At 40.2% G+C, this 72,089-nt stretch overlaps 1 protein-coding gene across 1 annotated transcript; it reads right to left on the minus strand.

Moving 5' to 3' along the window:
• Positions 1-232: 232 nt before the first annotated feature.
• Positions 233-40,454, minus strand: CCDC83 (coiled-coil domain containing 83; the record flags this gene model as incomplete). The annotated part of the gene is given in 12 exon segments (XM_079709230.1): positions 233-394; positions 4,729-4,928; positions 5,597-5,672; position 5,676; positions 9,191-9,312; positions 14,713-14,781; positions 17,520-17,611; positions 25,687-25,854; positions 29,059-29,076; positions 29,079-29,220; positions 35,403-35,487; positions 40,360-40,454. Coding segments are annotated over 12 exon segments (1,230 nt in total).
• Positions 40,455-72,089: the final 31,635 nt, after the last annotated feature.

Consider the following 72,089-nt stretch of genomic DNA (forward strand, 5'->3'; position numbering starts at 1 on the left):
CCTGTATACTTGAATATGGAAATATAAAGTGTACTTTCATTTTTGTCACTCAGGCCACGCAAGTAAATGAATAGCTGAATACTCAGATCTTTGATTTTAAATATAATTATGACCTTTAGAGATAACAACTGCTTTAAAAATGGACCAAAGAGTAAATAAAATGGGCAACTGATATACCTCAGTTCCCAAAGGAAATGTATAAGAAGTTGTTTTTACTTTGCAGATTTCAGTCTTAGAGAAAAGACTTCATCATTTTATATGTGATGTGGCTTTCCGGGCTCCTGACATCGTCATAGAATTTGACTGGAGTCTCCTTCTCTTGGAAATGGATGGGCATTTTCTTGCTCTCCACAGTCATGAGCTTCACTTCCAGGGGGCGCAAGTTTACATAATCCTGCGGTGAACAGACACAGAGGAGAATAGGAGAGGTTATTCAGCAAGTTACCAGCCTTCATAGATCAGGTTTTATTTACTATAGTTGGCCTCTATATGACAGATTTCATTGCCCTCCTAATTGTCTGAATGCTGTATAACATGTGAAATATGAGAGCTACTGTAAATAAAAACCACTCAGTAAAGTTATATACCCAGTGGGGGCATGGTAGGCAAATCTCCCAAAGAGCAGGCAGCAAAGCTTGCAGGCTTGTCTTTTGGGGGCTTGAGCCAGGGCGGGAACATCAACTACAATGGGGAGATATATTCTCTGCAAGCTCTTTAATCGGTAAAGGGAAGTAGGAAGTATTGGCTGCATTTATATAGCCCTCTGCTGGCCAGGATATAACCACAGCAGAGTTTTCTATATTATTCAAGAACAAAATGAATGATCTGCAAACATCTTTGACGATTAATATCTTTTTTTAAAAAATAAATTTATTTATTTATTTATCTATTTATATTTTTGGCTGTGTTGGGTCTTCGTTTCTGTGCAAGGGCTTTCTGTAGTTGCGGCGAGCCGGGGCCACTCTTCATCGCGGTGCGCGGGCCTCTCACTATCGCGACCTCTCTTGTTGCAGAGCACAGGCTCCAGACGCGCAGGCTCAGTAGTTGTGGCTCACGGGCCCAGTTGCTCCGCGGCATGTGGGATCTTCCCAGACCAGGGCTCGAACCCGTGTCCCCTGCATTGGCAGGCAGATTCTCAATCACTGTGCCACCAGGTAAGCCCGACGATAAATATCTTAATATTGAGCAAATCTACATGGGTTTTGCACATTTCACAGGATCTACTGTAGATATAAAACTTACCACATTCTGTCAAACTGAATATAGTTTCAGATATCAACAAACAGAATTAGAAGTCTAATTTATATGAAATCCCACAGGTAACCCCAAACTGACTTGAAACAGCTCCAGCCCTACCCAATGGGCCTTCCTCTTGGAAGCCTCTCCAAGCTGTAACTCCTTCTTTTTTATTCCTTCAACACTTCAGCAAACCTTTCCTGAGTGCCCACTATGTGCCAGGCTGTGTACCAAGTGCTGGGGCAAAAGACTGGTCAGGGAGACAGATACAGGTAGTACATTCCTCCTGTACAGTAATCAATGATTTTCTTATCAGTTTTCTCCTAGCATGTACACTATTTAGGGTAGGGTCTGCCACATAGGCATCTTTGAGACTTCATTTCTTCCTGTTCTCCTCCTTAACTTCTCAAGCATCTAACAAGTACCTGGCATGTTGTGAGGGTCTCAATAAACATTTATTAGAATTTAGGAGAATCAAAGAATGAAAAAGGAAGGCCATGTTTTATTAATATTTCTCAAAAATTCATATAACTGTATGTAGCTTTTAAAATACATAATTACAGAGCTACAATAAATGCGAGATAGGAGAAAAGTAAATTGATGGAAGTCTACCATATATTTCAGAACCATCTGGAGCAGGAGTCTGAAGTAATAGACTCTCTTAGTCTGCTTGAACTGCCATAGCAAATACCACAGGCTGAGTGGCTGAAACAACAGAACTTTATTTCTCACAGTTCTGGAGGCTGGGAAGTCCAACATTAGGATGCCAGCATGGTTGGGTTCTGGTGAGAGCCTCTTCCTGGCTGGCAGATGGCTGCCTTCTCACAGCATTCTCACAAAGCAAAGCCTCTTCTTATAAGGTCACAGTCCTATCAGATGAGGGCCCATCTTCATGACCTCATATAATCTTAATTAACTCCTAAAGCCTGTATCTCCAGATACAGTCATATTGTGTGTTAGGGCTTCAACATGTGAATTTGGGGGAGGGGCAGGGACAAAATTCAGCACATACAATACCATTTCCACCACATCAAAAACTTCCGTGGAAAGTAAGGTCTTAGAAGAGAATGTAGGCAAAACATTCTCTGACATAAATCATACCAGTGTTTCCTTAGGTCAGTCTCCTACGGCAATAGAAATCAAAGTGAAAATAAACAAATGGGACTTAAACTTACAAGCTTCTGCACAGCAAAGGAAACCATAAACAAAAGGAAAAGACGAGCTACAGAATAGGAGAAAATATTTGCAAATGACACAACCAACAAGGGCTTAATTTCCAAAATGTACAAACAGCTCCTACAACTCGACAACAAAAAACAAACAACCCAATCAAAAAATGGGCCAAAAGAGACATTTCTTCAAAGAAGAAATACAGATGGCCAATAGACACATGAAAAGATGCTCAACATCGCTAATTATTAGAGAAATGCAAATCAAAACTATAATGGGTTACCACCTCATGCTGGTCAGAATGACTATCATTAAAATGTCTACAAATAACAAATGCTGGGGAGGGTATGGAGAAAAGGGAACCCTCCTGCATGGTTGGTGGGAATGTAAGTTGGTGCAGCCACTATGGAAAACAGTATGGAGGTTCCTCAGAAAACTAAAAATAGAATTACCATATGATCCAGCAATCCCACTCCTGGGCATATATCCAGACGAAACTATAATTCAAAATGATACATGCATCCCTATGTTCATAGCAGCACTATTCACAATAGCCAAGACATAGAAAAAGCCTAAATGTCCATCAACAGATGAATGGTTAAACAAGATGTGGTACATATATACAATGGAATACTACTCAGCCATAAAAAAGAATGAAATAATGCCATTTGCAGCAACATAGATGCAACTACAGATTATCATACTAAGTAAAGTAAGTCAGACAGAGAAAGACAAATACCATATGATATCACGTGTGGAATCTAAAATATGACACAAACGAACCTATCTATGAAACAGAAAATCAGGGACAGAGAATAGACTGGTGGTTTGCCAAGGGGGAGAGGGGGTGGGAGAAGGGAGGAGTGGGTGTTTGGGGTTAGCAGATGCAGACTAGTATACATAGAATGGATAAACAACAGGGTCCTACTGTATAGCACAGGGAACTATATTCAATATCCTGGGATAAACCATAATGGAAAAGAATATGAAGAAGAATGTATATATACATATACATGTATAACTGAGTCACTTTGCTGTACAGCAGTAATTAACACAACATTGTAAGTCAACTTAAATAAAAAATTTAAATAAATAAATTCAACATAAAAGCATATAAAAATATGCTCAAAAAAAGCAAAAAAATAAAAAGTAAGAAGGTTTTTCATTTATCCAAATGGTATGCAAATTTGGAATTTTATGGACAGTTGTCCACTAGCGTGAGGTTATTGTAACATACAAGGCATCATGATTCCAAGATACTCATGGGGGTGTTTGAGTGTTATAGAGACTAGAGCTTTAGTCTTTAAATTATCACTTGATGGTAGCAGGACTGAGTTGTACTTAGTTAAAATGTTTTTTGTTGATTTATTCAGTTTCTTTTGCTTTCTTAATCACTCTTTCTCCTACCAGACTTTAAGTTCTAGGAGAACTTTCAAGGTTATTGGTAGTATCGAGAGGGAAAACAGCAAGGGGTGGATGTGAAAGTGACTGGAATGTACCAAAAGGTTTTAAAATTAAAAGGCTTGATAGTCTAGGTTTCACCTAATGGTATATGTGACTATTTGTACTTTCCAAAGACGGTCATGCTAATATACATCCTATCCCACATGCTTTTCTTACAATATGATGCTGACCTTCCTCTTTCAAGATGCAGGAGCTGCATTGTTTCTCTTTGGGTGGAATTTTGTAGCTACATCAACAAATAGAATATGATGGAAGTGTTGGTGTAAGATTTCCAAGGCTAAGTCATATGAAACGTTTGGTCTCTAGGACTGATTGCTTTGGAAGAAGCCAGATACTGTAACAAAGGGACAATAAAGGTGCCCTGTAAGGAGGCCCATGTGAAGAAGAACTGAGGCCCCCAGCTTAGCCAGCATCAACTTGCCAGCCATGTGAGTGAGCCACCTTGGAAGTGGATCTTCCTGCCCAAATCAAGGCTTCAGCCAAATATAACTGCACCTTCTAGAGAACCCAAGTGAGGACTGTCCACTGGAGACCTTCCCAAATTTCTAACCAACAGAAGCCCTGAAAGAGAATAAATGATTATTGTTATAAGCCACTAATTCTTGAGGCAATTTGTTACGTAGCACTAGATAACTTACATGGTATACTAGTAATGGATGTCTATAAATGAATATATGTAGTAAGCTGGGCAAGGGTAGGAGTGAAAATAGTATCTAGTGACAGACATGAATGGTTGGCAAATTTCACTAATAATTGCAAATAGAAATTTTCAGCATCCATACTTCAGGTTAATTTTCTCCACTAACTAATAAAGCAACATTTTCTCTAGTAGTCAAGATGTTTTCTCATGAATCTTACCTTGAAATCCTGCTCATCCTGATACAGTAAGTATTTCCTATCAGAGGCTCCAAACTCTATACTTGAACTCTCTTCATCTATCTTCAGATGCTGGCCGTATCTGCTGCTATCTTCATGACTAAGATGTAAAGCACTGCTCCCAAGTGACAAGCTCAACAAGTCTCTACTTTTTACTTCTGCAGGTTGTAATTGTAACTTTTCTGGGATGAGTGCAAAGAAATTAATTATGTACAATTTTTGAACAGATTAAAAATACAATACATACTTTGCCACATTTTATTTTTTTTTCAGTTTTAGTGTTTTTTGAATTGAAATATGGTTGCTTTACAATGTTGTGTTAGTTTCTGGTGTACAGCAAAGTGATTCAGATATATATATATACACTCCTTTGTCACATTTTAAATTTGAAAGACCTTTGAGAATCTCCTGGAGGAGAAGAATTTGAGAATTAGAAATGTAGAATCTAGGTATTAAAGTGAGAATGAGTCCTATTATTAGAAACCACATCTAGGTTGTATTTCCTTCTGTTAGCTAATAAGTTATAATAATCACATGGGGACCTGTGAGTGTGTTGGTATTTTGGTTGGTTGGCTAAATTGGAGCACAAACCATGCCAGTGTAGACATCATTCCATCCCTCTCTACCAGTGTCTATTTAATTCACTGTGACACATGGTGACTTTGATTTGAAAATAAGACTAGAGAAAGGAGATGGGTTACATAAGCTCTTCAAGAACAGAGAAATATGGGGGAGCTGGCAGGCATCTATTCCCTGAATAGCTCTCTGATATAAGGTTCCTGTCCATAATAAGAAGCGCAATTAAGTGTTTGTCAACTTTTAAAAAATCACCATTACAATAAAATAATACCTATATATGTTTCTGGCAACTCCAAAGGCATTTCTTCATGTGGCACTTCCTGTCCAACAGCTTGAGCAAGATATAGTCACCTAAAAACAAATAAGAAAAGTAGTCTGTCAGCAAATATTGTACCACCTGCTCAGTAGTGTCTTACCTCTCTGCTGGGTGCTGGAGACACAGATGAAAAAGGGGCATCAGGCCCGGTGGGGGTGCAGACAGGCTTACAGTGTTTTATGGTGATGGTTTGTACCATGATGGGTAATTATGTGAGGAGCATAGTGTCAGGAGTGCCACGGGGCAAAGAGAAGCAGCACCGGATTTAGCCTTAGGATGTAAGGAAAGGTTTCCAGGAGGAGATGAAACCTGAGTTGAGTCTTGAAACACCAGGGGCTGTTTGCCAGGGAAGAGCTTGGGGTGCGGGGAGGGCATCCCATGATTAGGAAATAACAGGCTTAAAGTCCCAGAAATGAGAGTGATCATGACACCAGTTATGTTACTGTTGCAGGGAATCCAGATGAGGAATGGGATGGGATTTGAGATAAAGAGAAAAAGAGAAAGAGAGTGAGCATTTGGAATCCAAGATGACACCTAGGTTCTGGCTCTTGCTGAGTGGCATGTTCCAGCTACAAGCCTGGTGAGTTTGCGTCTGCTGTTGCAACTCTCTGCACTGCAGAGGCCAGTGGAATTTTCAGTCAGAAGACATGATACCTTGAAAGCTCCGTACAGCATTGCCATGAAGTTTGCCTGAAGCTAGCATGAAGCAAGTGCCCCTTGCAGATGCGCCAGCCACACTTCATGCTTAGCAACTCAGCAACCAGAGTGAATCCCCTAGATTACAGGCTGTCAATTACTTAAAGACCACGAAGGAAGTGTTATCTGAGATGCTTAAAGCTCCAGCAAATAATGTAACTACATACAATATTTATATCTTAAAACCTTCTTAAGAGTTAACTTAGTGAAGCTCTGGTCTGCAGGTGGACAAGTCTGAGGCCACAGAGTTCTCTTCTTTCCTGGTTTTACTCTTTTGAATAACTAAGATCTTACTAAACGCCGTAGCCTTCTGAAGTCTGGCTTCTCTCTTAATCATTAGTTTATTGTCACTTTTGTACCACCACAGGGCAGCAACACTTGTTATAGAAAATATTTTACAGAACGTTATCATATGAAACTAGCATTAGATTTGAGGTACTGCGTCCACCTAGCCTCAGCTCTGCGGCATGGGAGTCCCTGGACAGTCACCTCTAGCTCATTCAGCTCATCTAATGTATCAGGCAAATACTGTGACGTTCTATGGGAGTCAGGAAGGAAAGAAGTTTGGGGAGCTCTGGATGGGAAATACAGTAACTCTATTAGGTAGAATACCCCATTCTTCAACCAAATAGGGAAGTTTTTATATGATTACTGGGTACTGTTCATGTCTATTTCTCACCCTACCAGAATATACAGGACGAAATTCTCAACAAAGAGGTGGAAAGGGCAGTTACCATAAATTACACAGTATGTGTTAACATTTCTTTGACTTGAAAATGGATACAGGAAAAGCTCCTGAACTTTTCCTTCTGGATAAGCATTGTAACAGATAATTGAGGGTTTACACATTTCTCTGTTTCTTTATTCAGGTCTTTCTAAGATGTCCTAAACACTTGTCTCAAGGACAATCTAGCAAAGAAGCAGATGTTTAAAAAGTAGTCACTACTGTGATAAATGCTAGTTACAAAGGAAAAGTTCAGTGTGCCATGGAGGCGTATACCAGGCACCTAACCCAGTTCTTATAAATGTCGCCCATGCTGTTTCTTTTCCCTCGGACAGATTTTGAATTCATCTCTCCCATCTCTGAAGCAAAACTAAGCACTCAGGTCTCTCACTAAAGAAAAACAACCCACAAAGCATTGATGAACAATGTGGATTTTACTGAAGATTTCTGTGGGGAAGCTAGAGGATAGGTTTAAATTGCATACAATACAGCAAACAACTTAATGAAAATCGCCATTAAAAGTTTCTCATCTCCCTTTCCTGTCCTTGCCAAGCTCTCTCTGGCCAATGAAAGGTTTCCCCTTTATTATAATGAGCACTTCACATCCACATCAGCAGCAAATCAGGTGCACTAGACTGAGCTGACCAAAGCAGGAAGTGGGGTTGGCAGTTTACAGGGTAGCTCTTTCCTAAGGGTTGGCTGGTTCAGAAGAGAGAAAAAGAACACAGCAGACAACAGGTGGAGCATTGGTTAGAAGGCACAGCTGGCAGAGATTCGGCGTGATCACAAAGAAAGTGGTGGCAGCAGCAGGTGCTTTGGGGTAGAGGTGGGACGGGAGTGTGGAGCTGGGGACCCGATCATAGGGAGGGAGGCTGGCAAAAGAGAGCATTGCCTGCTGGGGTGACAGTGAGGCCCCTCACCCCCTAGGGACCCTCAAGGGCATCAGCTCAAGAGACTGGAAGTACAGGAGTCCAGTAATCAGCCAATTCATTCAGCCTGACTGCCTACCTCATTTACACTGGTATCTGTGGCTCCAGGGCAGCACACATAGACTGTGGAAGGGAGGCAGGTGGCCTCTTTCTCTGTCCTGCCCCACCCAGTGTTCAGCCTATAAAGTAATTGTACCATCTCCCAGTTTCTCCAATCTTGTATCCCGACACCCATCACTTAGCTCAGCAAACAAAAACCCCACAACTTGTATCCACCCTTCTTGAAGCACATTAGGAAGTTTGCCAACAATAAATACTTTATTATGTCTCAAATAGTATTTTTTCCACGCCACACAAGCAAGACCTACTCAGATGGAAATGTTTTCCTGACCCTTCCACCATGTTGAACTTCTCTGCCCAGACGCAGATGTTTCTCTCCCATCTTGCACATGTACACCTTACATTTGTGTGATTTAATTCCTCAATCTTTCTAAGCACGTTACTATTTAGGTTATTTCTTGTTTCTGACTACTTGTCCAAATTATGAATGCCACTTTGGGTTTTAATACCACATTCCACGGCTCTAATTTTCCATCAAGATTGGTATATTAAGACTTTTTTTTTGTCAGGTAAGAAAAAGAGATAAACCACAAAGAAAATATTTGTTAAACTACAAAAGCCATATACATATTTGATTTATCTCATGCAGGAATAAATGTGACTTGGAATGCCAGGCTATTTTCTCTGCCTAGAAAGTAGTTTGCCTCTTTCATTAACTGTCAAAGGAAACCATTCTATAATCCACAAGGTAACCAGATGCTCAGAACATCTCCAGGAGCTCCCATCAAGTTGATCACTCCCTCCTGTGTGCTGGCTTCAAACCCCGTACCTCTTCCGCTGTACTGTTATGCATTTATTTTTATGCCCAATTCCCCTGCTGGCCCAGAGGCTTCTGAAGGACAGCAGTTGTGACATTCATGTTAAGTGTTTGCTACTATGACCACAGTGCATTTTTAGAAAAAGCAAGTCGAATTCTGCACTGGACCAGTGGTCGGTTGTAATGATCTTATACCTTCCCCATGGCCATTTTGTGAGTTCCTTTCTTTTCAACTATTAAAGAATTGTCATCTTAAAAAAAAATAACTTTTTACAGATACAAATGTTTAAAAAAATACTTTCTAGATATGTAACGACTCTCACCTGGGTATTTTGAGATCCACAAGTCTGCAGTTGAACAGCTGATCAATAAGCACCAAATTTTCTCCTTCCAGCTCACGAATAGCATGTTCCAGTTCTTCCACTTCCTTCCTGTGATTTGCGATCTATTCTCAGGAAAAGAGAATGGGTGTTAGTACTTATGGACTTAGTTCTATCTAGTTCTCTATAAAAAACTTAACTTTTAAAAGTGCATTTGTGGTACTTCCCTGGTGATGCAGTGGTTAAGAATCCACCTGCCAATGCAGGAGACATGGGTTCGAGCCCTGGTCCAGGAATATCATCCCACATGCCGTGGAGCAACTAAGCCCGTGCGCCACAACTACTGAGCCCGTGTGCCACAACTACTGAAGCCCGTGCGCCTAGAGCCTGTGCTCCGCAACAAGAGAAGCCACCGCAATGAGAAGCCCACGCATCACAACGAAGAGTAGCCCCCGCTCGCCGCAACTAGAGAAAGCCGGTGCAACGACGAAGACCCAACAGCAGCCAAAAATGAATAAATTAATTAATTTTTTAAAATGCATTTGCCTGAGGGGAAGATCTATCCTGTAATATTTATTACTGGGTTTGCTCTAAGAAGGAACGGGTGGGACATTTTTCCTGGTCATTTGCAGAACTTGGTTGCATGATTAGGCAGTTATTACTGAATGGCAGGAGTAGTCCTTTCCTACTCTTCAGAAACATCACTGGATTTAGCTGAGCTGGAGGCAGAGATAAATAAGAATATAAGACTAATTTATCACTCTGGTGTTAGTAGCTAAATGAAGCTCTATCTAAGGTTAATTATAAACAACACAATGAAAACTAATAACACTGGGAAAAAATCTTTATCATGGCATTTAAAAAAGAGAAATACAGGCCTAGGAGCCCTTTCTATCAGCCTCTATAGGACAATGATATTCTCTCTTGAGTGTGCTGGAGTCATTCCGAGAAACATCAGAGAGATGAAATGTTGTTTATTCATTCATTCATGTAATTGTACTGTATGCCTACTGTGTGTCAAAAACTATAGTACACTTTGGGAACAAAGGATCAATAAGATACAGTAACCTTCAATGATCTCTTAGTTTAATGGGAAAGAGGGATAGCAACAGAAAATAGTGTGATAAAATCATAATGGAAGCCATCCAGGGACTGTGGGAGAGATAGAGGTTTACCCTATGTCCGCCAGGTGTGAGGGGGTAAGGGGGAGTTAATGGAAGAGATGACCTCTCTTCTGGATCTTGAAGGCCAAGTAGAGAGTCTCTAGCAGACAAGAGGATATATTCTAGGCAGAAGGAGCCACATGGATAAAGGCACATGTGCCTTCTATCCACATTTTGGTGTGGATAGAAATAAAATGGGAATGGGGAGAAGTAGAAGAACTGGACAAGTAGAGGAGCCAAGTAATGCTAAAGAGTCTGATTTCTATCTCGCAGGTGATGGAAGGTCCTTCATAGACATAGCAGGCTTAATTAACGTTTACTGAAGAAATGTGGCTAACTCAAACATGAGCAAAATTTGCTGGTTCTGTTGATAGAGTTCCCGTCAATCTTTAAGAAATGTATTTTGATAACTTTTGTCTAAAGAAGGCTTGATTGTGGGAAGAATATATAGAAGAATGTGACTAGATAGAATCCCCACCTTCCCTCTCTGCCCCCCAAAACAGCATGAGCTGGATTGAGAGGTGCTCATGCGGAGAAGTCAGGACAATAGAAGAATTAGAAATAAGACTATAAAATAGAATGTGATCGGCTGGTGAGAATGATAAATTGGAAAAAGTAACGTGTCTCCAGGGAATATGATAAAATAAAGGCATAGGGTAGGGGTTTCGATTCAGTATCTCTTGTTAGGAGTTGCCAAGAGCATAACTGAGATGAGTACTTAGAAAAAGATGACTAACATTTTTGATTTGTCATTGAAATTATTGTATTTTGGAATCTGGAAGCACTCAGTATATTACCAGATGGATATCCCTTTCACATAAGTCATTTATTAAATGCTTGAATTCTTACCATGGGTAAGGTTCTGTCCTAGAGGTAGATGGATACAAAATCCAATAAAGTGTGGCTCCTTCCCCCAAAAGAGGGAACAAGTATACAAACTGGTGACCAAATATACAAATAATTATAATATAAAACAGTACCGGTGTCATAGAAAAGGCTCAAATATTGCTGCTGGCTTAGAGGTGGAAAGAAAAGCATATATTATTTACCAGCCTTAAACAATTTCACAAAACCATTTAAGTCCATAATTCTACATTACAGAGCTAGGTGTTGGTGCTTTAGGATCTCATGTTTTCAAGAGATGATCAGCTTGATTACAAGCCTGAATGCCTTAAGGAAAAGTTTATAATTTTCAGATGTCAAAGGATGAGAAAAAAAATCATAGTTAGAGGTTGTAAAAGAAGGAATTAATAGAATGCGTGACTAAGGGTTTGGCATACTTGGGAGGCAGCACACACAATTCTTGGTCTCCTGCCAAAGCTGGGAATGAGGGCCCATTTGGGGAGTTAAGTCCAATCTTTCAAGCTATGGATATCCTGTGACATCACCTACCCCTGTAGAGTGCTAAGTAAGGTTCTCATCAATTGCTATCTCCCTCCCAGTCTTTTGAAATGTTAGGGAAATGAAAACTAGTTCCTTTTTATAGCCATATAAATACCTTTAGTTTCTGGGGTAAGAAAGTATAAAGAAGGAAGTAGAAGACCTCTTTTCCTTCCCCACCCCTGCTTCTCCCCAGATACCCAAGAAATGTACTTAAGAAATTGGGCAAGATAATTTAGTTAAAACTATTTTAAGTCAGGGACCTAGGATCCTGAATAAAATGCATGCCCTTGAAATTTTCTCCTGCAAGATCCAAGTTAGCTTTATGCCTCCTCACGTTTGAAACTCTGATTGCTAACCTCTTTGAATCCCTTTGCCTAGTTTTTCCAGCTTTCCATTTGTTGTTAGTCCAGGTTATTTGGAAATTTGAATTTTCTTCATTTTCCTAATAAGCATGCTAAATAAAACCAGATAATAAAAGTCACGCAATGGGACATCTCATTCTTCCCAGAGATGTAAGTTTTTGGTTATTGTTGAAAGATAGTTAAATGGAGAAATATTTGGGGGAGTTCCACTGTTAAATATTCCTTGTTACTCATTCTAAGCCTTCCTCAAAGAAATTAATTGACATACATTGTTCTATTTCCAGGCAATTTTCAATTCTTGTGATAGTACTTATAACCAAAACTGGTTTTAATTAATTTTGTGAGTAAATTTAATGACAGCAAAAATGAATATATATTGAAATAAAGAGAAATTAAATATATTGAATTATATGATTTGTTCTTTATTAGTGAGCTCTTTTTGCTCATGATTCAGTTAAACTTGACATTTTTTCTGTCTTTTGTTTCCACTGAATTATGAGAATTAAAAAATAAAACAAAACAAAATGTAATTTGTGGCTTTAGTAGGAAGGACCAAGGCACAAAATGGCCTTTCTTTTCAGTCGAATATAAACTTCTGTAGTTATTTTCTCTGAACCTAACATCTATGATACCTTATAAAATTTAAGGTTTGAATTGTTAAATTATTATCACTAGGATCATACTGTTATATTTAATAAAAGTATAAGAACCAAGTTTCTCCCTAATATTCTTTAACTATTGAGCTCACCTTGAGTTTTTTAAATTAATACTTATTTTTTAAAATTGAGGATTCATCTTGATTAGTTTTGGAAATAGTAATGGATTCCTACACACCATGACTTTATAAAGGCAATTTCAAGATAATTGTCAATATCATAGAAAGCATATTGATTTTTAAATTCTTCTGTTTCCTAGACTAACCAACTCTTTTCAGTCAAATGGGAGCAAGGAAGATGGAAAAGAAGCTGATGGTGACATTTTTACCTCGGGTGTCTGAGCAGATGGCAAAAAAAGAAATGAAGGAAAAGAATATCTAAGAAGAAATTTAATAAATTATGCTTCAGGTATGTTGAGTTTGAAGTGCCTTTGCGACACCTATGTGGAAATATTCAGTTACTGAATTGTATGAGCTGTTTGTATATTTTGGAAATTAAGCCCTTGTTGGTCACATCTTTTGCAAATATTTTCTCCCAGTCTGTAGGTTGTCTTTTCTTTTTGTTTGTGGTTTCCCTTGCTGTGCGAAAGCTTACACATTTGATTAGATCTCATTTGTTCGTTTTGCTTTTATTTCTAGTACCTTGGGAGACTGACATAAGAAAACATTGCTATGATTTATGTCAGAGAATGTTTTGCCTGTGTTCTCTTCCAGTTTTATGGTGTCTTGTCTTAATATTTAAGTCTTTAAGCCATTTCAAGTTTTGTGTGTGTGTATATGGTGTGAGGGTGTGTTCTAACTTCATTGATTTACATGCAGCTGTCCAGCTTTCCCAACACCACTTGCTGAAGAGACTGTCCTTTCCCCATTGTACATTCTTGCCTCCTTTGTTGAATATTAATTGTCCACAGGTGTGTAGGTTTATTTCTGGACTCTCTTTTCTGTTCCGTTGATCCACAGGTCTGTTTTTGTGCCAATACCACACTGTTTTGATTAGATTTCTTGTAGATTTGTAGTATTTTCTGAAGTCTGGGAGGGTTATGCCTCCTGCTTTGTTCTTTTTCCTCAGGATTGCTTTGGCAATTCTGGGTCTTTTATATTTCCATATAAATTTTAGGATTATTTCTTCTGGTTCTGTGAAAAATGTCATGGGTAATTCAATAAGGATTGCATTAAGTCAGTAGATTGCTTTGGGTGGTATGGCCATTTTAACAATATTAATTCTTCCAATCTAAGAGCATGAGGTATCTTTCCATTTCTCTGAATCATCTTCAGTTTCCTATATTAATGTTTTGTAGTTCTCAGCATATGTCTTTCACCTCCTTGATGAGGTTTATTCCTAAGTATTTTATTTCTATTTTTTGGTGCAATTTTAAAAGGGATTGTTTGTTTGCATTCCCTTTCTGATATTTCATTGTTAGTGTAAAGAAATACAACCCGTTTCTGTATGTTAATCTTGTATCCTGCTACTTTGCTGAATTCATTTGTCAGTTTTAGTAGTTTTTGTGTGGACTCTTTAGGGTTTTCTATATATAGTATCATGTCATCTGCATATAACGACAACTTTACCTCTTCCCTACCAATTTGAATACCTAAAGAGGCAATTTAAAACAGCAGAGGATGAGGTTAAAATGATCCTTAAACCTTGCTCCCATCACCCATGAGGAAGTAGGGTCCAGAGGAAGCCCAGATCAGTTTTAGGACATAAAGAAGCTTTGCACACTTGAGTATGTTGTATGAATTGTAACACCAAAAATGATTTCTGTTTATTATTGAGATTATTTATGGTGTTCATTGAATAACAACTTGTAATAAGATTAGTACTCCACTTGAATTTCATTTTACCTCAGTCAGTCATGGTTCCATGCTTTTCCCATGACTTAAGTTCATAAATAAAAGTCATTTCCAGCTCAAAAAAATGAGAAAGAAGAAATTGTTTTTGTTTCTAAAAATTCCACTTACCTCTTTTTTGAGCCAGTCATTCTCCCAGATCTCTCGATAGCTGCCCTTGTCAATGAACCTTATAGCATTCTAAAAAAAAAAAAAAAAAAAAATTCCGTATTAAAGAAGAGCTGCCACATAGCATTTAAGAGTTTTAGCAATGGGGATACACAATCAACTTATCTGATCATTTAAAATTATGTTTTGCAATTACTTTGGAAATATACCTAAAAACTTTTGGTGCAGTTGTTCTGTCTTTATTATCCTATTGTATTGTTTTTACTGATTTACATTGCCTAACACAGGTGATTGAGAGAACTGGACAATGGTTGTCCATTCAATTTGGCCTCTATTGTGACTGAATCTGACTGCTGTGGTGAAATCAGTCATTAATTGATCTGCTTCACAATTAAGATGGTTAAACTGCAGTGATCAAACTTCCTTCAAGTTTATGGTCACAGACATAATTCAACATATAGCAAAGGCAGGAATAGATTATATAACTACCTTTTTGATTTGAAAGATTTCTTCATGTCAATAATAACAATATACATACTTACAAACCTCATAGCCAATAGTTTCAGGGTAGCAGGCTGTAGCTAGATAGTCTCCTGGAGAAAGGCATTTTAGACAAAGCAAACAGGAAAATCCTTATTTTATCAGTAGAATCTTAAGATGTAAATTCATATTCAGTTACTAGGATATTTACAGTTTCACCCAAAGGAACTTTATAACGGATGACAGATTCTAGTTATATGTGAGGTACTTTTATATGGATACCGTGCTACAAACGCAGGAACTGAAGGACATAACCACAAGAAGAAAAATTAAGAAAAATATTCTGGTTCATAAACATGGATTGAAATAATTTAAAACTATGTTAAGGGTAAATTTGTGTAAGTCTTTAAAGTAGGAAGATGTGCAATACATTTCTTTTCTTTAAATCATGGTAATTGACCTAAGAGTGAAACTCCATTTCCTAGGAACCAGGAATTTTTATACTTCAGCTCCAACTGATAAGTCTAAAGTTTATTTGAACATAGAATTTTCTTTGAACAAAAGTAGGAAGTCACTCATAATTGAATTTAGTTGACTAATGGCTTAATTCACTAACAATAGTGTTTTCAGCTTTGGCTACACATTAGAATCTCCTGAATATTTTGAAAAATCCAAAAGCCCAGGCAACATCCCAGGCCAATACATGAGCATCTCTGTGGGTGGTACCCAGGACCCGCCTGGGTTAAACAAATTTCTCAGGTGACTCCAATAAGCAGCCAAGGTTGCACAAAAGTAGTAGATTTTAGAAGTTAACACATAAGATGGCCGGAGAAAATGAGGAAAATTCGTTCACGTGTGTGGGTGTTTGGCAGTATGTGGGGAAAAGAAAATGTACAATGTAATGATTAAGAGTAATGATCTGAAGAAGCTATCTTAACTCTCTATTCTGATACATGTTCTGGGCAAGTTACAAAGTTTCTCTGTGCCTCTGTCTTTTTATTAGTAAGTCTTCCCCTTAACAGGATTGTTGAGAGACTTTAAAGTAAAATGTTAGGAACAGTATTGGGAACAGTCTTCATTATATGTTGAATGTACATACTGAGAGCATATTTGATCTACATATGCATTTTTAATAATCTTAACTATGATCAGATTACTTGATTGTTGATTTCACCATTTAACCATATTCAGTAACAAAGGGGCTGAATTGCATGGGCAGACAAAACCATTGGTCAGTTCTCCACATCCTCTGTATTTGTGTTAATCAGTAAAATCATGCAGTAGAATAGTAACACTGAAAGAACAATTGAACCAACAGGGAAGCAACAAACAAGAGCAACTGAAATTCAGTGAAGAAAAGACCAGATGTTTATGACTGAAGAAAGGATGTTCCAGATAAAGAGACAATCCCAGCAGGGACCTCACTGATTTAGGAGATAGTCTGGAGACAGGGGAAGGGCAGTGAAAAGGAAAGAAAGTCAGGCATTAGGGGCAAAACAAAGATTAGAAAACATGAATTGGAAATTACATCTCAAACATTTTTTTATATCCCCAATTTTTAAAGCCCCAGCAATGTAAAGTGTACTCTCTTAGGTTTGCATATGTAAGAAAGTACTTTTTAGACAAATTATATTTCATCCTATAATTCATCCAAAATCTAATTTAATAATTTGTTGTAGCCATTATTATTATACTTAAAAATACCTGAATATTAATTTACTGAGCTCTTGCTCTTATGAGGCACTATCAATCCTCATACTATTTGTTAAAGGTAAATATTATTATTGTCCCCTTTTTATAGATTAGGAGACCGAAGCCCAGAAAAGTATAAATTCAGTTTATACACCCAGTAAGTGGTAGAACTGTGATTTAAACTAAACTGCCTAATTTCAAAACACAAGTTTCTGACCGTTATAATACACCATGAGAAAGAAATGGGTGGGGGGAGCTTTGTTTTTTAAGGAAATTGAAATACAGACAGGAGAGGGCTTGGGATGGGTGAAATAGGTGAAGGGGACTAAGAGGTACAAACCTCCAATTATAAAATAAATAAGCCATGGGATGTAATGTACAGCATAAGGAATATGGTCAATAATAACTTTGTATGGAGACAGATGGTTATGAAACTTATCATGATGATCATTTCATAACATATGCAAATGTCAAATCCCTAGGTAGTATACCTGAAACTAACATTTCAGTTAAAATTTTGAAATTCTGTGTGAGAAGAATTATACATCAACTACATTTCAGTTAAAATTTTGAAATTCTGTGTGAGAAAAATAAAAATCTACTATCAGAAAAAAGAAAGAAAGAAAATTGAGATATACCTCTGTGGCCCATTCCTTCTTTTGGTTCAGTTGCAACAAAGTTTCTCTGATTATTCTCTTTCTATCATCTTCCAGGGTGATTTTATACCATTCTTTAAAAAGAAAATTAGAAACCTTAAGATCCTAGGTAAACTATGAAGCTATAAATTTTATTTTCCATGATCCCCACCTCTCCTTTCTATGTACTTTTTCTTTTCTGAATTTTCAAGGTACATTCTTACTGAAGCATCTAGTACCTCCAATTAGAAGAAATGCTCCAATAATTTACTAACACCTTAATGTGAATTCATTTATGATGATATCTCTCTCATGAATAGTCATAGTTTTAAAGGATTGTCTCTCCAAAGGGAGAATTTCTAACACTTTAGTACCTATGCAGCCGTCTACCTTTCATATCACACAACTTCTGATTCTACCACATAAATATGAAGAGATTTGATTACACACTTGAGTGGCATCCTGTACATCTAACTCCTTCTAACTAATTTTCCAATATTCTTGGCATGCGTTTCCTGGGGCAGGAAAGACAGAATAAGGAGAGAGAGTAGGAGAGGGGCTGTGAAAGTCAGTAGACCTGTTCTGAGTTGGATTCAGAGCAAGAAGGGAGAACTGAGATGAAGAAGCGCAGGATTCTCTATCCTCTCCAGATTTTCTTACATCATAAATGTCAGAATTGAGAGAGCAAAGGATTGTAAAATTGGGGGCCTTGAAAGATGCTGAGAGATCATATAATCAACACTCCTGTTTAAGGGAAGCAAGATGTAGTGACATGAAGGCTGCTTTAGAGAGTGGAGAGAAATAAAGCTGAATAAATGAGTCCAGTTTGTTCATGCTTTTATTCAACAAATCATCATCAAGTTCTTTTGATGTGCATGACACTATTTAAGGTGCTGAGTATATTGGCAAATAAGAGACAAAACCCCTGCCCTTATGACATGTACATCCTAATGGGGAAGCAAATGAATAATATTTCAGGTGGTGAGGTGTGTGATGAAGAAAAACTAAAATTTTCTGTTTTAGATAGGGTGATCAGAGAAAGCTTTTTTGAGGCGGTAACATCTGAGCAAAGACTGAATACAGTGAGGTAGTCAGCAGTGTGCAACAGGAGGGCAGTGTACCCTCCAAATCTAAGAATCGCCAAAGTTAGTTGTGCTTTATGATAACATCTATGTTATGTGTCCCCATTAGATGTGTTTTATTTATAACATTTGAAGCATAATTACTTGGAAGTCAGAAAGTATCTTCCCATACAAACGATGTTGACAATTACTGTTGCTAGATTTCTGGACTGGTCCACAGAGACCCATTTAACTTATTCTATAATGAAACAATAGTATTGTACTGAGAGTGTTGTGGAACATAGCTGCCATTTAGGACATTGTTTCAAAGGGAAGAATTTCTTCACAGACCAAGTCAACCAAAGCCAACTCTAAGAACTCTCGAGGATCTTAGGCTACAGGGAAGAAGATCTGTAGGTCTGATCTTTCCATAGTTTAGAGCCAATCTAAGGCTCTGGAAAGCAGGGCAGGGAGCTAGGCAGGAGTTATTCAGCCCTCCTTGTATTTTGTACTGGCATAACTGCTTCCCCTATTCAAGGAAAACTCTGAGCAGAGTGTAAAAACTTCTCTTCCATATCTTTCTATTACCACAGTCCCTGGAACACAACTGAAAAATATTTTGAAGAAAATGAACTTTGGCCAACTGCAAGTCTTTGGCGGGCAGTGATCTGAGCCTTCAGCGCCAGGATAGAAGAAGCAAACAATGGCAACTTTGGTGAGGGAAAGGGAGAGTCGAAGGAGGGAAGGGGCGAGCTCTCCCAGGCTGTGGAGTGTCCAGAAAGGGGGCTGGGAACCATCAGTTTCTACCTCTAACAGAGCTGGAACAAGAGTGGCTGAGGTTTATAAACAAGAGTTCATTGGGTTTTGGGTCTAGTCTAACTTGACATCTGGAGAATAAGAAAATGGACATCTTCATGATTCCAACCTACACATATATATGTATATATATGTGGATATGTATATATATGTATATGTGTATGTATATGTAGGTGTGTGTGTATCTATCTATCTATCTATCTATATATATAAAACCTGTATTTTTCTTAATCTCATTCAAAGTAATTGCTTGAATGTTTTAATCATTCCAATCTCATTTCTGATGGATTTTTTTTTTTTCAGTTCAGGATCTAGTCCACTAGACTAATGCTAGATATTTATTTAAAATTTCTACCACACAAAATACAACAATCAATCTAAAAGTTGCAATGCATCAGGAGTTGAGCTATAATGGATTTTACATTCTTAGCATCTGAAAGAAAACATAAAAACTGGAGCTTGATAACATTATATATTAATTATTTGCTATAAATCATAAAAAATAGATTACCAAATATGCTCTGGGTAAAGTTGTAGCTCTCCCTCATGTTAATACTGAAAAAGCGATAATAACATCCAACTCTGTTCCAAATTCCATATACGACTGTATGGACTGTTTTTCTTCTTAAAAGCAGAGTAGCTAGCACAAGGGAGGATGTGAAAATATCCCTGTTATCCTTTGAAATTCAGATGATGCTTCAGGTAGCAACTATTAACCACGCATTTGTGAATACGGCCATAGAAACTGGGAGTATGTAAAAGTCTCCTTCCCAGAAAAGTTTGGAACACTGCAAATGGGAGCTTGGGAGGTTATGACTATGTGCCTTTAGACTCCTGGCTGCTCAGATGCCCGGTCTAATATGGTCACTTCTCAGAAGCTGACCACACTTCTCAGAGGCTGAAGCTTGCTTTGCATTGTTTTCTTTTCCTTGTTGTGTGTGGCTTTGCTTTGGCTCTGCTCCATGGCTTTTTAGAGTCTGTTCACTCTTCACACACTTCCCGGTGTCACACAGCTTCACTGTGCCAGTGGCTTCCTTTGAGCCCCCTCTGGAGAAAACCAAGCAAGGGCAGGTGGCAACACTGGCCACGAAGCAGTTTCTTCAGGCAGAGTGCATGTTAGAGAGCCCTCCCTACCTCACTGCATCACAGAGCTGGGAGGACTATTTGAAGCACAACGGTTTGGGTCTGACACCCACCTGTGTTCAAATCCCATTTCCACTGCTTACTAAATCTGTGAGTTTAGTTAGAGCAATTAACTTCTCCAGGCCTCTGTTTCCTCATCTTTAAACTGGGCACAGTGGTATCCAACTCAAAGGAACTTGTAAGAGTCGGATGAGATAAGGTATGGAAAAGCAGGTGCTGGGACTGTGAGTTCTCTAGAGATCTCTGAGGTACTCTCATTTTACAGGTGAGGAAACTAGCATTCAAAGAGGTGGACTTGAACCCAAGTCTTTTAACTCACTGTTAGTGTACAAAGAAAATTTTCAGGATCCCTGTCCCATGCACCTGGTCAAGGACAAAATTTAAAACTCTCTGTGACTCTAATATCTGATGATTTGTAATAACCCCATACTTTCTCTGTTCCTGGGCCTAATCTAAGGTTCCCTTTCCTTTTATTGAGAGAGAAAGAGCCTTGTCCTGGTTATATCAGTGACTGTGTTTTCTACACCCAATATCCCGACATCTCCTTCTAGCTGAAGTTCAGGGAAGCAGCTCCAGGTTCTTCCTCCCCATGCCCCCAGGGCTCAGGGTGGCTACTGAATAAGATAGGTTGGACAGCTGACCAAAGAATGGTTTGTGCTGGGGCCAACTGATGACCCATGAGGAGGCATGGACGAAGGTCTTTTGTCACCTTTGACTAGGTAGGTGATCACACTGGCTCTTTTCAGAACCTGGGTTGGAGAATACTGCAAGAATTGGTCTGTGGGAAGCAAGAAGAGAATGGGGACAGGCACAAAGAGCAAAGCAGAGGTGGCACAAGAGGGACAGTCACAGACCATGAGTGACAAATGTAGGGAGGAGCATCCCTAGAGCCACCACTGATCTGATGGCCTTCTGTTTCCATCTTCAGTCCTCCCATTCTTCAGTACAAGTGTTACATCCAACGAACATGATCATGGGACATCAAGAAACCTTATTTTTCTCTCTTGCCTTTAAAATTCATACTGTGAGGCTAGTAGCTCTCAGTAAGATACATGGCAATCCTATGACTTTTCTGGTTCCTTTGTGATAACAAAATATCTTCCAATCAGAAATTAATATGTCTAGTCTTTATAATAATCGAAATGTTAAGCTTCATTTAAAGTTATGGCTGTTCCCTTCCTAGCTTAAACCTACTACCATTTCCTCTGACTTGAACTTCTATGCCTTCTCCCTCGGGGCTGAAGGGGAGCCTGGAAAGGGACAGGAAAGCACTCACTTGACTGATACTATCTCAAGCTGATGTCCCATTTTCTGGGTCTAGTTAGCATTTAAGATTGATTCTCCTCTCTTGGGGGTGGTTTTTGTAGGTTCTCCGGAGGACTGCCTCCCCCATTGCTAGTTGTATTTCACCTGCATGCCCTTGATACAGGGGAAATACTGCCCTTGGAGGTTGGCTAATGACTCTTCCTTTGACCTCTGGGCTCAGTTTCCTCCTTCCTCCCACATAGACAGGCTTCTCTTTCTCTTTGGGGGCACCATGGCCCCTCTCATCAGCCCTCAGGCAAGATTTAACAGGACTGCGTACCAGCTCTCTTTCACAACTGGTCCACAGGAAACACTCCTTCTCGCTTTGCCACAACAAACTCTGGAAGTGCAGGCTGCTACAGGCTGAAAGTCTGTGACCCCCCACCCACGCCCACCCCAGATTCTTAGGTTGAATCCTAATCCCCAATGTACTGGTATTTGGGTGGTCATTAGGTCAGGAGGATGGAACCCTCATGCATGGAATTAGTCCCCTTATGATAGAGACCCCAGAGAGTTGCCTCGCCCTTTCACTACGTGAGGATACAGCAAAAAGAAGGCATCGATGAACCAGGAAGCAAGCTCTCACTGGGCACCTAATCTGTCAGTGACTTGATCTTGACTTCCCAGCCTCCAGAACTGTGAGAAATAAATTTCTGCCATTTGTAAGACACCCAGTCTACGGTACTTTGTTATAGAGGCCTGAATGGACTAAGACACAGGCCCAGCCCAGGGCAGCAGCTGCCTACCTCTTCTTTGCTCTGATGTTAGAACAGTTTCCTAGTCAGCCACTTATCCCATAGATTTTTTTCAGGGATGAGTCATAAACTAGATCTCAATGTCCGCCCCCCACCCCAAACTGCAGGGAACACATGTTGAACAATCTGAAGAATTTCCTTTAAAGACCTTCCGACTTGATTTGAGATGAAGGAGGAATTACCCTTCACCTGCCCCTTTGGGGGACTGTGTACAACTTACAGCACACCAAGAGCTCTTTCCAAAAACTGTCTCCTTATTTCCAACAGTCTTTTCATGGCTTCCTCAACTTCTTTTATAGACTGGAATTCAGTGGTTGAAGGTGTGAAACCAGTTTTCTGCCTCATCATATTGGCAGTCTGCCTGGCGATATCTCACTTTACTTTGAAATGTGGTATCCATTATATAGACAACCAGGTTTAAACTGAGACTAAAAAAGTTTCATTTTAATATCATGTTTCACTTACAATAAAGCCCCTTTCTACTAAAGTACTTGTTCCTTGCAATTAAAGCAGTCTAGCTAACACAAACTCCATGATCATGGGTGTGGGAGGAGAATTCTAGAAAAGTCATGGAAGAAGGAGAGAGGTGAGAGGAAAAGAAGAGATGGTGGTAGTAAGACTTCAGATAAATTAATTTAGGAGTTCTACTCATATTCATTGTGCCCAGTTAGTGGCCCCCAAGGTGCTTTAATCATCCCCAGCCAGAATTGCTGCTGCATGGTTAGGAGAAGTGCCTAAAACTAATGGCAAATAAGATAAGCCCATAACAGCCATTATCCCATGACACTTAAAACTGGCTATATGCCAAGGCTCAACCAGCAGCATATAAATGTTATTACCCCCACCGCAAAGTTGGATACAATAGCATGAAATTTTCAGCTCAAAGAAATCATCCAAATTTCTAATCAGGATAACGGGTTAAGTTTATATGAGAAGATCACTCTTCCTACTTAAAAACCATAAAATAAAGGAATGCTGGAAAAATTATTTTAAAAATTTTAAACATACTAGAACAGTAACAAGTTTTAAAGTGTGGTATTGTTGCACAAATACATAGATCCATGGAACAGAATAGAAAAGACAGAAAGAGATCCAAACACACATGGGAAATGAAAGTATGATAAAGTTAGCATTTTGGATCATAGGGTAAAAATGGCTTATTTAATAGGTGATGTTGGGACAACTGGAAAGCCATCTGGCAAAAAATAAGGTTGGTTTCCTATCTCACACAAAAAAGTCAGAGATTAAATATAAAAATGAAGCCATAAAAAATTCTAGAAGAAAATATTAGAGAATATATTTGTAATACCAGAAATCATAAAATCAAAGTGATAAATCGGGCACTATAAAATTTCCTCATACAAACACTGCATAAACAAAAGACTAATGACAAATGGGAAAAATATTTGCATCTTATATCACAGCTAAAGAGCCAACTTCCTTGAAATGTAAAGAGCTCCACAGCACGATAGAAAAATGGGCAAAGATGTGAACAGAAAGGAAATTCATATGGTTCTTGAACTTATAAAAAGATATTCACTGTTGCTTATAGTAAGAGAAATGGAAATTAAAGCTACAGTGAGATACCATTTTCTACCTATAAGACTGGCAAAGAACAAAGAGGTCGATCACATCCCCTGTTGTTGAAGAAGTGGGAAAACAGACATCCTCACCACCACCAGCCGGAGTACACTTGGTACAACCTCTGTGTAGGGCCATGCCTATCAGTGTAAAAATGAATAGGCTGTTTGGGCCAGCCATTTCCCTTTAGAGATACACATAAATGGAATTACATACATGCAAGGGTATTCATCGTAGTAAAATGAGATTGTGTAAGGATAGTCACTGCAGTATTATTTGTAATAGTAAAAGATGGGAAACAACCTAAATGCTTATGAGTAGGGGACTTTAAAAACTTATGGTACAACAAAACAAAGTAGCCATTGGGAGGATGAGGAAGTATTAATATGTACTCATCTATAAGGATGTCCATATTGTTACCTGAAAGAGCAAGTGAAAAATTGCATCTGTGGCATGCTGCTTGTGACATATATGTACATACTGAAACATGCATGGACTCTTTCTGAAAGGTTACATAAGGAACTGGTAATAGTGTTTTTGTCTAGAGAAAGGATCTCAGTGGCTGGGGGATTGACAGGGGTAGGAGGGTGTCACTCTTACTTTCTTCTTTTGGGGAGGAGAACCTTTTGAAAAATTGTAACTGATTTGGGGCCAAATTTACACTACCACTGTGGTACAGAGGCCCTGAGCTGAGAAACTTACATAAAAATTGGTCTAGAAGCAGCCTGACTGGACAGAGCCTCAGAGGGGATAGTGGGAACGACCCCGAATGAACGCTCCTTCCACAAAACAGGGTACCATTACCAGCTGGGCTCAGAACTGCCATCCACCCACAGTGTTCTTTCAGGACAGATTTCTCCTGTTTGTTCTACCCTAGGACTTTCTTGTCTCTGAGTGTCTGGTGTTCTTTTAAGCCACTATGCCTCAGTGACAGACAGCTGGCCGGCTTCATGGTTCCCAGCTCTGATCCAGGTAAGATTCATTATGCCCGAGGCCGCCCTGCTCCATACCCTCTTCACTTCCTGTCTCATGTTTGTTCTCCAGTTTTTTTCCCCCGACTGCAACTTAGCATTTACTTGGCCATTTTTCTATAACGATTCTTGTTGTCCAGCCTGGGTGGGTTGCCTCAGCTTGCCTCAGGTGAATTCCTTCTCTAATATAACCCCTTCCCAGGACCCTCCCACCTTGGTGGAATTGGCCCAGACCCAGGTGTGAGCGCAGGTAGACACCCACCCACTGAATGAAGCTTCTTTCTCAAGGTCAGTTGCAGGGTTTCTACACACACAGAGGCACACACTCCCATCCCTTTATTTCCCCTTCTCAGTTCCATAGGTGGTCCTGGGATAGTTTCTTTACTTCCTCCCTTCACCTAATCCTTAGACGCATAGTGCTTGTGCTGACAGCTGAGAGTAACGGATGATTCAGGGGGTACCCGTTTCTTTCTTCCACCAAACGTCTGCCTCTGAAAGATTTTTTTATTGAATCTGAACCAGCTTTCTTGCAACTGACCTGACATTTTCTCAGCAGTCTCTTTAACTCTGTTGATGTCATTCTGTAAGGAGGTAATGAGTTTAGCATGTTGTTCACTCCCTACATTCTTGTACTCCTCCCAATATCCTTTCTCACTGAGTTTCTCAAGAAATAGTTTCTCAGCGTTATTTATTTGGATGCGCATATCTGTTGAAAGAAAATCGAGACTTTCCGTCATTTCTATTGTCCTTGCAACCATTATATGTTGCAATCTGTTTTTGTGAAGTTAAGGCCTGATATGAAAATATCAACTCATAAATACTATTTTATATCTATAATTTAGGGAAATCTAAACTATTCTAACTATTGTTTATCTATCCCTCATGATTCAAAATCTAAGTAAAATTAAACTTCTAATTATAAAGTAGTTGTGTGGTTTGGGGCTGTGATTGAGAGCTGTAACATGAAATCAGCCTATATGCCTAGGGACCCACAAGCTTAAATTATGCCTGTGATAGCTTGATAAGTGTCCTGTTTTGTACAATATATTATGTCGCATATACTTTTTATTAGTAAATTGTCATTTTTCTGGTCATTATGTGTCTGGGCAAAGTGATTTCAACTTAACATCCTGCCACAGTACTTGGCGACCATTTTTGTAGGTAAGTTGTTTGATTCCATCATTTAAAGTTCAATTGTTTGAGCTTCCCTTGTGTGAAATGATAGCATATGATAGTCATAATAACCTGCCTTTCCCTAATCCCACACAGTGAGACTTCAGAGTGAAAGATAAGTTCCCCAGTTACGTGTGTACAAATATGGAGCCCTCTCAATCATATAAACGTTCAGCTTGCCCTAGTGTACTTCCTACACATGATATTCTACTCAGTCTTTAGGCTGAGTATCATGCTGCTGAATATTCTGGAAAAGGCAGCATTACAAAAAGCCAGGTCCAATGAACTGAATGGCAGTTTGGCTTGCTACCATGCACCATCTTGTTTGAGAGCCCCTGAGGGCAAGACCACATCTTATTCATCTCTGTCAACCTGGCACCTTAGCACAGAGTCTGGCAATTAGTTGGTGCTCAATCGATGTTTATGACTGAAGCATTCCATTCAGGCCAGAGAGGTGTTCTTCAGTCCAAAGGTCCAGAAGGACTCCAGATGTGTCTTTTTCCAAGACATGATAATATATTTTTAATACATATATTTTAACATATACTTAATATATTAAGAATATAAGATAATATATTTTAAACTCCCTTAACAAATGGTACTTGTTGTTATCATTAAACAGTTAAGAACACTGCACCCCAGTGATCAGCTGTCCTCCGATGCGGGCAGACTGTTGCTGTCTCAGCCCTGCACCATGTTCAGTCTTTGTGGGGAGGGTTGATTGATGTCACTGAAGCTTTTGAAAGAGAGGGGGGTGTAGTGGCTGTTGCTCTACTTTCCCAGAACCCCTCTCTCCCTTCCCTTCTAGTAACGCATGCCTCCTATCCCTTGTCATATAAGTAGACCGATTACAGTCGCCCCTTCTCCTGGCTTTAGGGATTGGTCCAGTGCTGAGCAGGTGCCCCAAGCTGGGCAAATGCTCGGAGTCCTCCCCTAGAAATATTTTCACTGGTGGAAAACATGTCTCTTTTGTCTCCACTTTGAGGTTATAAGGATGTAAGTTCAGAGGTGTCTCTGGTCAGAATTCCAGCCTCACGGGGAGAACATTCTCAGAAAAAGGAGCCAACTTTCAGGGGGAAGGCAGAGAGAGAAGACGCATAAGAGGAGCAGCGGGTGGAGGGGGAGGAGGTGGGAAAAAAGAGGGAGGGTGATGCAGGGGGAGAGAGGGGGGCAAGAGGGAAATTAACAAAAAAACTGCTGAGATCTGACAGCATGTGAGGCTCTGGGTCCACGTCAGTAGCACCCTGCCTTTTCTGTTTGGTTACATGAAAAAATTAACATCTTCTTTATGCTTGGACTAGTTTGGATTAGAGTTTTATCCTTGCAACTGAAAGAGTCCTAACTAAACATTGGAAGAAGGGAGTTTTGTCAGCACCTCTTAAACTTTACTGTGCACAGGACTCCCCTAGGCTCCCGTCCAAATGCAGATTCTGATTCAGCAGGTCCGGATGGGGGCCTGAGGTTCTGTACTATCACAAGCTGCCAGGTGAAGCTCCAGCTGCTGCTCCACGGACCAAATTGAGTTGAAAGTGACTGACTACCTGGTACTAAATGTCACTGCCTCAGGGATCCTTTGTAGACACATCTGTTCTTTCTTTCCCTCTCTTCCTCAGCATCTGTGGGCTTCTTTCTTCCTTGGACCACTGCACATGCCCAGCCCTCCTGTTCTTAGTCACCCAGCACGTCCCCAGTCCTGTAGGACACACATACCCCAGCACTCAGCCCAAACCACAGACAGGCACACCTTAACTAACCGGGCCCATTCCCACTGAAGGCAGTTTAGTGAGCACATCTAAGTATCTGCTTTGGTCTCACACCCATCTCAAGGGTGTGACTTCTTAAAGCATTCCTTCCAAACATAAGCAGAACTCTCCTAGACAGGAGCTGGACCAGAAAATACATCTACCACCTCATGACATCGCTGTTGCCCACACAGGGACTTGGCAGGAGGATGCTTATGGGAAAGTTTTAGAGACCCCCTAAAAATGAAATGTGCTGATTGACCTTTGGTGTTGGTAACTATTTCTTTCAAAATAACAAATATCTACAAATGGAATGCCTGCTCTGTGCCAAGCGCTTGGGTAAGGAGGCTCTCTAAAATGCTTGGGGAAACTCAAGAAAATCTAGTCCCTTTTTTTGCCTCTCAGATTCTAATACTGCTTCCTGAGAGCACTCAAGTCTCTCCCTTGTTTTCCAGCTTCCTAGCTGAGATGGTATTTATAGAGGTTCTGGCAAAAGTTTTAGAAATCTGAGCAGCATGTTTATGATGAAGGGCTAGGATTTTTTTTTTTTTTTTTTTTTTTTTTTTTTTTTGCGGTACGCGGACCTCTCACTGCTGTGCCCTCTCTCGTTGCGGAGCACAGGCTCCAGACGCACAGGCCCAGCGGCCATGGCTCACAGGCCCAGCTGCTCCGCGGCATGTGGGATCCTCCCGGTCCGGGGCACGAACCCGTGTCCCCTGCATCGGCAGGCGGACTCTCAACCACTGCGCCACCAGGGAAGCCCTGTCTTTGTTTTTGATCACTGACCTTACTCCTCCTCCTCGCTTGGCTTCAGTATCTCTGCCCACTTTATTTCCCTCTCTCGTCCACTTACGTATATGTGTTTGTGGTTGTGGTGATGATGTCATTTGAAATGTGTTCACAGCCTTTTGAACATATTAGGAGACAAAAGCATTAATACATTCAAGAAATAACTTGATACAGCTTTATGATAATTTTCTAAGTTTCTAAATCACCTTTCAAGTTTTGTTCTGGTCTCTTACAAACTTCCATTTTTCCTTCATTGCTTTTTCAACTTCCTCTCTTGTTACAACTGCTAATCCCTCTGACTTCTCCTCACTCAGTTCCTTTAGTAGGTTCCTTATGTGCCAAATCTGTTCATCCTTTAAGCGTTTATTCTGTCATGAATATCAACAGTTGTTAATTACATCTGCTGAAGTATTTCCATTGATTTCCCTCAAATAGAGTTACACATTGAGGTTTGCAAAATGAGAGATATTTAATGAAATAAGTTATTCAATAATATCTCTAAAGAACATAAGGAATATGGAAGACTCAAAATTAAACCCATCAATACAGTAATCACTGAAGAGAAAGTTACATATTAAAACCTGCATTATTAATCTGCCAGTCTATCACCCTATCATAGGATCGGTGAACATTAAAATTAGATTTCAGAGGTCAGTTTCTTCAACTCCCACAAACACCTTTCTTTTCTAGGAAACATCGTTCATTTAGTCAATATTTATGGGGCATCTACCATATGCCAGGTAGTCTTCTAGACACTAGGAATATATCAGTGAACAAAATAGACAAAAATATTGCTCTTGTGGAATTTACATTATTCTTTGTTTTTCTCACAAATGACCCTAATTCTCTTGTTCTGGGGTGATGGTTACTATTTCAATACTCCACACCTGAAGTATGGACTGTGTTGCTTTTGTGAATATCCCACTTATGTTTCCAAGTTTCTTACTTAATCAACTTAGAGTTTATTCTTGCCCTTGCTAGCTTATTATGTATATGTAGAGATATTTTACTGTGTGTGAACTTAATACCTTTTCCTTGTAATTTTCTTAGCCTCCCTTTAAGTTTTAATCCTCACTTCCCTGGTGTCTCTCCTTCAATTTCTTAAACCTAATGAAATGCATATACTTAAAATATTCTAATACTTATTTTAAAAATTATTTTTCCTGTAATTTAACATTCTCTTTACTATAGCTTTTTTCAACATTTTATTTCTGATATTCATGTCTTTTGTCCTCTTAACCTACATGGATACTCTACTGTAAGAGTATTTTCTTTCCCAAAATTGATTCTCTGGGCCAGTGCTTCTCAAACTTCAATGTGTATACACCACACTTGGGGACCTTGTTAAAATGCAGATTCTGGTTCAGTAAGTTTGGTATGAAGCCTGCAATTCTGCACTTCTGATAAGCTCCAGCTGATGCCAACCCTGCTGGCCCACAACCCATAGTTCGGGTAGCAAACTTCTTTCAGGTAATCCAAATATCTGTGATTTATTGATAGTGCTATGGCCTACTAAAACTCAATTCTTTAACACTGAATCCAACAAACTTTAAAGTTGAGGGCTGAAAAATTTGATTTCTAGTTTAGTAAACTCCCTGGACAGGATTATGTAACCTTAGTGCTCTTTAAGTTATTACACAGGCTGCGTGACATTATTGCCATTTCAGTGCATTAGAATTTTAATTTAAAACTTTGATAAGCTGAAAGAAAGCAACAGACAATTAACTTTATGATGATGCTCAGTATTGAGAAATATAGGCAAAAAAAAAAAAAAAAAAAAAAAAGACTGGGACTGGACAGGCTTTGAGTGATTTAAAAAAATGGAAATAAAGATTAAAAAGATATGATATTCAAAATTCGGTGGTTTAACTTCTCTGATCTTTTATTTGTAATATTCTAAAGTATCATAATTCTGTCTCTGAAGAATTTTTAGTACCAAAGGGTTCATAATATGATATATCTGAAAACTGAATCTCTTTCCTTCTGTGTAAAATATTGGGCGTGATGTAAGCAGGAATGTTGGAGTAAGACTTCTGAAAATCCTCTGCTTCATAAAAGCAATGAGAAAAAGTTGGCAAAAATTGTCAAAATCAACTTTTCAGAACTCTTGAAATTAAAGGCTTTGCAGTAACTTCCAGGGAGTGTTTATTCAAGAAAAATGAATCTTGGTAAGGACAGTGAGCTTTGTGGCATTTTAACTTGCTCTAAGAACCAAAATCCCCATGGTTATGGTAAAAACTAGCAACTTAGCAGCCTGGGGTTGAGGGTCAGGAAGAGAAGTGAGAGGAACAGAACTCTTCCAAAGCCCAGTTCTCAAATAACAGTCATTATTTGACCTATCTGGTAATTCCCTGGAAAATCCCACTGGGAAACCTTGTCTTTATTTGACCTGAGTCAGAGCTTACCCAATGTGTGACCAGCCTTTTCCCAGATTGATGTTGGTCAAAAACAATCAACAATTGTTGAACATTACAGCTCCCTGAGGCGGTAATAAAAGTTGAGGTAAACAACAAGCTGACAAAAAAACTTTAAAAGAAAGCTGCAGATGAGATGTCCATAGAGAGCTTTGAAAGCTCTGACATAGTCCTGGGAATCTAAAAGGCCACATGCATGTATAGAGCATATATATAAATTTAATAACATCTATATTAAACTTCCCAAATCCTGTATGAATTTCAAATAGAAAGGAAATGTGTTTGACAATGTTTGTTATAAAATTTGCTATGTCTGAAAAATTATTTTGAGCTACATACCAAAATAAAATTTATTTAAATATATCCACCAATATGCTAAAAAATGACATTTATCTTACGAAGTGAAGTACATTTATTATTTGAGGTAAGAATAATTATCACATTATAAAATAGAAGAAAAGAAATTTAGTAATTAAGCTACAAAGAAAGGATTAATTTTGTTTTGTTATAAGGCCATCTCATGGCCTTTTTTTTTAACTTTTTAAGACTCACAAGAACAAGAATAGAAGTTGCCAAAATAGGACACACAATGGTCATCTACTATTCACCCAGCTTTCCCCAATGATAACATCTTATCTAATGATAGTACAGTATCAAAACCAGCAAATTGACATTGGTACAATGTTGTTAACTGAACTAGAGACTTTATTTGAATTTCACCAGTTTTTAAATTTTTTTTTTAGTGTATAGTTGTGATATTGTAATCTATAAAAATATATTTATTTGGTCATTCAGATGACTAAAACATATTTCTTAGCTATATTTGGTTTTCACCCATAGTTCCTGGTCCACAGTGCCCAAAACCCTTGGAATTTCTGCCATCACAATTGGGTTTATGTTAATGAAAGTGACTTTTGAATCCCACAGGTGGGGAGAGAGGGAAGGGGCCTGGTTGCCAGGAGAACCAACCAAGTTATTAGAGGGTTGGAACTTTCATTCCCTCCCCCTGATTTCTGGGGAAGGTAGAGGGACTTAAGGTTGAATGAGGCACTATTGGCCAATGATTTAGTCAATCATGATTATGTAATAAAGCCTCCATTAAAACCAGAAAAAGGAGCGTCTTTTGGTCCTTTTTGAGAGAGCTTCCATGTGACACTGTGCTAGGCCCCAAGCTTCATAAGGACAGAAACTCCTTTGTTTAGGACTTTGCTCTATGTATCTCTTCATCTGGCTGTTGATTTTGATTCATATCCTTTAATATCCTTTTTATGATAAGTCAGTAATCTAGTGAGTGAATGGGTTTTCCTGAGTTCTGGGAGCCATTCTAGCAAATTAATTGAAACTGAGGAAGGGGTTGTGCGAGCCTCTGATTTATAGCCAGTCGGTCAGAAGCACAAATAAGAACCTGGACTTGCAGCTGGCGTCTGAAGTGGAGGGTGGTCTTGTGAGACTGAGCCCTTTACCTGTGGAATCTGATTCTATCTCCTGGTAGGTAGTGTCAGAGTTGAGCTGAACTCTCAGACACCCTGTTTGTGTCTGAGATTCTCTTGCTGGTGAGAGGAAGCCTCCACACATACAAGTTGGAATTGGGTCGGGAACCCTTTCAATAGGATTATGAATTCTGTCACATATACATATGAGAAGTGTCACCATGAAGATGGCATTTGAAGCCATGATGTTAAATAAGATGATCCAGAGAGAGTTTAGAGTGAAAGAGAAGGATTGAGATCAGAACCTTGATAAATACCCTAATTAAAGGGTGGTTCTAGGAAAAAAAAAAAACAATGAAAACCAAGAAGAAATGATCAGAGAAGTAGAAGGAAATTTAAGAGTGATATCCTGGAACCCAAAGGAAAAAGAGTTTCACGATGACAGGAGTGACTGCTGAAGGAGTAAGGGGTAAAGAAAGGACTACAAAGAGTCCATTGAACCTGGCTAACTGGTCATTAACAACTTTTGCTAGAGTGGTTGTAGGGGAATAGCAGGAGTGAAAGTATGTGTCGGGAAGTAAGGATGGATGTGGACACACTGAACTATGAAATATCTAATGATGTAGTGGAGCAATGAATGCAAACAGAGAAAGAAAGATAATAAACATCTAAACAGAACTAAACACATAGGAAGAGATGATGGGTAGGAAGGAAGAGGGGCATTTCCGATTTCGACATAACTGAAGAGAAAAATATATCTTGCTCATGAGTCATGTTTAACTTAGCAATTTAAATATCTGTGACCTCAGATATTTTTTGACCTCAGATATTTTTTGACCTCAGAAATTTTTTTCCTCCCACTGGTGTTTGTGTGAATCAACTCAACATATATTTGTTGAACATCTACTCATGCTGGGCCTTTCTGGAGAAACAAAGATAAGATTTGATTGCTGCTGTCTAAAGGGCTTTCAACTGAATAATGGAGAAATATTTTTACACAACATCCTAGCTCAGATGGGGGGAATGAACAGGGGCTAGCCAAGAGAAGAGCATTTCGGGAAGAGGAAACAGCCTTTTTGTTGTAAAGGTACCATAGTAAGAAAAAGATTGGGTTTTCTAATATTTAAAAGAAGCAGGGGTAAGCAAAGGGTGGGGCAGCTGGAGAAAAGACTGGAGAGGTGAGCAGAGGTCAGCTTTTGCAGGGCCTTGAAGGACTATGGATTTTATTTTCTGTGCAGTAGGAAGCCACTGCAGGGTTTTAAGCACCAAAGTTTACCGTATTCCAAGGGTAATTCTGGTTGCACTGTGGAAAATGTACTGGTTAGAGGAAGGATGGGTAAGAGATGATGGTGGCTTAAACTGTGGCAATAGCAGCATAAATGGAAAGAAATAAATACATATGGTTGAGCTAGAGTCTGCATTACCATGCTCCTCACTGCTGGGTCCACTAATGACTCCAAGAGCAGACTTAGACCTATCGCATTCTTGAGCTAATCCTCATGGAAACAAGAACTTTGTTTCTGGCTCCAATTGATGGGTTATGGGAAAGTGATTCCTTAGTCCTGATCTGTTGTCCTTTCCGCAACCAAATGGAAATCCCAAAGCTGGCCTGGGAGTTCCCATGTTGACCACTAGGGGATGTGCATTGGTCCCTTGATGGTGGCTCACTCTCATGTGCTCTGGAATCACATCATGTGGAACCTGCCTCCAAGTGCCTAAGCCAGACTTCCCCTTTCCACTCTCATCCACAGACTTTCAGTTTCTTAGGTCCTATTTCAAGTGACTGATTCTTCAGAATCATGACAGTGTCAGGGTCACAGTTATATCACCACCAGGGCTTTTCTTGCCCAATACATATTTGCTGAACAAATGAACAAATTCACCCTATAAGGAAGACAGGAATCCTCATTTTACAAGGGGGAAATTGAGGCTTACACCAGTTTGGCCAAAATGACATCAGCAGTAAGTTGTACAGTCAGGATGCAAATTTAGGTCTCTGACCCAAATTCTGTTAAAATTTGTAGATATAGTCTTTTTAGACAAAAGCCAAATAAAACAAGTGTGGAGATTTCAGGGTACATATAAAATAAATGTTTTAATAGCAGACACCCTCAGTATTTCCTCACTCATGAGACCCCTTAAGGGCTAAGTTGTATGCGTTATCATTTACTGCTTCCCAACTTTATTTCTGTTGGTCCTGATAGTCATATACAGCACCCCTTTGAGAGTCGTTTTATTCTAATTTCATAAAAATAAATCACTTAAACAATAAATTAGTCATTTTAACAACCAAGATTGTACTTTTCAGATAATATTTACATATGCACACACTCTGAAAATCTAAAGGAAAACAGATACAGAAATTTAAAATAGAGAACCAATGTTTTATAGTGCGGTTAAATAAGAAATTAAAAGATAAATGTGGTTGCAGAGCTTTAAAATTTTCAACATAAGATTCAGTGTCCGCATGATCTAAATAACACAATTCAAGATGACTTCCTTTGACATTATAATTAATATAATAAGAACAGCAGTATCCTCTTGTCTCCCATGTACAAAAATATATTTAAATATAGTAGAAATTTATCAACTCCAAGGGCTAAAGAAGATAATTTCCTAGAGTTCATTTCATCATAACTCACAATTTTTTAAAGCATTTGTGTAAATGTTTAATGACTAGATAGTGGCTTTAAATTTTATACTTACTCTTTCATGATATTTTTGGTTCTTTTCTCTAATTTTCTTTATTTGAGCCATGAATCGTTCTACTGCATTTTCCTTTATTTGACAGCTGATAACAAAGACAAGATGTATTTTACGATTATTTGCCTTAGGAAAAACTAATGAGATAAAATTTAAAAATTAATCTAAATTAATTTGAATTGAAATAAAGTATCAAACATTTTATAAAGACCCATTTAGGGATAAGAATCTTAAGTGATTTTGTGTTTCTGAGTACATTTTACTCACTAAAATATGTATTAGAGAGATAACTTCAAGTTTTAAAAAAATCAATCCCCATTTGTATTTTATAGTTATAATTTTTATACTTTCTCATTATAAAGAATTCAGCTTAAAGGGAACGGGCATCCAGAAAACATGTTTTCTAGAATTCCAAAAACATTCATACAAAAATGACAAAACAAAGAATTTACAGGGGCAAGCACAGCTTCTTGAAACAGTAAGGTAAACCAGGCTGACCTACTGGTTTAAGTTCATTAGTATACCATCTCTTCTATAAATAGTAAAAGCTTGTTTCTTTCTTTCTTTCATTTTTCAAAGCTTCTTTCTTGACACAGATACATTTCTTTAACACCCAACAAGCCTTCTCTACTTCCCATTTTTAAGGGGAAAAATAAAATGTTATAAATGAAAATTATCTGAAAAGAGCCTATGCAGATACATGCTAATTACTTACATAATTTCTGTAATTATAAATACGGTGATCCCAATTTTCTGCATGGGTTGGGGGAAGCAGATAAATGAATCACAAGTGTGTGGTCTCCATTGGTTGAAACTGAATCTTTGAACAGGCTGGTTCACAGAGTGATTCCCTGGCTTCAGCCGAGAGCCTGCCTTGGTGATGGATGCCTAAGTGTGCAAAGACCAGGCTGGAGACTACATCCAGTCTCAGGCCCAGCTATTGCAGGGGACACACTTATACTAAAAAGTCATTTGTTGTTTATCCAAAATTAAAATTAAATTGGGCATCCTGTATTTTTATTTGCTAGGCCTGGCAACCCTACCCTCAGCCTGCCACCCTTTCCCCTCTGAGAAGTTAGAAGCAAGCAATGGCTTTGTCTTGTGTTCCTCCTGCAGGAAGCAGTTCAGAAAGGTCTGAGTGGCATCAGCAAGTCTGGGGGTGGGGTGGATTCTGAGAGGCCCTAAAGGCTTTGGCTGCTTCATCAGGCCCCCTCTGGAGCATATGGTAGTTGCAGGTGTAACTTCACCTAGCCTCCCCTTGGAATTCATTTCAGCCTCCTCAGGCCTCAGAGACGGGTTGACCAGGACGCAGATGAAGCTGAGCCTCAGAGCTCCACACCATTAGCCACTGTGGGGATTCAAGCCTCACTGTTCTCCATATAATTTTTCCTTTTCACATCTCCCTTATCTATTCAGTGCCCTAGTAACCCACACGTCACACTAAATGCTGACGCAAATGGGATGATAAACCAGTGAGGTAATATACAATAAAGTGCTTTGAAAAGGGTATCACACTGTTCTAAAGAACAGTGATATGAAATTAATAGTAATGCAATGTGTCACCTTGCCCCTTCCCTCCTTATTAAAATGTTAGTTGATGGAAGAAATGTTCACATATTGAGGTACGGGGAAGTCATCCTGGCTTATACATGCTTTGGCTTGAACTTTATGCTAACTAGAACAGCCTGTGGCCTGTCAAACATGCATTGTACATCTGCTTTAACCATGACAGAAAAGAATACATTTAAAAATCAAAATGAAGTAACCGTGGTTCAGGCATTCAAAACGGAGTTGGGTGGTCATTGTGGATGTGGTTTCACATACATTCCTGACAACCTGAATTTTCTGAACTGTATCAAACTGAAAGACACCACCAGATGTTTTCAAAACGATATCTGCCAGCAGCTGCCAGCTGCAACCTTATGGTCTCAAGGTCTCCCCTTATAACTTATGTGATGATTTTGGACCCCAACCAATCCTTGCTTAACAAGCACCCTTACTTCTTGCGAGCTCCAATCCTAATTCTTGACAAACAACGTGTAACTGTGGTTTTTTGCCTATATAAGCCTCCCCATTTCATAGTCAGTGGAACACAATTCAAGTGCTTCTTGAATCTGTGTCTCCTGGGCTATAGTCCTCAGTTTGGCTTGAATAAAACTCTTTTCTATTTTTATTACAGGTTGTTTATTGAGTATTTGCGTCAACATAGTAATGTGTCAGCTTCCTTCTTCCATGCAATTTCATTGAAAATTCTGAGCAAGAAAACAAATTTGGATTCCAAAAAATAATCTGTAATTTTATCTACTTTTTAAACCCACAACTATATCCACACCTGTTTCTATATCTATGTCCATACTCATTGTAGAAAACTGGGTTTGGGAGAATAAGTATAAAGGAAAAAATTAAAACCACCATTACCTAGAGATGATCACTTTATAGATTTAGCATTATGTAATAAGATATTTTGAGAGAGGGAGAGAAAGACCACATTCACATCACTTTTAATACAGTATATTGTTATAATTGTTCTACTGTATTATTACTTATTATTGTTAATCTCTTACTGTGCCTAATTAATAAATTAAACTTTATCATAGGTATATATGTATAGGAAAAAACATAGTATATAAAGGGTTCAGTACTATCTGTGATTTCAGGCACCCACTGGGAGTCTAGGAGCGTAATCCCTGAGGATAAGGGGTTGGGGGAGACTAAGAGATGATCTATAGGTTTGACATTGGCAGTCTCAGCTTTTCACAAACAACCATATAGGTTCATGACTTTATTTTCTTGAGATAGATTTTTTTTTAAGTTAACTGTTTGGAATTGACTACCTACTGTGTGCCCTCAGCTCTTTGTCAGGAGCTGAGATTGTATAAGAGAAATATAAGATGCTGCCAGGGGACCCTTGAATAATCCTTCCTCAGATGGTGGAGGGAGGTGTCCTGGCTATTTGTCATGTGACAAAAGTCCTGTCACCACCTCAGAACACACGGAATGAGTAAAGCGTCACCAGAAGAGCACAGTAAGGCCTAGGCTGTTCCAGTCCATGAGATTATTTATTTAGTTTTAACGAAGGAAAGAGAACAAAAGCATGGGAATGTTCAACTTGTGTCTCTCACTAGATCATGAGAATTTTTAAACGTGTGCCTCTTTGTAAACCTCTGTTAAAGAGGAGAAAGACTGCCCTCTGGTTGACCCAGAAGAGAGAGAAGGAGCTGTAATTGGATGTCATCACTGTGAGCCGTGGAAGCAGATTAGAGACCAGATTGTAATCACAGAGCTGGACTTTTTGTCCACCTCTGCTAAGACAAGATGAGCGAAGTTTTCAGTTATGCTGAGAAATGAGTACAGGTACAATCTGGTCATCACTTAATTGTTATCTAGAAAATAAAGGGAACTTCGTTAGAAGTCCCTTCCCATGGATGTTCCCCTCTCAGTGTTCTGACCCTTTCACTCACTATCTTCTAAAAAGAACCTACGAATAGATTTGGAGTCTTGCAGGGAGATGGATTTTCCCTGAATGTTGTTCAAAACAATTCTCTTAAACAAAGGCCTAGTCACCAGCAGTGTGGACTCCTGACTTTCAACCTCGTTGCCCTCCAATAAATGGCTTCCCATTTCCAAAGCCCAAGTGTTCCACAGGGGTCTGAGTCTCTGACCCTTGCCTAAACCCCCAGAGTCTGTTCTGCCCTCTCTCCCTCACTCTGCCATTTCTCACTTCCCCAGCCTCTTTTCCACAAGCCTTCTGTCCATCACTCTATGTCTGCTTAACACCTGTTCCTCTTTCAGAGGTTAGCTCAACATCGCTTCCTCAAACAAGCTTTTCCTGATCTATTTCAAGTCCTTCAGTTACACCGTTACCCAGCACCCTACACTTTTCTTTCATAGAATCTTATTTAGAGCTGTGTAATTTTTTAAAAAGACTGGACTAGGTATTTAATGTCCATCTCCCATGCTTCGTTAGGGCAGGGACCATGTGGTCCTGTTCACTGTGTCCTCCAGTGCCCAGCACTTGCCTTGTATTTGGTAAACATTCAAATACTTGTTCAATATGCATGAAGTACATTCTTATTTGAAAAAAGACTGACACTTATTCACTCACTCCCTAAGCGTTACACATTAAAACACCTACCCTGGGCCCAAAGTTGAGGTTCAAAAGCTCTCAAGGGGCTTCCTCTCTGTTAGTTGGATAAAACATAAATACAGGATATGTATCACCCCTAATTTGTCTCCATCTCCTGGGACAGAGACATTAAGAAATATTCTTATTAAAAATAATTCTCTCGGGGCTTCCCTGGTGGCGCAGTGGTTGAGAGTCCGCCTGCCGATGCAGGGGACACGGGTTTGTGCCCCGGTCCGGGAAGATCCCACATGACGCGGAGCGGCTAGGCCCGTGAGCCATGGCCGCTGAGCCTGCGCGTCTGGAGAGCTCCGCAACGGGAGCTCCGCAACGGGAGAGGCCACAGCAGTGAGAGGCCCGCATACCGCCAAAAAAAAAAGAAAAAAATTCTCTCTAAATCACTTGGATTTGATCTACAGGCATTTGGGGATAATGCAAATTGGAATGTCTAGAAATAAAAAAATAAAGAAATGTCCTCTTTTACTCTTCTATAAATGTACACTAACTATTCTATGCTGTATTTGAAGAGGTAAGCCTGCAAGCTGCTGTATATATGTGGAGGAGTGACCAATAATACAATGAAGGGAGGGAGGGAGCCAAAACCCATTTATGAATGCTGTTTCATAGCTACTGCTTGGCTTGTGTTATAGTCAACGTGCAAAAACTTTAAAAAATATGCACATAGCACAAGAGTGCAATTATGCCTCCAATCCACCTCCAGTCCAGCTTATTTGATACCTTTTGAGCACTTCATTTTCCATTGGAGTCATATGAGTCTTAGCAGCAATGATTGCCACTTATGTATGGGAACTTTGGGATTTCATAATCTAAGCTTACTGATAGTCGAGAAGTGCTTCACTGATAGGCAATTTGACTTCTTTTGGCAGTCCGTCTTGAATATCCTTTTTATTTGTTTTCGACGTGTTTTCCATTGTGTTGCTTAACTAGAAAGAAGAATACCTGTTTAAAAAAGAGACATAGGAAGAATAAATAAATTCTTTGTCCCTCTACTTGTGTTTATGAGATAAAGCACTGCTGGGACTTAATTTAAAACTGGCTCTTCCATCCAGATTGCTTCCACGTCCCAAGAGCTAACATCCACCACTATGCTGGGACCTCATGAATCAACTGGATTCTTGAGTCTGGTGAGTTCCATGCTTAGACCAGGTGCAGCATTCCCCCACCCAAAACTGTCTGAGACTCACTCTCTTATATTATCCATCAACAACTGTTGCCCCTGTCAAGCTTCTTTAAGAGCAAGGGCTAAACTTTTTCAATATTTAATGTCTCCACAATGTTTGGTAGAGTGCACCACATGTAACAGCAGCTCGATATATGTCTTCTAGTTTTTAAAAAGTAAGACAAAACAAAAGCACAACTTTCTATGACTAGGCTCCAAAAGAATTAGAACTGGGATCCAAAAGAATTACGTTTGGCCAGGATTGTTATAAAGAACAAATAAAAGGACACATTAAAGTGTTTTTTAAATGGTTAAGAGGTTTACAAATGCAAAATAAGAAGAAGAATGATAATAATAATGTTATCATTAACAGTAACTGTTCATCAGCTACTAATTGCTTTTGTAACTAATAATGAAAACTATCAAAACTAATATTTTTTTAAACGAGAAAATCAGGCCCAAGGTTCTTAGATTTTTATGGTAAGCAGAAATAACTTTGTGGATTTGGTATGGATACTAATGCACATCTTTTAAGATCAGTCTTCCTTGACAGATTTTTATCTTTTGATTTTTATTAATCTCAAGAAAATAAGTGCCTAACCGTCAATCAGTGTGTTAGTAGTTGGGTGTGGTAGAAAGAACATAACCTTTGTAATTATTTGTTAAAATGGCTGGAAACTCCATGAGAGTGGGGATGATGTAATTCTTGTGCATTACTGTATTTCCTCACCTAGAACAGTAGATGCAGTCCTTGTCAAATGAATGAATGGACAGGTGGATGAATCAGGCAGACATATTTTAATCCTAGATCCACCATCTTTTACCTCTGTGGCCTTGAGTAGGTTACTGAATCTTTTTGAGCTTCAGTTCCATCATTCCTAAAGTGAGAACAAAAATCTTATTCTAAACGCTGTAGTAAGGATTAAATAAGTTAATATTTATTAAAGCACCTAGCATAGTGTCTGACATAGAAAGAGCTTAATAAGCATTCTGCCCCTTTAGTTATGGCTCCAGATTATGCTTCTTTAAATTTCAGGTAACTAAAGCAGAGGATGTCTGCCTGCTGCCAAGTATGATGAGAGGTGTAAAGACTAATCCATGTGGTTTGCTACTGTCAGCCTTCATCATTGATTTGGATCACTGAATAGGCAATCTACATAGGTCATTCAGATCCAAAGTGGAGAAACTCTCTGAAATGAAAACATACTTTTCCCCTGCAGACATGCTGCTTACATAACCAGACCTCCAGCAAGGCTCAGTCTTTGTGGCTGAGACTTTTCTTTTCTAGCCAAGCATGTTCATCTCTGCATCCTAATAGATTCTAGTATTCATGCATGCAAATATACTACAATACTTTTTAACTGAAAATCACAAAGGTGACACATCAAAAAGATTTAATATATTAAGACACGGTAATATATTAAGTGATATCTTCTCAGATATGAAAGTATTGAGAATAATTCTATACACTACATACCAAAATATTTCATTATACCATCACAGGTCACAGAAACTTATCAGCTAGGAAAAAAATTTGCTTTCTTTTGTTTCAGATGCAGAATTGAATTTTTATATTATTTTCTATTTTAGAATTAGAATGTTTAAATTGACTGTTGCACAAAAACATAGCATGTTGTCAAGTGTTTCATTTTATAATAACTTAGTATTTAACAAAAACTTTTACAATAAAATATTTTATTTAAAAGCTAAAACAACAATAATTTCTAATTTTCTTTCTGAGTCATATAGAAGAGATCAAGAGTTATGGTTCCCACCTATGGTACCCATCTGGTGCTGGAGGAAAAATGACCTCATCTTGCTCAATTACTTCAGTTACCTGGCTCTAATGTTTTCAACTCTCTGACCAATGTACAATTAGTTACCTAACTTCAGCTCACGGCAGACGATTTTAATAAAATATGAGTGAAAATGTAGATCCATTAAGCACAAATGATTTGTGCATAAACTATATTAAGATTCATTGTTTCACACACTTTACAGAAAATTAGTAAGCCAATTGGATTGCCTGCTTAATAGCTGCCTTTTTGCAATGAGTTAATGACATTACCTCAAAATGTACTTTTGCATTAATGTACTACAAACAATGGGGATTTTAATAAACATTTACAAGGATTTACAGTTCCTGACCACCTAGAGGAGTTCTATCTCAGCATGTCTTCTTTTTTTTTTTGATGTGGGCCATTCTTTTAAAGACGTTATTGAATTTGTTACAATATTGCTTCTGTTTTATGTTTTGGTTTTCTGGCCCTGAGGCATGTGGGATCTTAGCTCCCCAACCAGGGATTGAATCCTCACCCTCCGCAATGGAAGGTGAAGTCTTAACCACTGGATTTCCAGGGAAGTCCCGGATTTCTATCTCAGTAAAAGGTGAGAATTCTAGAAAAATAGTCACAAAGTAACGTAATTATCTTCCAGGAAGATTTCACTTAAAATAATTCCTGACAGACACCTAATCGGCTTTGTCAGTAATTTCAAACATCTATTTAGTGCCTGTTCTCTGTGTGCCAATTTTCCTGGCCCTTGGTTATAAAACGTAGAAGAGGTGAGATCTCTACTCAGACTGATAGGAAGAAAGAAGCATACTCCAGCAGAACCTAAAGAAAAAAAAAGAGCAACTTAAAAAGGCTTGAGAAAACCATACAAGTAATGAATGCTAGAGAGATCTTCGCCCAGGGCATGACCTTTTGTGCGTGTCTGTTTTTCCTCTCCCAACTCTGTTTGGGCATCAATAACACACACTATATAGTGAGGGCAGGTGAGGAGGGTGGGTTTGAAGGACTCAGGTATCCAGCCTTTTCAGAGACTATTTCATAATCATTTTCTGTCAGAAAATGTTTCAAAAAATATTCCCCAAATGCTTCTCAGTGAAAAGTAATAAGTCTATTTAGTAAAAAGGGACATATAGTAGCCATCTTCTTCAAATGAGCTGTTATCCCATAATGCTTTACTTGACTTTGCAAAATTACCCAAAAAACAAGGAGTGTGTTCCTTCCTGCACAGTCTCAGGATCCTGGCTCAATACCTAGAAAGCTCCTAATGACTTTTTTCATGACTTTGTGGAGCCATGAAGATCCAGAAGCCTCCTAATGACTCCTTTCAAATTTTGTGGAGGCTGGGAGGGATGGCAATTCTGCCCTAATACCTTTCCAGACGTTTGAAATGGATCCTGATGTTTGTTAGCTAATGTTTTATATAAATGTAGATTAAAATGGAAGATGTTTACTTAATAGCATTAGTAATGACAAAAGTTCTGAATAAGATTCCATCAGGGGTTGACAGCACGATTTAGTTAAAAGGTCTCTGTATGGGTGCCAAAAGTCTTAAAGTCTAGTCATGGCTTTGCCATTAACAAGCTATAACGTTATGTAAATCTAACAACAACAACAATAATAATGCAGTACTTCCAAGAGCCTTTGTTAAAGAGCAATCTAACTTAAAAGGCACACATCTAACTATCAAGGCACTCATCTTCAACAAAACATAACTCCTTAAATACTGAATAGTAACTACTTCAGCAACTCATATCTTTGGGAATTCAAACACAGATGTTGGCACATAGGTCAGCATCTCCCATGGGCACAAACTAGATGTTCAATAAATGTCTGATGTGAATGACTGACTGGCAAATAATGCATACTCACTCTCTTTCCTAGTGGCCCTATTTATTTGCTCATAACGTTGTATATACCCTGAATTTGGAAAGTAAAATAACTTTTAAACTCAAATTCTCAATTCGGCTAGAACATATTTTCAATACAATTGAAAACATTTTAGAAATGCTCTCCACCACATGTTAAAAAAACAAAAACAAAAACAAACCTGAATGCATTTAAAGCCTCTTAGTAGTGATATCATCTAACAGTTAGTTTTACAAAATTTCAGACCCATCTCTTTTTGTATAGATTATGTATATATAGCCCCAAACAGCTTTAAAATGTAAGATAGAGCCAGTTTGGAGATATGATAAATAACTATACATTCAAATCAAGGTATTTAAAAATATCTAGATGGATGACATTTTCAACTTTCACTTGCACGACTGACAATGTGCATTACATTAGCATGTATTTTCTTTACCAATACAAATCCTTTGGTTAGTGGCACATTTTTGAACTACAGATCTCAAATTATATTGGATTCTTAGCTTAAAAATTGGTGTCTTTTGATCCAGAATTGCTAATAACAAATAGTTGGAAATGCAGTATATTATACTAACTTTTCTAGCAACCAGAACTACATTTTTTTCAACTCCTACTGTCCTTCAATTTTAGAAGTGTCAAAAAACAAAAGAAACATAACTGTGAAGAGAAGATTGTAAGGATAATGGAAATACATGCAGTACCTTTACACTCTGTTGGTGGAGGAGAACAAAAAGCCTTCTCTCCTTCAAAGAGCAGCGGTGAATAAAGACGACCAACTGGGGCTGGGTCTTGGGGCTGGTGGAAAGGAAATCCATGAGCAATTATTACACACTGATAAACACCCAGTCTTATTATTTTCCTTCTCTGCCTTCACAGAAACCTTTTCTTCCGTCTCAGATGGGACATCTCCTCCCACCTCCTAACGGTTTCCTCAAGTCTCTCCACCCAGAAGAACATTATGGGGTAAGAAGGGGAATGAGGAAACAAATAGGCCACTATACAAATCTAGCAAGTTAATAAAAGAAAGAAACCAAGTGTCCTGTTTAGAAGGATGCTGCCAGCAGCCAGGGCAAAAAGCCGAAACCAGCCTATGGATTGGGTGGGTGAGGGTGAAAGGCCATCAAGCCCACACGGAGCACTTATAGGGTACCTTTAGTGGGAGGGGTTCTGTGCTGGTATGGAGAAGGGTTCCAGGGTTTGCGGGGTACTCATTCTAAAGGCATTCACCAGGGCTTCCCTGGTGGCGCAGTGGTTGAGAGTCCGCCTGCCGATGCAGGGGACACGGGTTCGTTCCCTGGTCTGGGAAGATCCCACATGCCGCGGAGCGGCTGGGCCCGTGAGCCATGGCCGCTGAGCCTGCGCGTCCGGAGCCTGTGCTCCGCAACGGGAGAGGCCACAACAGTGAGAGGCCCGCGTACCGCAAAAAAAAAAAAAAAAAAAAAGGCATTCAGACGGGGAATTCAGTGAGAAGAGCACTAAGAAGATGAGTCTAGACCTGGCTCCTCCACCAGTGAGTTTTATAACCTCGGACAGGTCTCTAACCCCCTCTGACCCTCAGTTTCTCTCCCATTTTTCCTACTTCCTGTCGGAGTTATTAATGAGGCTCTAATGCTTTGGGAAAATTGTCAAGTGATAAAGCCCCATACAAATGGAAGGCATTAGTTTACTGAGCATCTACTGTGTTCTAGAGACTGTGAGGGCAAACCTGAATCAAATTCAGATCTGAAAATCTAGAAAGGCAAATAAGCAATGTATCCAGGGGTTCTATGGCAAAGCGGAAAAAGAGATGGGTTAATATTCCGATCAGATCAAAAGTTCTTCCTCCCTCTGTGTCTCCTGGGTGAAAAGGAGGGGGTCGGCCTATGAGAATCCTTCTCAGCGGCTCCTAACCGCCCAGAACTTCGCCCGGGGCGGGACCCCAGAAGGTTGGGACCCCAGGACCATTTTGTGGCCGAGTAAGCAGCAGGGCCGTTGGGGTGGGGCGGAGATGCTCGTAAAGTCTTAAGTGTCAGACTGGAAGGAGTCGGGGCAGAGCGAGGAGGCTAGGCAGCCTTCTGACCTCCCCTCGACGGCTTCCAGGTGCGGATACACAATAACGGGTCCGGAGGTAGCACTCGCGTCAGGCCGGCGGACCAGGCCCACTCACTCCACAGCCGTCGCCGCGGCGCCCTCCGTTTCCAAGGCGACCGGCGAGCTAGGGCCTCCCCCGCCCACCACCAAACATCCGCGAGCGGCGGGCCAGGCGCGCCACCTGGTGGCAGCAAGGGGAACAATCAGGCCGAGGTCCCGCGCTGCCTCCCTGCGGGTACCGCGCCCTCCCACCTTCTTCCCGCCCGGTTGTCACCGCCGCAAGCCACCCAGTTTACTCCACAAGACGCGCTCGCCCACCTTGCTTCCCTCTAGTGGCAAACCGGGAAGTGGTGAGAAGTGTAGAGACTTGACGTCCGGGCTCTGTGTTGTGACCGTAAGCGGCTCACTTGTTTCTTCCCCTGTAAAATGAGACGTCAGGACTGGTCTGTGGTTTTCAAGCAGCGCGTAGCATCCTACGATGTTGGGACGTGTGCGCGTAACGGGGATTCAGCGCGCCCCCGCCACCCCTACCCGACCGTTCCACCTGGGCAGCTTTTCTCCTGTCTACTTTTGTTTTGTGTAAGAGTTCTTTTAACTCCAAACAGAAGTGCAAACCCCTGGACTAAATGCTTGTAAGGTAACTTACAGCTTTAAAAGTCCTTGATCCGGCTTGTTTTCTTTCTCGTTTTACTTTTTTGCTTCTAAACCTTAAGAAAACCAGTATGGATTTTGTCTCTCCCTCTCTTTCTACTTTTGGCAGCTCTCTCCTAATTCAGGAGGAAAAAATATCACACACCTACAACCTTTAACGTTCCTCTTTTCCTCATCTGCGTTCGTTCTCATTCTCTGCCTCAAGACAATTTCTTACATCCTGAGAGCACTTAGAGTCAATTATTCATCCTTTTGTCCCCAGTAGACAAAAATTAGCTGCTCTCTTGGGCCTCCACTCTCTGCATAAGTCTCCTGTTTGGCATTCTTGAATTTGATTTAAAAAATACATTTTCATATGTTTTATGATTAATGCTGTTACATTAATACATATTAAGAACTTAAGGAAGGGAACTGAAGCAGTGAATAAAAATATTAATTACCTTTGGTTAAGGTTTTCTCATCAATAAAAAGTTGTCCAAAACCTAGCCAGTTTGAGGTCATTTATGTCTCCTACCTCATTCGAACCGCCCTTTATTCCATTAGTGTTATATATTTCTTTAGTGTCAATTATAATAACAACAGGTGGGGATATGGGGTAAAATTATTGAATAGAGTTCAATGCAAGAGGGACCAAAAAAGCTATCACACGAATTTTTTAAAGCATGGGGATTTTTTTGTTGCTGTTCAATGGAAAAACAATTTTGTGATTCTTCAGTACTTTGAATTCATTCCTAAATCACTTTCTATAAATCTTAGGCCAGCTTCTTTTGCTAGAGCCTGGGCCCATGGTCAAAAATGTACTTTTACCCTATCATTTATCTCTTGTGCAGTTTTTCTTATGGTGTTTGCCAGTTTGTGGTCAAACAATGAAGCCAGATAAAAACCATTTGCTGAGTTTCCTCATTTGACCTTGATTTTCTGTTAGCCTTGCCATGTTGAATGAGGCAGAAATAGAGGCAGGAGAGTTTCTGTGGTAGAAAAAGCCAAATATGTTGTCTGATTTTGGCAAACACACAAAGAACTTGTTTGGTATGTTCTGTTGCTAAGCATTTTATACTTTAAAACCTATTTTCATTACCTCTGCAAATAGACCATAAGGCAATCAACTAAATGTATTAATATTAAATCTCACAATAATTTTTAGGAACACAAGCTAGTGATTAACCCATTGGCTTTGTAAACCAGTTCAAACTTCTAGTAAATCAGAGCTTTTACTGACAGAAAAGTTACTTTTTTTTTTTTTGCGGTACGCTGGCCTCTCACTGTTGTGGCCTCTCCCGCTGCAGAGCACAGGCTCGGGACACGCAGGTTCAGCGGCCATGGCTCACGGGCCCAGCCGCTCTGTGGCACATGGGATCCTCCCGGACCGGGGCACAAACCCGCGTCCCCTGCATCGGCAGGCAGACTTTCAACCACTGCGCCACCAGGGAAGCCCCAAAGTTACTTTTGAGAAATATAAAAGCCCTGCTATAACTTCTTATCCAAAAACTTTGTTCCTGACAAATTTGAAACAGTTAAATTGGTGTTTTGCCAAAAAAAAAAGTCATAAAGTAAAATATTCGCTTGAGGGGAAAAGTTTACATCACCTTTAAGCAGGCATGGTGACAAACTCATAGAGGAGATTATGTTTTGACCCATCATCAACAGCATGATGAGTCTCAAAAGAACTTAGCTAAGTGAAAAAGCCGAGTGTGAGAAATTATATACTATGTCACATGAAATTGTAGAAAATCCTGAAAGCAGATCGCTGGTTGCCTAGTGCTGATGGGGGTAATGAGGGGATTGACTACAAGGGGGCAGGAGGGAACTTTTTAGGATGAAGGAAATGTTCTATAACTTGATTGCAGTGGTGGTTACAGGGTGTATGTATTTGTTAAAACTCATCAAATTATCTTTAAATGGGTGCATTCTGTTGTATATAAATTATATGTTTAAAAGTTAATTTTAAAAATAGATAAAGTTATTTGACAACTCCTCTCATCAAGAGATGGGGTCTCTGTTTCCTCTTCTTGAATCTGGGTGGTCTTTATGACTGCTTCAACCAAGAGAGTATGGCAGAAATGACTCTATGTTACTTCCAAGGCTAGGTCATAAAAGCTCATGCAGCTTCTTCCAGGTTCTTTTGGGATACTTGCTCTGAGAGAGGCCAGCTGCCACGTAAAAAGTCTACTTTGAGACGACCATGCTAGAGAGAGCACGTGTAGGCTCTGTGGTTAACCAACTGAGTCCTGCCTTCCAGCCCACAAAGTGCCAGGCCTGTGAGTGAAACCACCTTGGATCCTCCCAACCGGCCCATGCATCAGCTGAGTATTGCTGAGTTGATCTCAGTTGATGCCACAAGGAGCAAGAGATCACCAGTTACTAACCTACAGAATCTGAGATTCGGTTGTTTTAAGCCACTGAGCTTTGATAGTGCATTAGTTGTCCATCGGTATATGACAAATTACCCCAACGTTTAGTGATTCAAGACAACAATAATCACTTATTATCTCACGGTTTCTATGCATCAGGAATTTAGGAGCAAGTTGACTGGGCAGTTCTAACTTGGGGTATCTCATGAGGGCAGATGTTGGACAGATTCTGTCTCTGCCTGAAGGAGCTTTCAGTCTAGGAAGAGGGAGGGGCAGGCAAATTAATAGGCAACCACAACAGAGCTGGATAACCCCTGGAACAGGGGTAAAAGCAGAGTGCTAAGGGAAAACCGAGCCCAGCCTTGAGGGTCAAGGAAAAATTCCTAGAGGAAGTGAGGTCTAAACTGAGTCTTGACGGTGAGCAGGAATGAGTCAGTTTGGAGGGTGTGAGAGGGGCTGGGACAGAGGCATGGGCATGTACAAAGGCCTAGAGGTGAAAATGAACATGACGAGTTTCTCATGGAGCTGAAAGAAATTTACTACGTTAGATCATAGGGTCCCAGAGAGAAGAAAGGGGCGAGAGGGGAGGCTGGAGAAGCAAGCAGGGGCAGGTCCTGATGGGTCCTCTGAACCACGCTCTTTTATGTAACAAATGTTCACTCTGGCCACAGTGTGGAGGAGGATGGGAGAGGTCAGGATGGGGACAGTTTCCAGGATGAACTCCACTGACCACAGTTCTAATCTTTTTCTGCCTAAGAGCCTCTCCCTTAGGTCTAGTTTCTGGTCCAAGAAACATGTCTCAGGATCTGCCTTTTGCCAGATTGCAGCGACTGGCAAAAAGAATGACCTCATCTTCCTGGCTCAAGTTATCAGCTTGCCTAATCTCTGGAGCCTTCTGTGACTCAGGTGAGATGCCTACCTCCACACCAGGAAGTAGTCTATGAAGCTCTGCCTCCAGCAAACATATGAAAGGAATTATTATTATTATTTAACATCCTTATTGGAGTATAATTGCTTTACAATGTTGTGTTAGTTTCTGCTGTAAAAAAGTGAATCAGCTATATGTATACATATATCCCCATATCTCCTCCCTCTTGCATCTCCCTCCCACCCTCCCTATCCCACCCCTCTAGGTGGTCACAAAGCACTGAGCTGATCTCCCTGTGCTATGCGGCTACTTCCCACTCGCGATCTATTTTACACTTGGTAGTGTATAGATGTCCGTGCCACTCTCTCATGGAGTAACACTACCTCATATCTGGAGAATAGGGCAGTATAGATAATAATTTCTACCTTTTAAGAACTGTATTCATATCATTTTTTTCCCTTGATTTTTTTTATTATTGTGGTAAAAACACATGAGATCTGCCCTCTTAACAAAATCTTAAGTGTATAATACAATATTGTTAGCTATAGGCACTATATTTAACAGCAGATCTCTAAAATTTATGCATCTGGCATAAATGAAACTTTGTTGAATAGCAGCTCCCCATTTCCCCCTACTATGAGCTTGATTATTTTAGATATTCCATATAAGTGGAATCATGTAGTATTTGTCCTTCTGTGACTGGCTTATTTCCCTTAGCATAACGTCTTCCAGTTTATCCATGTTGTTGCAAATGGTAGTATTTTCTTCTTCCATTAAAGATACATAATATTCCATTATATGAATGTACCATGTTTTGTTTATCCATTCATTTATCAATGGACATTGAAGTTGTTTCCATATTTTGGTTATTGTGACTAATACTGCAGTGAACACAGGAGTGCAGATATCTCTTTGAGATCCTGATTTCAATTCTTTTGGATAAATACCCAGAAATGGGATTGCTGGATCCTATGGTAGCTCTATTTTAAATTTTTTGAAGAACCTCCATACTTTTTTTTCCAAATTTTAAATTCACAATTCAGTAGATTTCCTGTCTATCAGAAACACTGATTTAGAATAGACTATGGGAAAATGTGTCATATAAAAATATCACAAAAAGAACAAAGGGTTTAACTACATACTGCTAGCATATGTTCAAAACCTAAATAATAATTTTTTAAAGGTCTCAAAAGTTTTGACTTAGCTATTGCATTGGAAAGGAAATGCGTGCCTGAAGAGAAAATATGTAACAATGAAGAATGTCAATTCTTTCCAAAGAGATGTATAAGTTTAATGCAGATCTACAAAAAAAGTATTTGTTTGCAGAAGGGAAAATAATTGGGACATTTTCAGGACTATAAATCAATATTAGCACATCCAAGGTAGTGTGCTGTATTTTTAAATGAAAAGAAATAATGAGGTTTTGGGTTACTCCCTACAACTTCGTATGGTGTTGAAAAATACTAAATATTTTACCTTTTATACAGCACTAGCTAAGAAAACCATTGCAAAAGACCACATTATGTGATTCCTTTTAGAAGATATTTCCAGAAAAAGCAAATCTCCAGAGACAAAAATTGAGAGAGGGGGCTTCCCTGGTGGCGCAGTGGTTGAGAGTCCGCCTGCCGATGCAGGGGACACAGGTTCGTGCCCTGGTCCGGGAAGGTCCCACATGCCGCGGAGTGGCTGGGCCCGTGAGCCATGGCCGCTGAGCCTGCGCATCCGGAGCCTGTGCTCCGCAACGGGAGAGGCCACAACAGTGAGAGGCCCGCGTACAGCAAAAAAAAAAAAAAAAAAGAAAAGAAAATTGAGAGACTTCAGTTAGGGCTGTACACAGTAGGGTCACCAGCAGGGGGACCACTTGGAGAGAGAACTGTCCAAATGAGGGATGTGTACCTCAACAGGGCGCTGCGGAGAGAAGTCTTTGGGTGCTGAAATTGAAAGATCCTTCTAGTGAACGCACTTGACTTTGCGAATTGCTCATTGTGGTGTCTAGAGAGACTGAGAGACATAGGATACAGAATCACGCTTTGTTGATGCTTATTTTCTTTAAGAACATGAAATTTGGAGTAAGTCCAGAGTTTTTCTGAAGCTGCTTACCAGCTGTGTGACCTTGGATAAGTTACTTCTCTTTTCTGCACCGCAATTCCTCATCTGTAAATGGAGATAATATTGCATACCTCTCTGGGCTGTTTGGAAGATTAAATAAATGCCTGGTACAATTCCTGGCACATAGTAGGTTCTCAATAAATATTCATTCTCCATCATACTCCTTCTAAAATATTATTTTAGAGGGAATGCCAGAAAGTAGGAAAAGTGGAGCTCTTCTGGGTCATATTTCCCATGTGGCTGGTCTGGTGGGACCCAAATATGCATCTCTGACCCAGCTGCAAACCTGTACACCCAGCTGCCTACTCAACATCAGTTAGATGTATCACAGGCACATCATGCCCCAAACTCATTATCTCCTACCCCCTCTAATCTGCCCCTTCTCCTCGAGGCTGTGTCCATATTCAGTCAATAGCACCAGCATCTACTTTGCTGTTCAAGCCTGAAGATGGGGAGTTATTCTCAACTCTTTCCTTTCCCCAGACCCTAGACCTAATCAACCTTCGAGTTCTGTCAGTCTACCTAGAAATTCGGTAGATTGAACCCATTCATTAATTTTAATCAAAAATATTTGTTGCGCAGCTCGCTTTGAACTAAGCACCATGTCAGGTTCCGTCTTCATTGCCTTCTCCCTAATCCGGGTCACAGTTTTTTCCTATTGACTGAAGAAATAGGTTCCCAACTAGTTGCCCTGAATCTACTGTTTATTTCCTCTAACCCTTTCTCCACGTTCTTCCAGAGATTCATTCCTTTGCTTAAGACCTTAAGTGGCTTCCCACAGAGCCCTCAGGAAAGAATTACTGACACAGCTGGTAAGGCTTTCTAAAATCCAGGCCCCCCAGGTCTAGGGCAGGTTCCCTGCTATGTGCTCCAGTCACTGGTTGGGTTCCCCCAGAAACACACCCTGAGACTGAGATTTGAGGGCAAGTTGTTAATTTGGGAGGTAGTCTCAGGGAGCTCTGGTAGGAGGATGGGGAAATGAGGAGGGAAGAAAAAGAAACCAATTCAGCATGCATTGATGAACAAGTTACTGGGAGATGGGTAACTGGGGCTCAGCCTCAGTGGAGAACTCTGGGAGACAGTGTATGCTATGGACTGAACTGTGTTCCCCCAAAACATGTATGTTGAAGCTCTAACCCCAAATGTGACTGTGTCTGGAGATAGAGCCTATAGGGAGGCAATTAAACATCAAGGAGGCCCTACAGTGAGATGGTGAGGGTGGGGCCTGATGCAATAGGATTAGTGTCTTCAAAAAGAGGCACCAGAGAGTTCTCTCTCTATCTCTCTGTCTCTCTGTCTCTGTCTCTCTGTCTCTGTCTCTCTGTCTCTCTTTGTCTCTCTGTCTCTGTCTCTCTCTGTCCCTCTCTCTGTCTCTGTCTCTGTCTCTCTGTCTCTCTCTCAGCACACAAGAGGTCACGTGAGCCCACAAACCAGGAAGAGACACTTCACCGGAAACCAAGCATGCTGGCACCCTAATCTCAGCCGTCCAGCCTCTAAGAACTGTGTGAAAAAAATTTCCTGTTGTTTAAGCCACTCAGTCTATGGCATTTTGTTAATGGCAGCTCAAGCTAAGACAGCATGGAACAACCTCAGAGTTGCCAGGGTGCTCTGGGTGGAAGCCGGGTAGTTAACTCTCAATCCTCATTTGCCATTGGTTTAGGCTGCACCTGAAGGCACTGATTCCCCAGCAATCACGGCCTGCACCGCACGCAAGGGCTGAGCTTCTGTTCCCCTGGGCCAGAAAAGTTCTCACTCAGCCTGAGAATCCCTGGTGGGAAGAAGGCTCTGGCTTGCCTGGTGAGTGCTAAGGGATATGGGCAGGGCAATAGTGTCTACCATAGCTCCCAGAAAGCAGTTTATCTCTGCTTTGTGGCTCTCTTTACCCTGTAGTGACCCATCAGCTAATCTGTTAGTTCTATAAGGGTGCAGATGATACCTCTCTGCTTCACCAATATACCACCAGGGCTAAGCACAGAGCCTGATATGTAATAGGTGCTCAAGAGATATTTAGTGAATGTGTGGATAAATGAAATATGGTGATCCTTTCAGAAAGTAACCCAGTCACGGCATGCTTTGTATTTGACAGAGAAATTACACATGCAGCAAAAAAACCTCTAAGTTATTGTTACATTTGAATCCCTATATTCACATAAATCACTGAAATTTCTTAACAATGCCAATTAAGGGCCTTACTAGGCTTTCTAAATAAAGCTTAGGATGTTCATTTTTATCCCTTTGCAGCAAATACAGTCCCGATATCTTTCTTCTAGACCCAGGTCCTCTCCACACGTTGTGCTGGGTCCAGGGAAGATGCGACGCTCCACACGTTTTGCTGGGGCTGGGCAGCAGCTTGGCTCAGCCCTGGGAGCTGGCTCCCAGCTGCTCATCAGTATGAGTGCAAACAGGTGGAGCATACAAAGGTGGCCTTATAGAGCTTGGACTTAATCCTGTGAGCACTGTAGAGCCGCGGAATATTTCCCAGCATGCCAAAAGCAAGACTTTAGAAAAATGAATGGAACAGTGATATTTAGGCAGGGATGGAATGGGAAGAGACTGGAAGAGACTGGAAGAGACTGGGGAACAAAAAGAGAGGAAATAAGCCTGAGACAGCGTGGCTGGCAGAAACTTTTGAGCTGTGTGAAACTTTCCACTGTGGGTCACTAGGCTGATTGGGGACAGAGAAATCACTGTGGTGAATGAATCAAAGTATACCCCTTCCTGTTATGTTCTCTTTGAAGTTATTTCCTAAAGCACCAAAGGGGTGTTTGTAAGAAGAGTAATAGGCAATCATAAAAGTTCCCTGTAAACAATCAAGAATGCAAGTTCCCATAGCTGTGTAGGTTTAAAAAGGAGGCAAAGTGGCATTGATTTTGGTATGTTCCTGGGATAATGCACGAATGTTCCATGTGTACCGCACTTGACTTTCTCTGAAACTAATAAACTCTGTGCTTTTAAGGGTAAAACTTTGTCTAAACTTGAAATATTCCTCGTCAAATGCTCCGTATCTTGATTGTAGTGGTGATTACTTGCTGATATTCATGTATCAAAACTCATCAAATTCTACATTTAAAATTGGTGAGTTTGTAAGTTATGCCTCAATAAAGCTGATTTTTAAAAATTGAATAAAGTTCAAATATACCCAGAGATTAATCCAGGCAAATAATACATATGTATGATTCCATCTACGTAAAACCCCAGAAAATGCAAGCTAATGTATAGCATGAGAAAGATCAATGGTTGCTTTGTCGTGGGCAGGGTAGGGTCAGGAGGCAGGAATTACACAGGATCATGAAGACTCTTATGGTAGTAATGGGTACGTTCATAATCTTCAGCGTGCTGTCAGTTTCAAAGGTGTATACATATGTCAGACATATTTCAATGAAATGGCATATCTCTTTATCCCTGCCTGTAAAGTTTATGATGTTGGAAGCCATGACCTTCACTACTGTATCTCCAACATCTAACCTAGAGCCTGGCGTATATTTGTTGAATAAATTAACAGTTTGGAAAATATTACCATAGTGGGATGAATCTAGTTCCCAGCTCCGTCATGTTCTAACTATGTAAATGTCTCTAAATCACTCAATGTCTCTAACCTCAATTTGCTCACTGGTGAAATAGAGTTAATAATATTGATCTCATAGGATTGTTGTGAGGGTTACAAATGATGTATCTAAAAAGTTACAAAATAGACCTTGGCAATGATAGATGCTAAATAAGTGGTAGCTTTTATTACTATTTGTAAGACATGCCTCATAATTTCTGGGGATTAGAATGTATTTATTATTTTGCATGGATGCACTTTGGAACATACTCATATAGCCATTTCAAATAAGGAGTAATGTAAAGAGCTTTAGCCCATAATGGATCACTGCATAAGTGTGATAATTAATGGATTATTCCAGAAAGTGGATTTTAAAATGATATAGACTTGAAACTAGGTAGAATTGCTTTCAAAAATAAGCCAGCACAGTGGTTTCATGGGTGCATACATATGTCAAAATTTATGCAGTTTATTATATGTCAGTTATATTGCAATCAGGCTGTTTTCTTTAAAAAATTAAGCCACCAACGAGTGGAATTAAATACATGAAATAGCTCTATTATTTAGGATGAAGTTTGATTAATTTAATTATTTTTTTAACCAAAGGGATCTGTCTCCATTATTTGGCTTCAATCTGAGGACAATTTAATTGTTTCTCAGACAGTTCTTTTTTTAATTGAGATTTGAACTGCAGTTTGACAAATGTCAATGACATCACTGCTGAAACTGCACTCCTTAAATGTAAATATTTGCTGAAAGTTAATCTTGCTTTGACAGTACAAAAGGAAACTTATATCCATTTCAGAATTGATGGTTGCTTTTTATAGTGATGCCTGAAAAATATGCATAATGCCAGTTTTTTTTGTTTTTTGTTTTTTTGCGGTACGCGGGCCTCTCACCGTTGTGGCCTCTCCTGTTGCGGAGCACAGGCTCTGGACGCACAGGCTCAGCGGCCATGGCTCACGGGCCTAGCTGCTTCGCGGCACGTGGGATCTTCCTGGACCGGGGCACGAACCCGTGTCCCCTGCATCGGCAGGCGGACTCTCAACCACTGCGCCACCAGGGAAGCCCCATAATGCCAGTTTTTTTCTGCTGTCGTCCTTCACAGATCTGATACTAAATGAACTTGGGCCTCTTTCTGAAGAGTGACTACTTAAGCATACAATTAATAAATCATGAGTATCTGCACATGATGCAACAGTCTGTATTTTTGCTCCTGTTATGGCAGCAACAATCATTGTATTATTTATTTAACACCCATTGAGTACACCTAACTTGGATTAGCCAACCGAAAGACCTGCGAATAAAGCCCCAGGGCATAGAATCGAAAGGTGAAAAAGAGAAGATGTGGGTCAGCCAGCAGGTGATGCTTCCATGAATTTGATGAAGAACTTGGAGATGGAGTGTCTTAGTTTGTGTTCCCCCAAAAGCAGACTCTGAGACAAGAGCCTGAGATTCGGATAGTTTATTTAAGAAGTGATCCCTGGAAGCACAAATAAGGAAGTGAGAGAAGTGAACAGGAAAGGGAGAAATACCAATAAAAGGTGCATTAATGAGCAAGTTGAGGGGACTTCCCTGGTGGTCCAGTGGGTAAGACTCCACACTCCTAATGCAGGGGGCCTGGGTTTGATCCCTGGTCAGGGTACTAGATCCTGCATTCATGCCGCAACTAAAAGATCCCGCGTACCGCAAATAAGACCTGGCACAGCCAAAAAATAATAATAATAAATAAATAAAATAATTATTTTTTTAAAAAATGAGCAAGTTGGTGCTGTGGGAGACTGGGGTTCAGTCTCACTAGGGACCTTCTGAGGAGTCATTTGAACAAGCTTCACAGTTGTCCCACAGAGGGATAGTGACTCTGGAGTATTTTTCAGCAGAGTCATGGCCTCATTGTTTGAAGGAAAGTGGGGACATGAATTACTCACACACACACACACACACACACACACACACACACACTGCCTGTGGACTGAGCAAGCTCTTATTGGCTAAAGAAAGTCCTCAGAGACACAAATAGATGTCAGCCATTGAAATGGGAAGCTGGCAGTGTGTATGGAAACCGCCCACTGCAATTGCAGGTAAACTCAGAAGCTGGATGAGCAGGTATGGGCTGGAACACCAATGCCATCTGCTACATGGTTAGTTTAGGATCTTTGATGTGATAGAATATCAGTGCTAGCTGTTGAGGCATGTGTAGAAGTGTGGTTAAAGCAATGGGTTTATAAATTCTGAAGGAGGAATTTCCTTTTACCATTTTCTCAGCATGAAATAAAATTGATGAAATGTACAATTAGCTGGTCAATTCAGTTGACTTTTCTGTTGTTTTATATCCTGTAGACAAGTGATTCTCAAAATGTGTTCTCTGGTTCAGCAGCCTCGGCATCACCTGGAATGCAGGTTCTCAGGCCCAACCCCAGCCCTATTGAATAGAACCTCTGGAGGTGGGGCCCAGAACTCTGTGACCAGCCCTGCAGATGTTCCTGATAACACACTGAAGTTGGACAACTTTGGATGTAGACAAAATACTGTACTGAGAGAATTAACTTTTATCCCAATCACAGAGTAGTGGACTGGTTTCTAGTCTTAGTTGGGTAAATTACGTGATATTTATGGATCTTTTCCAATTGGTCAAATGCGTAGTTTAGATTAGTATTCTGGAGTTTCAGATTTCTTTTTAAAGCTGTGGAATTCCAAAGGAATTTTACCTGAAACACCAGTATATGGGACATAAACAAAGTTGCTCAGTTGGGATAGTAACACAGGACCCTGTCTTCTCACTTCCCTATGGTGGCTTCTTAAGTACCACCATGGACCTTTAGGTTTCTAAGAAATAAAGTTTGAGAACCACTGCTCTAGAAGACCCTCAAGGTCCTTCTGGAATATGATCTAAGACATCAGGCAGACTTAGCCATAGTTTACCTCATGATAAGAGCACTGAGATTGGGCTTCCCTGATGGCGCAGTGGTTGAGAGTCCGCCTGCCGGTGCAGGGGACGCGAGTTCGTGCCCCGGTCCGGGAGGATCCCACATGCGGTGGAGCGGCTGGGCCTGTGAGCCATGGCCGCTGAGCCTGTGCGTCTGGAGCCTGTGCTCTGCAACGGGAGAGGCCACAACAGTGAGAGGCCCGCGTACAGCAAAAAAAAAAAAAAAAAGAACACTGAGATAGACCTGGGATCACAAACCTTGGGTTCAAGACCTAGCTGAACCCTGCTACCAGGGTGACCATGAGCAAGTCATGTAGTTTCCACGGGCTTAGCATCCTCATTTATAAAGTGAAGTTAACACTAATTCTTGTTATACCTGACTTACAGGGCTGTTGAGAGGATCAAATGAAATCATGTATGTCAACACTATAAATTGCTAAGTCCTGTCTCACTGGAAGGGATTATTGTGCGAGAAATTATCCTTCCAGGTAGTTTTCCTTTGTAACTGGTGCCAAATATAAGTAGAGATAGACAGAAACTGTAGATAGTTAAATATTATGTAGTTTCTTCTTTATCTTCAAGGGATGCAAATACAATTTTTCTTTTTAATTAAAAACTTGTTTACCAGGAAGTGTTACTTTAAATAAAATGACACTTAAGCAGACTTGAGTTAGCCTGTTGAATCATTTTACAATGCTTGTAAAAGTAATGTTTAAGGTAATACTATCAAAAGATAATTAGTTTTCCTTAATAATTTACTGACCACATACTAATAGGGAGAGCCAATTTTAGACTAGGCTGATTTAGCATACCTGATTTCTTGCATATTCAGAAAAATTTTAGCACAACATTAATTCATATTTATTTGGCTTTTTTTTTTTTTTTTCTGTCAGATGGGTCTTTTGGGAGAGATTTATTCATCTACCACAGAGATGCCTGAGAAATATCCAACACTATGTTTTACGGCTGTATTTTGTCACCAGGGAAGTAGTGAATAATTCCTTGTGGAACTTTTGGAAGATGACCTACTGCGAATGTCAAATATGGTTACTGGGGTTAGAAGGTAGTCTGATTTAAGACCTCTTTATTTCTAAACCCTCAGTGTAGCAGAAGGTCAGGATGATGTCTGAAAACTGTCATCATAAAAACCTGCCAATCTGCCAAATCTGCCAATCCCTACAGCCCCTTTGAAGGCAGCTACCACATGGACCTACCAACATTTTCTAAGGGTGTCTCACTCTGCTTTTCCTACACACAGTTTTCCAGTTACCTGGATCTTCAACCTGACACTATTGTACACCAATCAGAACTCCCAGAGAGGGAATCAGCACAGACCGGACAAGCATTTTCTCACGACCAGCCCATATTCAGGTAGAGGGGGCCATCAGCATTTCTGAGCCTTGGAGCTGGCGAAGCAGCTGTGGAGCAAGGCTCTTGTAAGTGGTCTCCTTCATTCATTCTAAAAGGAGACACACAGCGTTTACTATTGGTCAGACACTGTGCTGGGCACAGCAGACAGAACAGACAAGCCCCTGCAGAGATCCTCAGGTTCCAGAGGAGTCAGGCAGGCAAAAGTAGGGCTGGGAAGACAACGAAGCATGGAAGGGAGCAAAGAGTATTTCAGATGGAGAGAATAGCACATAGAAAGGCCCCAAAGAGAGAGTATGTGAAGAAAAGTCCACAATGGCCATGGCGAGGTGAACTAATGCCAGGTCATGGAAGACGTTGTCTGCATGGACCTCCTTCCCATTCGTATAGTGACAGCACCAGTACAGAGCAAGTGGAGCTTCTCAAACTGCCCCACGGAGCCCAGGCATTCTACCAAGGGGACTCAGAGGGCCTTGTGGAGTACGGGGTGGAAGGGAATGGCTCTGGGCTCCAACTTCTGCTTCAGTGAGAGCACCTTTGCTAGCATCCATTTCAAATGTTAGGGATCTGAGTAAGATAGTGTTAGAAGACAGGGATTAAAAAAGTGATTGAAAACTACCAGGTCGTCTCCTCCGATAACAGGATTCCATGTTGTTCCCCCTGAGAGAATGCTGTCTGGGTGACTGGGGGCGTCGGCTTATTATCTCCTGAAAAGCAGCCCACTTCTGATGGGAAATACACAGGGTTATGGTGTGAGCAAAAGGTCCTGGGAATTTCTGCCCATTTTCTCACAAAAATTTCAGAAATAGTCTCTGGAATTCTTACTTTCCCACACTGTTGTCTCTTTAAGTTGGCAGGACAGGAACCTTCCAGCAAGCCTCATCCCTGCCTCCATTGTAGTGCTGAGCCCCCCCAGAAGGACTACAGACACAGAGCTACAAAGACACACCCACCTACTACTCACTGAAGCGGGTGAGCTACAAACCTGAGCAAAGAGCAGCCTTTCCTAAAAGGAGAGCTCACCCATCAGCCGTCTTACCCATCAGCAGCTCAGTAAGTATTAGTAGAACCGTCTGTTTCTGTTCTCTAGACTCTGGCTCTCTGGACCAGCATAACTGGTTTTAGCTTCCCTCACCTGATACCCCTGGACTTGACTTCTTGTCTCTTTGACCTCTGGACATTCATTGCCTTCGAGCCCGGGCTGAGGCTCGGAAACTCCACCTTTGCTCACACCTTCATGCAACCTGCAGACCGCCCCTGCCCAGCCAGCCTGAGGTCCCAGCTCCTCTGATGCAGAGCAGCCTGGCCATCTGCGCAGGTCCTGACGGACAGAGGTCACAATTTAAGAAATCACTTTGGACGCTACCTGACAGATCCTACCTCCCCCAGTCCCTCCCAGCTGGAGCCACTAGATGTCTTCCAACAGGAGATTCAGGCCTGCTCATCCCTCCCGTTACTCCTGACTAAGCAGTGCTGCTCAGAGTGTAACGTGTAAACAACTCTTCTGGGGATCAGGCCGAAATGGATCTTCTGCTTCATTAGGCCTCGGCGGGGGTTAGATATCCTGTGTTTCTAAGAAGAGCCCAGGTGATGTCAATGGTTCATGAACTTCCCTTTGAGTAGTAAGAATGAGAATGTGTATAGACTATAACTTCAGCCTTACCTGGGGATAGGCTCTGGAATATGTTGGATTTTTTTTCATTTATTAGTAAACATTTATTAAACATTCTTTCTATGTAGCCATTGCTGTGCTGCTAAGATTCATTCTTTGCTTTCAGGAAGCTTATAATCTTTTGGGGTTTTTTTTTTTAGGTTTTTTTCCCTTTTTTATCTTATTGACGTATAGTTAATTTACAGTGTTTTGTTAGTTTATTGTGTACAGCAAAGTGATTCAGTTTTATGTATATATATATATTCTTTTCCATTCTAGTTTATTACAAGATATTGAATATAGTTCCCTGTGCTATACAGGAGGACCTTGTTGTTTATCTATTTTATATAGTAGTTTGTATCTGCTAATCCCAAACTCCTAACTTATCCGCCCCCCAACCTTTCCCCTTTAGTAACCATAAGTTTGTTTTCTATGTCTGTGAGTCTGTTTCTATTTTATAAATAAGTTCTTTCATACCATATTTTAGATTCCACTTATAAGTGATATCATATGGTATTTGTCTTTGTCTGCCTGACTTACTTCACTTAGTGTGATAATCTGTAGGTCAATCCATGTTGCCACAGATGGCATTATTTCATTCTTTTTTTATGGCTGAGTAGTATTCCATGTAAATGGTGCTGCTGTGAACATTGAGGTGTGTGTATCTTTTTTTTTTTGCCGTATGCGGGCCTCTCATTGCTGTGGCCTCTCCCGTTGTGGAGCACAGGCTCCAGACATGCAGGCTCAGCGGCCATGGCTCATGGGCCCAGCCGCTCTGCGGCATGTGGGATCTTCCCGGACCGGGGCACGAACCCGCGTCCCCTGCATTGGCAGGCGGACTCCCAACCACTGTGCCACCAGGGAAGCCTAGTTGCTCCTTATTTTTAACTGCATCATCTGTTCAGTTTTCTAGGCCTTTTAGAATCTGACTTCACTTTCTTAGCCACTGAGCTCCCTCTGCTTCCTAACACTCCCCCTTTCTGTCTCACCCAGAGCTGTGTCTCTCATCACAGCTTCTCCTTCCCCCTTGGGTGCTTCACCTCCAGCTGCCCCTCCTGTTCCTCCTCTCTCTAAAATCCTACTCTTCCTTCAGCCAGGCTCAAGTCTCCTTGCCCTTGAAGCCCTTTCTCTAGTTCTTGTTGTTTTCTTCCAGTTTTATTGAGATATAATTGACATACCACACTGTATTATAAGTTTAAGGTGTACAGCATAATGATTTGCTTTACATACATTGTGAAACAATTACCACAATTAGTTTAGTGAACATCCAACATCTCATATACATACAAAAGAAGAGAAAGAAAATGTTATTTCCTTGTGAAAACTCTTAGGATTTACTCTTTTAACAACGTTTACATGTAACATTCAGCAGTGTTAATTATACTAATCATGTTGTACATTACATCCCTAGTACTTATTTATCTTATAACCGGAAGTTTGTACCTTTTGACCTCCTTCATCCAATTCCCCTCACTCCACCTCCCACCTCTGGGAACCACAAATCTGATTTCTTTCTTGAAACCCTTTTTGACTCCTGGAATGCTTATAGATCTACATATCCTTGAACACCTGTGATACTTAATATACAAAATCTAAGATGCCATCCACTAAAGATGCACCATTATTTTATGTGCCATTAGGAAAACCCTTCTAATTAAACTGGCAACTAAAGAATGTAAGACACCTTTTGATTTCAGAAATGTTAAGCTATAAAAAAAGGACATGTTAGAATCAATGAAATATGGTAATTATTTAGTGGTACTTATTATAATTATAATGGACATTATCACTGTTTCATAATTACTGTTTATTTTCTGACTCCCCTACTAGAATGAGGACTCCATTAGGACAGATTTCATGCCTGGCTATTCACTTACCATCCAGCTCACCTCTGGTACTCAACAAATGTTTGCATAAGTAGATTTCTAAAGTGAACAGAAAGTTCCTCGAAGACAAGAATTATGTATTACACTCTTATGTATACTTATTTTTTAAATTGACATGTAACACATGTAAAGTGCACTAGTCTTAAGTGTAGAGCCTAAAGTCTTTTTATATATGTATATATCTGCATTATAATCACTCAAATTAAGATATAGAACATTTTCCTACAGTACTTTTCCCAGGGCTGAGGAAATAGGAGGTATCTGTCTATACTTATTGATTGATTAAATGGTCTTCAGCTACCCTTGTATTGCTCGGTTTCAACACACTACTGTTTTCCCTAGTTCAGTGGTTCTCAAACTTGCAAGAATTTGGAGAATCACCTGGAAGGCTTGTAGAAACACAGATTGCTGGGCCCCAACCCCAGGTTTCTGATTTAGAAGGTCTGTAGTAAGCCTGAGGATTTGCTTTCCTAACAAGTTAGTGCTGACGTGGCTCTAGTGGGATGGAGGAGGGGGCGTGTCTTTCCAAAGGTATTAAATTCTCCCTAGTCATATGCTCATTCTAATCAGGGGTTCTTCACCTTTTCTGAAAGCCCTGGCAGTGTGGTGAAGCCCACATACTCCCTAGAATAATATTTCTAAATGGAATAAAGTAAAATACTTGGGACTACAAAGAAAACCAATTATATTAAAATGGATTGTTCAATTATTTAAAAAATTGTAATATGTACAATATTTGTGACAAGTCAGCTGTGATGTGATATTAAAACATTTGAGGTTTCTGTTGGTGAAAAACTCCCACACCTACCGATAGTACTACTGTGGTTTGTTGCATACATTTCCAGTTGAAAGAAAGGGTAAATTTCAGATAGAGTTTAGTGAAAATAAAGAACCTAGGTTAGGAATACTCGCCCTTGTGCAATCTGAAATGGGGCGCTCTACTCTTGACATTTGGTGAAGTTCCAAACAATTCAGTTTGGTGGTTCAATATTATTAATTAAGTATCTCCTATGTGGAGACACTTTGATAGATGATCGACATTCAGAGAGGAATAAGACACTATCTCTTCTCTGTACAAGTTCCTCCCATTTTGGTGGGAAATACAAAAATATAAACTGATGATTAAAGTGGAGTGTGACATATGCAGAAATAGAAGTATGAACAAGGCACAGAAGTAAAGAATGGAATAATTTATGCAGAAGTGTGAGAGATAGGGATAAGATCTAGAACTCGGTCAAATGGAAGTTGTAGTGGTAGACTATTACCTCGGTGATCCTTGATGAAACATGCCTCCACATATTCAGATCCCCTGTATTGACTCTGAACTTGGCCACAAAACTTGCTTTGGCCAGAGGATATTACCAAGCATGACACAAATAGTTGCACATGGGGGCTTGTCTCTTGTAATTTTTGGGCTTCAGCTGCCTTTCAGAAGCTTGGACTTAAAAGACTGGATGAGGAAAGGCCATGTGGAGAGTGGCCCCAGAGGATGAGAGGCCATCTTGGATGTTCCAGCCTCAGTTGAGCTCTCAGCTGAATGCAGCCACTTCAGAAATCGCAAGTAGTAGTGAGGGAACAGCAGCAGTACCGCCCAGCCTACAGAGTCGTGAGTAGTAAATCATTGTTTTAACCACTATGTTTTGGAGTGGTTTGCTACACACCAATAGGTGATTGAAACAGTTGTTTTTATTTTATTTTTTTAAAATAAATTTATTTATTTATTTACTTTTGGCTGTGTTGGGTCTTTGTTGCTACGCGTGGGCTTTCTCTAGTTGCAGCTAGCAGGGGCTACTCTTCCTTGCGGTGTGCTGGCTTCTCATTACATGGCTTCTCTTGTTGCGGAGCATGGGCTCCAGGCACACAGGCTTCAGTAGTTGCGGCTCAGGTCGTGGGTTCTAGAGTGCAGGCTCAGTAGTTGTGGTGCGTGGGCTTAGTTGCTCCACGGCATGTGGGATCTTCCTGGACCAGGGCTCGAACCCATGTCCCCTGCATTGGCAGGCAGATTCTTAACCACAGCGCCACTAGGGAAGCCCAAAACAGTTGTTTTTAATTTCTTTACTTTCTGTCCTCTTCCATTTGGCTTTTAAAAACTGCAGAGGACAAAACACTGTTACAAAAAAAAAAAAAAAAAAAAGCTGATGCAGAGATTTTTCTGCAAACAAATAGGCACAATTTCCAGGGAAGTGTCTAGTGCTTCATACTTTTAAATCCTATAAGATCTATGGCTAGAGAATTGATATGATAATTATGATTCTGGTAAAGTTAAATGCTGATCTTCAGAGAATGATTACTTTAAATCATAAACTCTTAAAACCTGGGATTTTGAGCAGGAAGACATCTTGGAATCTATGCAGTCTAACCTCTTAATTTAAGGACACTGAGGCTTGAGAGGTTAAAACCACACAGTGTGTTGTTAGTGGGGTCCAGGAAGGAAGCCAAGTCTCCTGGCTTCTAATGCAGTGTCTTTTAATAAGCAAGAAATGGTCATTTGTAGCTTACCACTTTCATTATCTTATTTTCACAATAGGCTGAGTTGGTATATTTATACTTCCCAATTTTATAAATGAAAAAACCTGAGATTTGGATTTGAAGACACCTGCTCATTTCACATAACTCATAAAACCAGGACTAGATTCTGGGCCTTATGACCCCTGGTCCAGGACTTTTTTATTATATCAGGCTGCCTGTGATGTCCAGTGTAATGAGCAAAGAAATAAACGAATATATTTTTGAAAGAGAATCAGCAGCAGACACTAATCTGGTTCATCTTTGAGTTAGCAATATACCATGTACATAATGTTCACTCAGTAAATATTTGTAATATGAAATGAATATATGAATGAATGAATGAACACTGAATAAACAAAGGATAGACCAGGATTAAGTTTCATTTTAACCAGACATTCTGTTCTTGAAATGTATGATTACTCAAGATCCCTCTGTACTTGAAAAGGAATAGGGGATAAAACCCCAGTCAGTAGTAATGACAACATTTTGTAATTATTGTGCTTTGAATTTGAAAGCAGAGTAATAGACACAAAGGTAAGCTCTTTCAATATGTCTCTCCTATTTTGTACATAATAACTCAGAAGGCCCTCTGTGGACATGGCACAATGGTGGGAAGGAGGTGAAGGGAAAACTTTCTACTAGGCCATCGGGAAATGAAGGTTATTCCCCTTCTCCCAGTGAAGAACTAAGGTAGCAGAAGTGACCCAGGCAACCTTGAGCAGCTTTGTCCAGTAGAAGGAGAATGAGAGCAACATATTATTTATTTATTTAATAAATAAATTAATTAATTTTAACTATTTATTTATTTATTGGCTGCGTTGGGTCTCTGTTGCTGCACGCGGGCATTCTCTAGTTGTGGCGAGCGGGGGCTACTCTTTGTTGTGGTGCGTGGGCTTCTCATTGTAGTGGCTTCTCTTTGCTGTGAAGCACGGGTTCTAAGTGCGTGGGCTCAGTAGTTGTGGCTCTCGGGCTCTAGAGCGCAGGCTCAGTAGTTGTGGCGCACAGGCTTAGTTGCTTGGCGGCATGTGGGATCTTCCCAGACCAGGGACTGAACCCATGTTCCCTACATTGGCAGACGGATTCTTAACTACTGCGCCACCAGGGAAGTCCAACATATTTAATTTAAATTTTTCTAGTAGCTACAGTAAAATAAAAGAACACAGATGAAATTAATTTTGATAACATGTTTTATTTAATTCAATATGTCCAAAATATTATCTTTTCAACACCTAATCAACACAACAATTATTGATGAGATATTTTACTTTCTTTTTTTTTTTTTTGAGATGTACTTGGAGTACATCTCACTCCAGACTAGCCACATTTCTAGTGCTCAGTAGCCATATGTGGCTAGTGGCTACCATTTTGGACAGCACAGGCCTAGCCACACAGGACATGGTGATTCTGTAAAAGGAAGGTGACAATAATCACAGCACAGAGGAAGTAGTCTCCTAAGGAGCATTTGAGGAAGTTACCCTGCTTTAGTCCAATCATGTAACCCCAGACCACTGCTGTTTGAAGGGAGATTCTACAACCTCATGTTTGGCTCTTCAGCCCTGGGCAAGTACCTTAACCTTCATATAACTCAGTTTCTCATCTGTTATCACTTGGAGCTGCTCAGATGATTACATGAAATAATAGGTAAAAGCATTTAGTCAATACCTGGCAGGTAGGAAGTACTTGATTAGTAGTAGCTATAAAAATCTACTAGGATCCCACCTTATCACACAAACCTTAAACTCATTTTAGAGTTTTATAAAAAGGTTAGTAGGGCTCCCTACAGATTGCTATCATCTCTTCTGCAGCAAGTGTAAAGGGGCTCTTAGGTAAGGTGAATTGGGAAAAAAGTAAAGAAACAAAAAAGGTCATGAGTTGCATTATAACTAGACTTCTTCTATTAGAGGGAATCATATTAATAAAATAAGATGGTGTTCTACTTTTTAAAAATTGTGGTAAAATGTACATAACATAAAATCTGTTATGGAGCAGGAGCCTATGGGGCCTTCCCAGGACAGACCCCTCCCCCATATCCTCTGCTGTAGTTCCTCTCTGACTACCCAGATAATAGTATCTCATGCATATTTCCTGAGTTTTTCATTTGCTAAAAACCACCACCAAGTGGAAGAAATTAACTACTTGACGATCATGAGCACCTGGCCCCAGACCTGCTGGTGACTAAGGATTGATCACCATCAACCAGAGAATTGTGCAGGAATGCATCACATACCCTTTGGGATGCCTCTCTCTCACCTGGCCTTTAAAAATGCCTTGCTGAAATGCTTCAGGGAGTTCGGGGGGTTTTGGGGCACGAGCCCTGCAATAATCCTTTCTCTGCTGCAAACTCCGACTTTTCGGTTTGTTTGGCCTCACTGTGTGTTGGGCACACAAACTTGTGTTCGGTAACAAACCTACCATTTTAACCATTTGTAACTGTACAGTTTTATGGCATTAAGTGCATTCACACTGTTCTGCAACCATCACTGTCATTCATCTCCAGAACTTTTTCAGCATCCCACAATGAAACTCTGTATCCAATAACTTCCGATTACCCCCTTCCCCAGTCCCTGGTAAACACTATCCTACTTTCTGTCTTTTTGTGTTTGACTATTCTAGATATTTCATATAAATGGGGATCTTTATTATTTTATTTTTAAAATAAATTTATTTATTTATTTTTGGCTGAGTTAGGTCTTCATTGCTGCACGCGGCTTTCTCTAATTGCGGCGAGCGGGGGCTACTCTTCGTTGTGGTGCGTGGGCTTCTCATTGGGTGGCTTCTCTTATCGCGGAGCACAGGCTCTAGGCGCACAGGCTTCAGTAGTTGTGGCTCGCAAGCTCTAGAGTGCAGGCTTAGTAGTTGTGGCGCGTGGGCTTAGTTGCTCCACAGCATGTGGGATCTTCCTGGGATCCCACTGGGATCAAACTTCTGTCCCTTGCATTGGTAGGTGGATTCTTAACCACTGTGCCACCAGTGAAGTCCCTGGAGGTCTTTATTTTTTGAAGTAACATGTTATTTCTTTAAACATTAAAGTAAGAAAATTTGTTCTTACGGATAGAGTAAACCTAGAAATGTTTTTAAAGAATAATTAATGTTGGAATGCATGTTGATATGTGCAGATGAAAGGCACTGAAGTAACAAATTATGACATATCTGAGGGAGATGATCACCATGAAGGTTTTTCTTTACTTTTTAAAAGGAACTCTATGAAAATATATGCACATGAATATAAATTAGGACATCTGCATAAAACCATTGCTCATAAATGTCGTAAATAATCAAAATGTTCATGAATATCAGAAATCTCTCTGGTTTACAGATCCTTGGGTTCCAACCTTGGCTGTGTCACTAGTGTGCCATTTGGCCTGAGCTTAGGACCTGATCCTCTCAAGTCCCTCCTATCTTCATCTGTGAAATGCAGATACTAATAGCTGCCCTTCCTACATCATAGGGTTGATGTGAAGATCAAACAAGATAATCAGAGTGAAAGAGCTTTGAAAATACAAAGCCCTGTAGAAATGCAAGGCATTATTAAAGACTGTGGAGAGATTGCTAACACAATTTGATTCAAGGCCAAAATTTTGTACTTCCAAAAGTTAAAAAGATATTCAGCATTTGCAAATTATTTAGAAAACCAAATTCCTGCTGTGGCAACCCAGTACTATGACTGAATTATATGCTAAATGCTGTACATTTGATACCTACTGCTTGCTATAAGTCACATAACCACATTACCACACTAGATGTAATTGTACAGCATTTTGCAATATCTTCCATTTTTGGTGGGTAAGAGGTTATAAATCAACATAGCTTAAAGACAAACTCATGTCTTCACTAGAAGATTTGGTTTTTAATTTCTTTTACTTTTCCATGGTGGCAACAGTGCTGCTCTCTGTAACATGTCTACTATGACATGTTTAACAAGCATTAATTAAGTGCCTATGGTGTACAGTCATTTGGGGTAGAGATGGGGTTGGGGGAAGGGTGGAGGTCATGAGAAGAAACACAGAAAAAAGGGGTCCTTGAATTGGGGGAGATTTAAAACTGGTGGGGAGTGGCATATCCTGTGACAACTAACTACAAAGACACAATGAAATCAATGCCAAGAAAAGGCATAAGGGGCTTCCCTGGTGGCACAGTGGTTAAGAATCTGCCTGCCAATGCAGGGGACATGGGTTCAAGCCCTGGTCTGGGAAGATCCCACATCTGTGGAGCAGCTAAGCCCGTGAGCCACAACTACTGGAGCCTGCACTCTATAGCCAGCGAGCCACAACTACTGAGCCCGTGAGCCACAACTACTGAAGCCTGCGTGCATAGAGCCTGAGCTCCACAGCAAGAGAAGCCACCACAATGAGAAGCCTGCGCACCGCAATGAAGGGTCGCCCCTGCTCGCCACAACTAGAGAAAGCCCACGCGCAGCAACAAAGACCCAACACAGCCAATAAATAAATAAATAAAAAATAAATTCTTTAAAAAAAAAGAAAAAGAAAAGGCTTAAGTAATACATCATGCGGGTTGGAGATGTTCAAAGGATTGATTCATTCAACTAGGAGGGCAGAATCTTGTGAGATTTGTCCCTGGTCCTGATGCCTGAGAAGGATTCTTTGGGTCAGAAATAGAGGTGAGGATGTCCTGAGCCTGCAGGAACTACACCTAGCCTATCCCACAAATATTTACCTGCTAACTGGCTGATAAAACTAAACAACTTGGCAATGTGCCAGTGACTCTACACAGTAACAGCTGGGTGGTGTTAGGGGTTAAATCCCAGATTCTCATTTGAAAGCAAGAGCCTTTGGCATTCTACCATCCCAGGAGGCCAGTTCAGAGGGCAGTCATACACACCTCTGCAAACAACACTTCATTTTATTTCAGTTCCATAGAGTTGCAAGAATTTAATCTTTGTTAAAACGGAGGTTCCAAATTTAAATAACCCACGCGCAGCTGGAAAACTCTCCAGGCCTAAGTTCCACCTGCTTGTTTCTAAGCTAACTTCTGCTTGTGTCCCAGTCAGTTTTCACAGATCCAGCACCAACCTTTACGTTTGAGTTTAGTTTTGGGGGGAGGGATTACACTTCCCCTTCCAATTCATTACTGTTAGATTACTTTTCCCTTTCCCCAAAGTATAAGAACTCTCTTCTAACCATTATCATACTATTAGCTAACATTTATTGAGATCTTACCTTGGGCCAGGCAGTGTGCTATGCGTATTACAGCATCTCCCTTACACAGGACAGGTAATATTACTATTTCTATTTAATTGCAGAGGAACAGAGGCTTAAAGAGGTTATGTAACTTTTCCAAAGTCACCTGGCTAGTTTAGTGATGGAGTCCAGTGGAGTCATGACACGCACATATAACCACTGCACTGCATTATCCCTACCCACTTGTCTTTCTCTTCAATATCAACAGAGAATTCTGTGAAATTTAAGTGTCACTTGTATGCAAACCATTTTGAAGGGTGGCAATCTGTAGGTTAAGAGGAACAAGCTGCTCCTAACTTGCTAGAATCATGTTGACTAAGATTTATTCAGCACTCTCTATGTGCAAGACACTCTGCTAAACACAGGCACTTTCTCATTTTAACCTTCACAGTAGCCTTAGAGAGGGGCATGATTATCATCTCTTTAACAGATGAACAAACTGAGGCACAGAGAGGTTAAGCAACTGAGCTCAGGTCCTCTTAGAAAGTGGTGGGGACAGTATTTGAACCTTGGCTGTTTGATGTCAGAGCTCTAGCTTTTAAGCTCTGAGCGATATGGCCACTTCGGATGAGTTGAGCGTCCCTGACAAGACCTT

This window comes from Hyperoodon ampullatus (genome assembly GCF_949752795.1).
Source record: "Hyperoodon ampullatus genome assembly, chromosome: 7".
Taxonomy (NCBI): Eukaryota; Metazoa; Chordata; class Mammalia; order Artiodactyla; family Ziphiidae; genus Hyperoodon; species Hyperoodon ampullatus.